The following is a 72,089-nucleotide window of genomic DNA, read 5'->3' as shown; positions in this document are numbered from 1 at the left end:
ATGAATGGCCGGATGGTGGATGTCTCACCTGCTGTGGCTGGACCTCGCTGTGCTGAACCCTGAGCAGGGGCCCCAGCAGCTGCCTCCTGCCAGGCCGGGGCCACAGGGCTGGGCTTCTGCCTCTGGGAGGGCTCGTGCCAAGGTGCAAGGGTCTGCACCGCTCGTGTGTGACCTGAGGGGCATGTGGGAAGCTTTTCTGTGCTCCTCACCTGGGAGAAGTTGAGCTCATCTGGGCTAGAGCCTCTGGGGAGGTAGGAAGGCAGAGGCCTGGAATTCCTGCTTTCCCCAGACAGCAAGAAAGCTCAGCGTTGCACCTGCTCTGAGATGCCCTCAGCAGCCATATATAGTTGATTTTAACATGACGGAAGGTGCCAATTAACCCGGCTCTGTGGAGAGCTTTGAGGAGTCCAGGCCCTGGGCCCCGGGCTTTTTAATATGTTCCTTCCTGAACAAAAAACAACAAAAGATCCCTGTGGCTGATGTCGACTGCGTGGGGTAGGACATGCCGAGCTTGGGTGGGGCTTGCCCCTGAGTTTCCTTGGTGCTCCTCCCAGCCCCCACGGACACCAGCCTCTCCAGGCCGAGGCTTGTCCTGTTTAGACCCTCGTTGGTGGGGTCTGTGGTCCTGGATCGAGGGCCCAAGCACTTCTTTCATATTATTATAAATGATTCACCAGAGATGCACGGCTGTGCCCAAACATCTCACGAGCATGAGATACAGCCAGTGTCGCCGCCGCAAGCTCATAATTCTAGTGGAAAGAGGAAATTTTACTTTTAATGTGCTCGTGTGACTCAGATGCAAATATTCAATTCCCATTAAACTTTCAAGACCTTGAGATCCTCTGAGATTCCTTGGAAAGCCGTTCCTTGGCCCCACGACTAACTCTCCTGTGGAAGGAGGCTGGGGTGGTCCGCGGGGTCTGGGATCCTGCTGCGTTCTCCAGGATTCCTTAGGTTTCATCATTAGTCCCAGCTCTTCAGCAGGTGGAGCTGATTGACTCTGACATTTCCATTATATTGTTCTTGTGTTGCCTCAGTTAACTTAGAATAACCAGTATTTACCAGAAATAATTGATGGCGAGATGGGAATTATTGGTGATTCCCTGACATAGGCAGCCTGTATAGATAAGCGTGTTACACGGTGTCTAATTTCTGAGATGTTGGTCCACACCTTCTCAGGAACACACTTTCAGGGGTAGATTCCTGTGCAGGAGAAGCTGCTTTTCCCCGAGACGCGGTGGCGGCTCCTGCACTGGCATGGCAGGGTGGCTGTGTGACTGGGCAGGGCTGGACATGCTCCTGCGCTGGGCGCCCACCTCCGCCCTACATCTGTGTCGAGGGTGCCTGCCTTTGTTCCCCCAGGTCGAACTCATAGAATTGTATACCTTCCTGACACATTCCTGCATAGAGATGATTAGATCTGGGGGCTGAATCTCAATCGGACATGCATGTAGGTAAATTATTGACGTGAATGACTTGGGTCCTCCACCTTCAGGGTCAGGAGGCACGAGGTGGGTTTGGAGACAGCTGCCTGGCCTCAGGAAGTTTCTCTCAGAGCCTGTTTCTTTCTCTAGCAAAGTAAATGATGCCTACCTCACCGGGCTTAACACACGCTCAGTACTCAGATGCTGTCTGATCTTTGTTATAGTTAGTATTTGGGGAACAGCGTGGCTGGTAAGAAAATGTGTTATCTTTACAATTTATACAATGTCATACAAGGCAAGCGTGAAACCGGGACACTACCTTAATCTGAAGATGCTGGTGCTTAGTCTTCTCCTCAAGCATTTTGTTGTCATTCTGGCGTGTGTCAGCCAAGTCATATGACGGTACCGCGTGCGTGATGCCAGCTCAGTTACCTTGGAATGGGGAACCTGAGGCTGCCAGGGAGCATCCCTCCTGCCTCCAGTCCTCGGGGGTTTCTCTCTCTCTCTCCTTTCCTCTGTCCCTCCCTATCCCCCAATCCTCCTCACCACTCCTGCTCCCCTCCCTACCCTCCTCACTTACTCTACAACAGAGGTCCAGACTTTGACAAATCCCAGCTGGGCCTATTTATCGCTTGGCTAGGAAAGCAGAGGGAAAGGGGCCCAGTTACTACAAAAATAGAGAATTGAAATAGAATGTGAGCTACTTTTGCGTCTTGTTTTTTATTTTAATCTGAATATAAAAGGCAAGTGTCAAACAAAATCGGTGCTAACTGCGCCACTCAGCTCCGAGTCTGCTTTGTCGGGGCTCCGTGGGTTCCCACGCCCTGGCCTTCTCCATGAGCGTCTGGACACGCCGTGGCTGTGAAAGGAGCATTCAGTTATGGTCCTTTGAATGTTCCAGAGTCATGTTTAATAAAAATCTTCACGTTTACCCACAGCCAAGTCTTGATTTAATAACAGGTACTGCAGGTCTCTGGGTGGGGCTGAGCCTCTGTTTTAGAAGCAGCTGCACCATCTGAGGGGCAGGTCCGTATGGGCTGGCAGGCGGCCTGGTCCTTGGAGCACAGGGTGGACCTGACTCAGTCCTGGCAGTGGGGGGCCTTGCAGTTCTAGGATGTAGTGATGCAACCTGTGGCATAAATAAAAAGCCTCATGTGCCCCCATGAGAAGCTGGGGCTTCCCCTCAGTACTGTGGTGTGCTGTGTTTGTGATCGTGCAGATGTAAAAGGGTGAGGGAGATGTCTAAAAACCAGGCTCCCAAAGACAGCCCTTCATGTCTGGTGCTTTCATGTGTATATGCACACGTGTTTGACGCGTGTACACCTTCACACGTTCACCTCTTTCATGCATGTACACCTGTTCCTGTGTTCATACACCTGTTTCGCGCATGCGCCTGTTTCTCCTGTGTATGTGCCTGCGCGTTCACCCTGTATTGCGTCGTACGTTGTATTTTACATATTGGGTATTTTCAGTTTGTATCGTGAGCTTGTAACGACGTCGTGAAGAAAAGAGGGGGCCCTGGCAGCCTTTGGCTCTGAGAAACGTGATGTCACGGGAACAGATGAGACAGCCCGGGTGAGGCCGGCAGAGGCCATCGTGGCCTTGGGAGTCCGTGCACATCCACTGTCTGTCGCTGTGTGACAAGTGACCCCAAAACCTAGGGGCTTAAGGCAACATACACGTACGACTGTACAGCTTTTTCAGGTTGGAAATTCAGGGCAGCCCTGCTGAGCGGCTCTGGCCCAGTCCCCCGGGTCACTGTGAAGATGCTGTCCAGGGCTGCAGCCATCTGTAGGCTCAGCTGGGCTGGAAGTTCTGCTCCAGGATGCCGTGCTGACGTGTCTGCGGGCAGAGGCCTGGTCGTCCACACCTGGCCACTCCCCGGGGCTGCCAAGTGCATTCCTGCCCAGGGCCGCTCCTTTCCCCAGAGACGTAGCAGTGCTGGTCTTATGCCCAGCGTCAAGGTGGCCGGGTCAGGAGCAAAGACTTGTTTCCCCTACTCGGCGGCTACTCCTGCAGGGCTGGGAGACAGTGGAGGTCGCGCAGGAAGGTGTTCGCTGAAGACCGTGCTCTGTGACTTGACGGGTGTTCCTCCCAGGAGAGTGAAATGGAGACTGGACGCCGGAAGCAGCATCCTGCGTGACCCCATGTGTAGTGGGGTCACAGCAGAGCTAAGTCCTTTCTTTACAGATACTTTTCAGAGTCTACCCGCCTTTAGATTCTCTGATTAACGTGTCTGAGGAGGGTCCCAGGAGTCTGCCACCTGCCAGGCCAAGGAGGTTCCCTGCATGTGGCTCTCCCCTGACACCTTGAGAAACGTGACTCGAGAGAATCACCGAAGTTTCCTTAAATGAGTCACCTGCTTTCTCTTCTCTTTGCTTTCATGCCCCCCCAGGGTAGGTCAGTCCTGTCCGCCACAGCGATACCTACATGCTGGAGTTCCATGGAGATTGGGGGTGTGTCGGGTCCCCCAGGGAGATTCGGTGACTGAGGATGCTGTCATAGCAGCCAACATGTCCTTATTGTTTTCACTTTGAATGAAGTTCAGTTACTAGGTTTTCTGAGGCACAATGATGTCCTTGTGAAAAATTGGTGATCAGGGAAGCAAGCAAGTGTGGGAAAATGATCCTGCCCTTAAATCTAAAAAACGATGAAACAGCAAAGAGCCCTGAAGAGCCCATGAACCTCCTCATGGGGCGGTGAGGAGACACCTCAGTAATGGCTTAAAAAAAAAGTGATAATACTGAAGAAAAGGTAAACTAAATTTTGGGTCTCCTATGGGTAAAGAGATTGTGGTTTACATTTTGGATGTATGCGTTTATATACTTATTTATTTTTCTTTGTTGGATTTAGAATTAGTTGAAATAATTGTGTTTTTTTAATTTAAAAAATTGGGGTATACGTAGTCTAATCCCTTTGTGATATTTCTGTACTGTGAGACTCCACATACAAAAGTGAAGCCCAGACTGTCTGTCTCTAATGAACCAGAGAGAGAGGTGGTCATCTCCTGCAGGCCGGTCTGGTCTCCAGGCATCTGGCCATCCTCCCAGTCTTGGGCACACCTGCATCACTGGTGCTTCCTGCCAGACTGTGACTCTGCCCAGGTTTCAGGAGCACCCGGAACTGTTTTCCTAGGGGCTCCTGCTTTGTCCTGGCTCCTGGAAGCACAGGCTTTTGACGAAGGACTCTCCCCACTGCCAGGTAAATTGGTGATTGCCCCATAGTCTGTATTTGTCACATGGGGCGCAGAGAGTCTGGGCGTGGTGTCGTGGCCCTGGAGCCAGCTCTAGGACTGCCCGGCGGCATTGCCTCCACCCCTCATCTGGGAACAGGGCGGTGGGGAGGAGAAGGGAAACAGGGTCTTGACCCTTCTGCGTCTCGAGAACACGGGAACACATCGTCTCATTGCCCCACACCATTCACAGCCCAAGCTTGTGTGAAGTATTATTTTATAACCTCCCCTGACAATGATGTATTTTATATAAGCAGCACATAAAGTGGTAATTTAATACCCTATCGAGCAGGATTAAACAATAAGGAGCAGATATCACTGTAGAAAAGTTACTTTATCCGGGAAACATTTATCTACTGCAGGTGGATGTGAATCATGGCTTCCTCCTCGGTGGCTCCTGATGAGCCTGTGAAATTCTGTCCTGTTCACCACTGTTAGTTATAAGCTACACCTTTCCTTCTATGACGTTAGTTACAAGCTCTACCTTTCCTTCTATGATGTTTATTTCTTGCCTGTTCAGCACTGTTAGTTACAAGCTATACCTTTTCTTCTGTGATGTATATTTCTTGAAGGCATGGACTAAATCCTAATTCCACAGTATTCGATGCACATACTCAAGAGATACTTGTTTGAATGAATGGATTAATAGAAAATAGAAGTGGTGACTTCACTTTATTTCATTATGTCAAACTTTGTCTACACGGAAAATTTTATGGTCCTTTGGAAAAACAGGGCCTCTGTGCAGGGTTGTTAGAGATTGTGAGAATGCCGCAAATGGCTCTGTGGCTCTAGGCTCACAAAGGGCTTGAGGGACTTGGTGGCGCACCTGTGTTGAAAACTGAGTTCTGCAAATCCATTCGAGTGACCTGCCAGCACACACAATCTTACTTCCCAGTTGATTTCTGCACAGAGGCTTCTCCTGAATGCCCCAGGTGAACGTGGGTTCAGCCAGCACTGCTGGGCTTCCACAGCAAGCCAGGGTGCTGCAGGGACGAGAGAGAAGAGGGGCAGGACCAGGATCTTCCTGGGCCCCAGTGCCCGTGTGGGGACGCTGCCTGGCCTGGCTCTTCTGGGGGAGGTCAGGGAAATGATGGCATGGAGGGACTGTTGGTATGAGTCGCTTGCTCAAACATAGATCCCAGGTCTGTGTGGGAGGCAAATAGAAATTTATGTGGGTATCATCAGTAACATAGCAAACATGGGCTTCTTCACTAGGGTGGCTGACCCTCTTGCTCATCGGCTGAGCAAAGGCGCGGCCCGGCCCGGCCTGGCCTTCTACGCCTCCACAGTGAGCTTTTCTCAAGCTCTGTCCACTCCATGGAGATGGCCGGAGCCAGGGCAGATATGGGGTGTTTTCCACTTTTTATTTATTTTTTCTTTTTTGAGATGGAGTCTTGCTCTGTCGCCCAGGCTGGAGTGCAGTGGTGTGATCTCGGCTCAGTGCAAGCTCCACCTCCCAGGTTCACGCCATTCTCCTGCCTCAGTCTCTCGAGTAGCTGGGGCCACAGGTGTCCGCCAACACACCAGGCTAATTTTTTGCGTTTTTAGTAGAGTCAGGGCTTCACCGTGTTAGCCAGGATGGTCTCAATCTCCTGACCTCGTGATCCACCAGCCTCGGCCTCCCAAAGTGCTGGGATTACAGGCGTGAGCCACTGCACCCGGCCAGGTATTTGTCAGTTTTTGAAAGCTACATTTAAAGAATGAAATAGACCGAACAGAATTACTTCCTTTTGAATATTTAATACTCAGTCTACCAGAACACTTAAATATAGTTAATGTATTCAAATAATAAGAAAGAACTTTCCCTCTGTTCCAAAGAAAAAGTATAAACAACCTTTTACTTGTCAGGGATTTCACTATGTTTCTAAAAAGCCAGCAAGCACTTTTCCTGAAATAGACCCATCTCTTCCTCTGCATAGACCCTATGAACATTTTAGCTACATTTCTGCTGTATCTTAATGTGATAGATTGTAGAAAATTCCTTGCTACTGGAACTTCACGATGCTTTCCTTTGAAACATCAAATAGAAAGTATGGATAGTAAATCTCAGACTAGTTGCAATGATCAGTCTTGGTAGAGCTGCCACCAAAAGCCTCTGTCAATTACAACAGAGTGTGTCTCCCCAGCAACCCGGATTACATTGCGGACCAAGCCAGGCTCACCCAGGATTCAGTGCAACGTCTTTCAAAGCTGTAGTCACTGCCCCTGGAGGAGACTTGAGAAGTCCTCCCTTTGATGCCTGTGCATGGCTGTTCTCAGATCACAGCAGCTGCAGCTGCAGCTGCAGCAGCATCTCAGAGGATGCCAGCAGGGGTGTCCTGGGTATTGACACCACGGTAGGGGCCTGCAGTGTCTGAATGAAATGGGCCGTGAAAGTGAGCACCCTAGAGGAGTCCACAGCCACGTTTCAAAGGTGCAGTGGCCCGAGGTGAACCCCAGAGCACTGAGGAGCCTGGAGTTGACCTGTCACGACTTCATTGAGAGAGCTGACTGAATTCCGTACCTGTGCGGGCAAAATATGGCTGTTTGCGCTTGGCCCCTTCTCAGTCCAGGGCTAGGGAGGTTGTCTGCACAGCTAGTGGGAGCTTAACTTTGTGCACACTCGGGGTTGGGTCCCACTCCTTTCTGTGAGCCCAGGGAAGATAGACATGCCGAGCTCTCCTGGAAGAGGGCCCTGACGAGTGGAAGCTGAGCTTCAAGATGGTCGGCCTTGTGGTGTGCGTGGCGGGTTCGGAGTCGGTGTGTGCTGAGTGCGGGCCCGGCTGCTGCTGCTGTCGCTATTGGGCTCAGCAGACGCTGCGGGGGACGTGGCTCCTGTTGTACTTGGTGGTTTTCTCCTCACAGGAGTGGGTTTCCCTGCTGTGAAGGTGTCGGGGCTGTGACAGGCAGCCTGGCAGGAGGAAGACGCTCGTGGGGTTGTGCCCCGAAGCCCCCTTCCTCTTGAGGAGCATGAAGGGGGTTTGGGACCCTGCTTCCGGCTGCGCTCCCTTGCTAGGTTCTTGGCCTCGGGGGCCAGGAGAAGCTGAGTACAGGCCTGAAACCTGGACCCCTTCCACAGCCTCCGTGGCGTTTGTGGTGTGATGCGGGACGAGGCCCTTGGAACTCCAAGCCCTACCCTGGCATGCCCGCCCACTGGGGCGTCTTGGGCACCTGCTGTGTGCTAGGCTCCGTGGTGGGGTGGGCGGTAGCAAAGGCTGTAGGGTAGAGTGGACACGGTACGCGGATGATGAGAAGCGTCAGGGAGGCAGTGAGAGCACAGCTGAGACCTGCAAGGAGGGGACTGGCTGTGGGTGTTGGGGCTCAGGGAGCTGCCTCTACCCAGAGCCACAGTGGCCAGTGAGGGCAGAGCAGGGGACCGAGGCCCAGGGAAGCCGTGTGTATGGTTCGCATCAGGTGTGCGGGTCTGCCGGGCTGTGCGGCCCTTCTCAGTCCTGGCTGGGCCTGGGGTCCCAGAGGGAACGGAGGGTCTTTGCATCTCCCTCCTCTTGCTTCCCTGCTGCTTCCTGGTCAAGGGATGCTTCTTTATTGCAACTCTGGCAGTTATTCTGCATATTAAGAGGAGTTTCACAAAATCGTAGGGGGGGAGGCGGACTAGGGATTCATTTTTTTTTTCTCCCCCTGATTTTACACGGAGCCTTCTACTACCCCTTAGTGTGGAGGCAGAGTGCAGATGCTCTACAGTTATCTATCCAGGAAGAGAAGAGCTGATGGGAAGTCACAGATCTGATCATTGCAATAGCACTGACATTTTTAAGTGGGAGAATGCTGATGTCTATAATAATCAGAGTAAAACTTCAGTAGCTTCAACATAAAGATTCTGAGATGATCTTAGAGCCATTTCGTCCCTAGATCCTTCTGCAGTGTGGAGTGTGACATCTCTACCAGCCTCTGGTCAGTGGCCGCCTGTGGGTAACTGAATGCTTGAAGTGTAAATGAGAACTTCTAATTTTATTTAATTTTAGTCAAATTTAAATAGCTATATGGCCCGGGCACCGTGGCTCATGCGTGTATTCCCAGCAGTTTGGGAGGTCGAGGCGGGTGGATCATGTGAGGTCAGGTGTTCAAGACCAGCCTGGCCAACAAGGTGAAATCCCATCTGTACTTAAAAATATAAATAAAATAGTCTGGCGCGGTGACAGGCGCCTGTAATTCCAGCTACTCGGGAGGCCGAGGCAGAAGAATCACTTGAACTCGAGAGGCAGAGGTTGCAGCAAGCCGAGATCGAGCCACTGCACTCCAGCCTGGGTGACAGAGGGAAACTCTGTCTTAAGGAAAAAAAAAAGATTTAAAAAAACCCTACATGCCCCTAGTTGCCTCTGTAGGAGACGGCATGGCTCCAGAAGGTAGACTTTGTGTTGAGGACTCTGCAGCGTCAGGCTGGAGACAGTCTCCCTTCCTAGCAGCGTGGGCCCCTGGGCTGTTCTTCTATCAGAAGGGATGGTGGCGTCTCTGGGAGGTATCTGTAGACTCAGATCTGTGTGGATTAGTGACTTGTGTTACTCACAGATACTTAATTTTATGGGTAAATGAATACCTGGACTGGCTGCAACTTCAGGGCGAGATTCGGGAGTAGGGAGTGAAAAGTGACGACGGAACCCTGGGCTTGTCCTGCTGCCCCCAGGACCCGGTCGGGGTGCCTTCTCGTCTGAAGTCCCAGCACGTGGTCAGGGTACCCCTTGCCTCTGAAGCCCCCAGGAAGTGATCGGGGCACCAATCCCCTCTGAAGCCCCAGCACCTGGTCGGGGCACCCCTCCCTTCTGAATCCCCCAGCCACCTGGTCGGGGAGCCCCTCCCTTCTGAATCCCCCAGTACCTGGTCGGGGCGCCCCTCCCTTCTTAAGCCCCCAGACCCTCCTGGCCTGCGGTGCTGCTTCTCCAAATGCTGTCCTTGGCTGTTTTCCAGGAGTCACCTGCACCAGAGCAGGCTGCGTGTGTCATTTCTTGTCGGATCTGGGGTGTCAGTGAAGCTCATTTATCTTGTCTTCCTCCTCATGTGCCGTATCTCACCTGTTGTCTGTCTGAGTTTGTGTGAGTGCGTGTTGTGCGTTCTCAGGCTGTACTCGGTGCTTAGGTGACAAGAACGTCTTAGAGCAACGGACTGTCTGCTCCAAAGGACGCTGGGCATGAATCGAGACACAGTTTACTTGTGGGGTTTAAATTTCCTGGGTGTTGGAGGCAATTAAGGGGAAACAAGGTCTAAAAAAGCCCCTGCAGATGAGGAAGGCAATAATGAAAAAAAATTACTCTATACACACTTAGCAGATGATTTACTTTGTAGGTGAATTTTGCATTTCGGGAACTACGAAAGCTACTGTTTGTAGGGATTCCTTGATGAGCTTCTTGTTTTCTGTCTAGAAAGTAAAGTGGATCGGTTTTGCCTTTAATGCTGACTGACTAGAATCTACTTCCTTTTCCCCCCATTCACGTTAGGGTGGGGATTGGACTGGAAGAGCTGTAGGATCTCTTTATTTCTGATCTTAAACGAATTTTTTCTTCAATGCCCTGTTCTTTGGTTTGGGAAATGTGCTCAATTTGTACCGTGCTTTAAATGTACACAATGGTTCGAAATTGCTACTTTTCTTTACAGTTAGATATAACATCTTAAGTAAAATGTCATCTATAAATCAGACACAGTCTGGGGCCTGGAGACCCCCCTTGTCACTTCCTTCCAGCTGTGTCTCCTTCCCTGGCCACATTGCCCCTGGCCACATCTCCTCCCCACACCACGCCGTGTCATCCGCCCACCACCTCACCTCTGGTCACAACACCTCCCTCCCGGCCACATCACCTGTGGCCTCACTGCCTGCCTCCCTCTTTCCTGGTGGCCTCCGTGGCTCCCACTGTCTGCCCTCCCGAGGGTCTGTTCAAGGCTCCTTCCCCGTTTTCCACTCCTGAGTGGGTCTCGGGGCCTAGATGTTTCACAGGATGCAAGTTTCTTCCCTTCCAGCCGTGGGTCTCTGAGCGACAACTCCAGAGAGGGCACTAAGCTCTCCTTACCTACCTGGGGGGCCTTGAGCCCTGACCACCGACCACCAGGGCTTTTCTGCAGTGTGTGGGGCAGACTCATGCATGAATTGGACTAAAAAGATGCTTCCAGGAATCCTTATTTTAAGTGCACTGGAGCAGAGATGGGGAGAGGGGACCACCGGGTTTGCTCAGAATTTGGTCCTGATCACAGCCAATGAGGCAACATAAGCACCTCCTAAATGAAGCGTTCCACAGACTGATTTTACACATGACAGAAAGGCTTCACACAATGAGTGAGTTTGAGCTGCATTTGAAGGAAGAACAGGTCCCTGTAGGTGGAAATGAAAGGTAAGCGTGACCCAAGCCATCAGCAGCAGCGGGGGTGGGGTGGTGCAGACTCCCCATGGATGGTGGGCATGGCTGAAATGCAGGAGAGGGCAGGGGTGCGAAGGAACAGCAGGGCGGCAGTAAAATTCCCCTGCAGAGAGGGGACGTGACTGAGATATTATCACATGTATACAACTGAGAGATGATTTGAGGAGGATTTCTGGGAGCCTGTGGGAAGAGCACGTGGTCATCATCAGTTCTCGGGATCTCTTTTTATGAAGTGAAAATAGTCTTGCCTCTGCCTATCTTGTGAGCTGTTGTGACGATCAAATCAGATAATCTTCAGCGAGCCTTGTAAATGCTAAAGCTTATGACAGACTGTTCCAGCCCTCTTGTCTCCACCCTCCTTTCCTATTTGGTAATGTGAACCCTGCGGGGTACCTCACTATCTGCCTGGTTTCCTCCTCCATAACGTGAGCCTTGAGTACTTGCTGGGTACCTCGCTGTGCACCTTCCTTAGTAACGTGAGCCCTGAGTATTTGCTGGGTACCTCGCTACCTGCCGTACAGCTGGCTGTAGAATTGTCAAACGCACTTGGCTGGCACATAAGCAGAAGTGCTCGCTGGGCCTTGAGAGGGCTTTGTGACATGTGGGTGCCTTCTGTTCCCTGTTAGGCTGGAGCTGCAGGAGCCCCCCTAGACCAGATAGAGGACCAAGGCTGTGGCCTCGGGGTGGGGGCTGGGGGAGCTCCCTGGGTTTATTGTGTGGGTGAGAGCAAACTTCAGTCCCGTTGTAGCATTGGGATTCAGGGTTCCTTCTGGAATGTTCTGAGTGAGAAACAGGAAGTGCGCACAGGTGCGTCTTCTGCGGATTTTATGGTTATCTTGGGAGAGCACTGGTGCCTCTGAACTATGAACCTGCAGAACCACTTCTTCCACTAACGGCCGCCTTTATATAAAGAATGACTTACAAAAGATGCCACTTCAGATGGAGGTATTTGCAGGTGTGGCCTGAAAAATGAACAAAATGACTTTCATCTCAAGGAAAGTACCGTACATTTTTCCCAATGATAGACATTTGAGCTTTCCAGCGAATATTAAAACATAAAAATCTTGTGTCCACCACTTTCTCATGTGATCAATGGTGATACTGATGTGGGGTTTTTTTTTTTTTTTTTTTTTTTTTGGACATATAATGAAATGTGGAAGCCGCTCATAACTCTGAACCAGTATTTTCTAACCAATGTGTGATTACAAAATCGTGTGCTGGTAAAAGCCATTCAAGTGCAAGACGGACCAGTCGACTTAGAAGGAATTGGGGCAGAAAGGTCCGTCGACCAGAGCACAGACTCTGTGTTGCAGACAGCCTGTACGGAAGTGCCACTTGTTACATTTGGCAGCAGAGAATACCTAAAATGATCTGAAAACACAATGAAAATACTGCTTCCTAATTGTATATCAGTATGGGGTCGGACTTTCTTCATAAACTTCAGCCATGGCTCTGCAGCCCACTGAACGCAGATGCAGGCATGAGAATCCTGCTGTCTGAGGTGCAGAGATGTTAGGTGTTTTCACAGCAGCACAAACTGTTGCCACGCTGCTGCTTATTTTGGAAAATGGTTTCTTCTTTAAGACTGTGTTAAGATGTAATGACTTTATCCTTGTAAAAGAAACTAAATTATGTTCTTTTTTTTTTTTTTTTTTTTTTTTTTGAGACGGAGTCTTGCTCTGCCACGCAGGCCGGAGTGCGGTGGTGTGACCTCAGCTCACTTCAACCTCTGCCTCCTGAGTTCAAGCGATTCTCCTGCCTCAGCCTCCCTAGTAGCCGGTACTACAGGTGTTCAGCACCATGCCAGGCTAATTTTTGTATTTTAGTAGAGACGGGGTTTCACCATGTTGGCCAGGCCGGTCTCGAACTCCTGACCTCAAGTGATCCACCTGTCTCTGCCTCCCAAAGTGCTGGGATTACAGGCATGAGCAGCCACCACTCCCGGCCTGATGAGAAAGCTTTTTTGTGCTCTTTAATAAAGTGCAAAGGGTTCCTGAGACCCAAAAGTTTGAAAACCACTGGCTTAAACTGACAAAATTGTCCATGATTCTTCAGTGTATCTTCTAATCTGTTGATGGAGAGAGGACAGCAAGGGTTGCTTTACTTTTTTCCTTTCACAACTCAATGGTGCTGGGACAACTGGGGTATCCACATAGAAAAGGATGGACTGGACCCTTCCTCACCCTACACGCAAAGCTCCACATGGTTCCAATGTGAGGAGCTGACTGAGACCCATTCTGTCAGTCTGCTGGGTACCATAACGGACACCACAGACCGTGCGACTTAGACAATAGCATCTTATTTCCTTTTTTCTGGAGACTGGAAGCCTGGGATCAAGGTGAGGGGGGCAGGGTTGGATTCTCTGGGGCCTCACCCCATGCTGTGTAGACAGCTTCTTCTCTGTGTCCTCACAGGTTTCTCTCACGTGTATGCAGCACTGAGGACTGTGTCTAAATTCTCTTAAAAGAACACCAGTCATACTGGATCAGGGCCTACTTTTAAGATCTTATGGGACCTAAATTGCCAAGTTAAAGGCCCTGTATGTAAATACAGTGACATTTTGGGTTTCTGGGGTTGTGACTTTAACATGGAATCTTGGGGGAGGGGGACAGTTCAGCTCATAACACCTTTAGGGGAGAATCCTGGAGAAACTGTTAGGTTGGATTAGGCAATGTTTCCTTGGCTGAGACGTCTAGAGCTATAACAAGCAACTGAAGGGAAAAAGACGGTATCAAAATTAAAAATGTTCAATTCAGAGGATACTATTAAAGTAAAAAGACAACCCACAGAACAGGATACATTATCACGATAAGGACCTGATATCAAGAATATATTCAAAAACTCTTAATAAAAATCCAATTTAAAAATGGACAAAGGATTTGAATAGACACTCTCCAAAGAAAGACATATCAATGCCTTAAAAAGCACATGAGATGTTTAGCAGAATTCGTCATCTTAGAAATGGAAATCAAAACCACCGTGAAATAACACTTCACAACCACCGTGATGGGTGGGTAAAACCCCAGTATTGGACAGTGACATGTTGGTGAATTGGGGAAAACTGAAATCTTGATATATTGCTAGTGGGAGGGGAAGTAAAATGGTGCAGTTGATTTGGAAAAGTCCGACAGTTCCTCAGAAAAGCATGAAATCACCGTACGACCCAGCAATTTCACTCCTAGCCATATGCTCAAGAAAACTGAAAACATTTTTCCAAAAAGTATGTCATGCCTGAATCTTCACAGCAGCATTATTCATAGTGGTAGAAACAGTCCAGGTGTCTGTCAACCGGTCACTCACTGAGATTCCACTCACCTTAGACGTGAAAGATGTCAGCACCGAAGGTCACACCAAAGGTCATGCACTGTACGATTCTCCTCACAACAGGTGTCCAGAATGTGCAAATCCAGAGAAAAGGAAGTTGGCTGGTGATTGCCAGGGGCTGGTAGAAGGAAGGAGCCAGGTGCTGACTCTTAATGGGTTCAAGGTTTCTTTGGCCTGTGGTGAAAAAGTCCCGGAATTACATACTAGTGGTTGATGTGCAGCTTTTAGAATATGCTAAAAAGACTGAATTGTATTCTTTAATATTGGGGCTTTTGTGCTTTGTAAATTGCTTTTCAATTTAAAAAGGAATTCAAGAAGTTATTTGGTGTTGATATGATAGTATCCAAAACAAGTTACTATGTAACTCACGTCCCCAGAGTTAAACTTCATTTTCTGAGGATCTTGAAGTGTTTGAGGCTAGGAGACACAACGATCCTATACTGTATGTTACACCCCATCTTACTGATTTCTATCTCACATAACCATATTCAGGAAAAACCGACATGTAAATGTGAGCTGAATGCTATGCAGAGGCACATTCCTCTTACCCGGATGATCTTTAGTGGTACAGTAAGAGATGAGATCATAGCAACGTTAGTTTAGTTAGTTTAATTTCCATGGCAACAGGAATTTGGCACATGGGATGAGTTAGATCTCCCTGCACAGCTCCTAACGGGGTTGCCCATTTCTGTGTGGTGTCTGTGTATATTCTCGCTGTGGAAATAAGTGATAGCACCTGCACAAACACTTGTCCGGAAGCGCACACGAAGCTGGTGAAGGCAGAGGACAGGCGAGAGGGAAGCATGGCTCAGCCCTGGCAAAGAAGACCGTTATTCCAAACGCAAAATATTCAGGAACACAATCCTTGGGAAGACTGGTGATGTCTTTAGACCTCACCACTATCGGGTTGTATCTGTGCAGCCAGTTACCAGAGCCGCAGAACGGCGTGTGTTGGTATTGGTGTCATCAGTCAACGATTCTGACTTTTCCTGGTGCTGAGGATGACTGCATATGGCAGAAGCAAAGTGCTAATCTAGCACAGGTCATCATATCCAAGTTCTTTTCTATGAAGGCGGGCAGGGTTAGGAACCACCCCACCCCACCCCACTCCCCAATCCTATAAGAACTGGGATCTGATGATCTGTGCTGTCGAGAGAGGCAGGGTTAGAACACCTGATTCCTCAATCCCATTGTTGAAAATAATAGTTGGATTGGGAGGGTTTTTACTCCTAAGGTTGAAGCCGTGCATTTCTGGAGCCTGGGCTGTCAGTCATGGTGGCTGGGGAATGCTGGGGCTGCGGTTGTCTGGCTGCCGGTAGCCCTGCTGGTGGGTCCTCCCTCTTTGACACCGTTCATTTCTGAAGCTTGCTTTCCCCGGTGTTGGAAGTAGCAGCACTGGAAGAATGGCCGCCTTCCTACAGTGAAGCTCTGGCAGGAGAGGAGAAGATACGGAGCGTCTGTTCAAGGACGTGACGTTCTGGGCACTGCACCATGCGTTCTGCTTCTCAGCTGTGCCTCCTGGTTGATGTTACCATCACCTGGCATTTCCCAGGAGGTAACTCGCGAATGCCACACTGATGGAACAGTGCGGCTCGAGTCCAGGGCCGCTGGAGCACATCAGCAAGGTCAGGCTGGACGCATGTGCTTGCTGACAGGAAAATGACAGGAAATGACATGTCAGTTCAGGAAAATGACAGGAAATGTCATGTCAGTTCAGGAAAATGACAGGAAATGTCATGTCAGTTCAGGAAAATGACAGGAAATGTGTTTGCTGACAGAAAAATGACAGGAAGAGGACAGGAAAGAGGCCCATGAGGAGAGGAACCAGTAGATTCAAGGCAGTTAACCGAAGGAGCGAGCCATCACAGGCTGGGAGGACACCCCAGCCACAGTGGATGTCAGCGGTGGTGGCTGGACTCGGGGTCCGTGAATGTTGCATGATCGAACGTGTTTGGTACATTCTCAGCTCCTGCCCAGGTGCCTCCCAAGCATCAGGTGTTGTGGCTCCCCACACCCTTCCCATCTGTGTGTAGCATGACCACCACCTTCCTACCGTGTGTTTGTCCTATCACGGCTGCTGTGCCTAACGGACGCTTTGCTTTCCAGCTACTTTCCTATAACCAAAGCCCTTGAACGACTTTGCGTTTCAGAGACGACAGGGTATTAGTTTTTCATGATTGCTCTGAGGATTGCCGAAAGCAAATGTAACTTACAGGATGGAAGATATTGGAGACAGTAATTATAGATGACTTTTCTCAGTTTTTTGATTGTGGTAAAGTTACACAGCACTCTATTTTTAAGTGTATGGTTTTGTGGCATTAAGTGTGTTCACACTGTCGTGCTGCGATCACCGCCATCCATCTCCAGAACTTTCTGGTCTCCCCACGCCTGAAACTCGGTCTACCAAACACTAGCTCTCCTCCCGCCCCAGCTCTGGTAAGCACTACAGGTTGCTTACAAAATAAGCTTTTTCAGTAAGAGAAGGGGCAAGGAAAAGAGCTCTAAAGACTGTCTTGAGATTTGAAGAAGTGTTTTAGGTTTTGTTGTGTGGTTCCCGGTGTAAAGGAACTATTGAAGACGTGGGAAGGCGAAGGTCTGTGATCTCAGGAAGTGCTGGGCTGGGCAGCTTTCCCACTGTGACGGGGGCACTTGCCCTCAAACCTGCCTGAGATAATCGCGTGAGGATGGTGCTGCATTGTGACAGCTCTGAACTTGGTCCCCTTGAACGTTGCCAGGTACATAAGCTTTGGCGGTTACCGTCTAGTGTCTGTGGGAGACCTAGAATTTGAACATTGTTGACTTTAGGACACACTCATTTTATAACACTCTACCTGTTCTCATCAATAGGAAATATGCTGTGTCCTTTTTTTTTTTTTTTTTGAGAGGGAGTCTCGCTCTGTCGCCCAGGCTGGGGTGCAGTGGCCGGATCTCAGCTCACTGCAAGCTCCGCCTCCTGGGTTTACGCCATTCTCCTGCCTCAGCCTCCCGAGTAGCTGGGACTACAGGCGCCCGCCACCTCGCCCGGTTAGGTTTTTTTTTTTTTTTTTCGTATTTTTTAGTAGAGACGGGGTTTCACCGTGTTAGCCAGGATGGTCTCGATCTCCTGACCTCGTGATCCGCCCGTCTTGGCCCCCCAAAGTGCTGGGATTACAGGCTTGAGCCACCGCGCCCGGCCTTTTTTTTTTTTTTTTTTTTTTTCCCTTAATATTCTGTGTTGCTGTAACAGTAGTTGCAGCGAACGCTACTTCTGGTTCATGGTCATCACCAAACACAAGCTTCAGGAAACCGTGTGAAAAATGAAGGGGAAAGTGCTTTTCTGCAAAGGGCTTTTTTGAACATCTTGTTTTTTTCTGGAATATCTGTTTTGGTGTAAAACGTTTTCATATTTAGGGGTTTGTAACGTGTTTTATACTGGTTAGCTTTGAAACCCCATGTTTTTGCATGCCATGGGGCTGCTTTATCCTGTTATTCTATGATATAGCAGGTTGGCAAAACTATTGGTTATTTCACTTTAAAAACCAAAGCAGCTTACAGATTGAGTGTGATTCTTGTAAGAATTTCATTGTAAAATTGATTTGTGTTCAACAAGCTTACTGGAATGGCTAGATCCGTGGACAAAAAGATAAGAACATGTCAAGTCTCTGGGCCAGGAAGGACTTCCAAATAATACAAGTGATACACATTAATTTCTTAACAAAAGATTAGATTTAGTACATAACTGTTTAAAACCTCCATATTTTCTATTATAGCCATTCCACAGTGCCCATGGGGGTGGGCTACAGGACTGCCTATGGAATCCAAGGTCTTTGGGCACTCAGGTCCCTGCAATAAAATGGCATAGTGTTTGCATATGACATATGCACATCCTCCTGCAGACAGTCATGTCAGGGTTGCTCGTAACAGCTATACCATGGACATTCCATGCGAGTAGTTGTTTAATGAATAATAAAGTCTGAATGCTTAGTACAAACACATTAAAAAAAAGTCTTGATCTATGGTTGGTTGAATCCACAGGCCTGGAACCCCGGGAGAGAGTACAAACTCTAGAAGCAAAACGAACAAAGCACTTGAGGTCAGCAGTGACGGGTGTGGGATCACACTGAATCTCATGTGTTTTGCTGTCTGTGTCACTGTGTCCCGTGTAAACGGGAATCATTTGTAGCTTAAGGTAAAATAGGTAACAGGAAACACTACAGAATGGGCACGAAGGCGCGCCCCTCATTACCCCGTGTTACAGCCAAGCGTCTGCCTCCTGGGGAAGGATTTGTTCTGTGGGGAGACTAGATGTTGATGATTTCCGGATGTGTGAAGGGAAACTCCCTCCGAGAAGCGTGGCTTTGGCCGGAGCACATCAGACGAGAGTTAGCGTGGCATGGAGTTTCCACAGTGGCCCTCAGGCCTGCTGCTTCTCTCCTCTCCCCACCCCTGGCCCTGACTCTTACCAAGGGAGGCAAGTTCAGCTCCAGCTGAGCCCCGCACAGGGCTGTGGGTCTCTAGGGCAGGTGCCCACCTTCGCCTGAACAGGCTGTGTCAGAGGAGGGTCTGGCTGTACTTGAGCTGTGAGAGATGCTCTCAGAGATCCAGCATCCTGAAAACCCAGGTGCTGAAGGTTCCTCCTCTTCCACCATCCTGCGGGGAAGGGGGTCTTATCCTGCTTCCCCTCAACCCAGGCTGACTTCTTGTCTGTTCTGTACACCTAGGTTTTCAGAACAGTTTTGTTAATCATCTAGCAGACAAACAACCATAAGGTGACAGCCTGGGAGGGTAGACGGCGCTGGAAGGTAGTTTCCTGAATAACAGCGTTCAGTTTCCTGTTTTGCCATCATTTGACCCAAGGCCCCAAGATAATTGAAATATTGTCAGCCAAACACCGATTTTTTATCTGAGTTTTTTTTTTCTTTTTAAGTTATGGGTGCAAACTTATAACCAGGGACCTGACAAAAGAGAAGGATTTATTTGCAAAGTGAATGTCGGGGATGGTTGGCATTTGCCAACTCTGACTAGCAGGGACCCAGGCTGCTTCCGTTCTGCTGCCCGACTCCTGATCCTCCAGCTCCTGCCCCTGTTCCCACCAGCAGGAAGAGGAGCGGGAAGGTGCCTTTTCCCCTTTAAGGGGGTGAGGTGGGAGTTGCATCTGCCACTTAGCTAGTCCCTGGGGTGATTCTCCAGCATGGGTGGGAGTTGGGTTTGGAGGCCTGAGCCCCGTGAAGCTGGGGTTGCTGTTCCCTGAGCAGCAGGAAACTGGACTCTGGGAAGTGGGGTCAGAGGGGTAGCATCCTCAGGAGGGGCCTCTCGTCCCATTTGACATCTTCACTGCAAAAGGGGGTGTGGGCTTCATGGTCCATTGACAAATAGAACGTTACTTTTTTTTTTTTGAAGCACATAGAACCCTAATTCCTTTGGCTTTTACTAAAGTGGCATTTTGTAATTCCACATGATTTCATTGATATACTCGCAGGAGAGAATGCTTCCTGTAAACCAGAAGGATCTCTGCGACAGTCCTCGATCCATAGAGAGTTCATTTCCCCAAGGTTATAGACACAGTCTTAGGAGGGGTTGAGGACACACTGCGGCAGCCTCAGGAGGTCCTGGACATGTGTCCAAGGTGTTTGGGGCACAACTTGGTCTTACACATTTTAGGGAGACGTGAGACATCAATACGTGTGAGACGTACGTTGGTTCAGTCTAGGAAGGATGGACGGCTCGAAGCGGGGAGGGATTTCCAGGTCACAGGTAGATCAGACAAATGCATTTCTGGTGCATCTTTCCAGAGGAAGCAGTCAGATCCGCATTTATCTCCGTGTGCAGATGGTGACTTTGAGTTCTGTCCTCTGTCCATGAGGAATTTCCTTGTGGATCGGTTGTGAGGGAGGTACGTGGCTTTTCCCCCCACCCCCAGTAGCTGTCTCTGTTAGGAAGAGCATGGGAGGCAGGTTTGGTCTAAGCTCTTCCTCACCTTGACGTCCCTTTACCTTAGTGATTTTGGGGTCCTGAGATGTATTTTCAACTTCATGTTTCTGAATACACTGGCACTCTAAACAGTGTTGTAGGAGGCATCTAACTTACTTAGAAGAAGAAGAATATTTGGAAACACTTGAGCACCTTCGTCCTTGAGAGAACCAAGCCTTTGTTTAGTTTGCTTTGCCCTGAGGCTGTTACGCTGTCCCGGGCTGTGCGGCCTTAGAAAGCTGTGCCCCTGTGAGCTACTGCCTGTGGAATCTGGTGACTTTGAAGTTAATCCAGCAGCTACATATTTTGGAAAGCAGATTCCCTCTTAAAGTGTTGGTGATTATGATTCTAGCACTAGAATTTCAGTGTGTATTTTCCACCCTTCTTACTTTGTCTCCTCATACACTGAGATGCTGCTGCATTTGCTCTTAGGCTTCACGGAGGGAGGGTCAGTTCTGACCCTTTCTTAGATATTGACCTTGAACGGACAGAATCGAGATTCAGGAAAACTCTCGAGCTGTGAGAGTGTGCTGATATCTATGTAAGTGGGGTTCATGTGTCAAACTCAGGTTTAAGAAAAACCAATTCTAGGCTGGGCATAGTGGCTCACACCTGTCATCCCAGCACCTTGGGAGGCTGAGTTGGGCAGTTCACTTTTGAGCCCAGGAATTCCAGACCAGCCTGGGCAACATAGCAAGACCCTGACTCTACGAAAAATTAAATAGGACAGGTGATGTACACCTGTGGTCCCAGCTACTCGGGAAGCTAAGGCTGGAGGATGACCCAAGCCTGGCAGGTTGAGGCTGCAGTGAACCATGATAGCACCACTGTACTTATGGTGCACTGTGCCTGAGTGGCAGAAGAACAACCACCCCCCCACACACAAAATATCAATTAATGCAGTGGCCAGTTCTGCTGGGACCACCTGTTAAGACTACTCTGGGTCTCATGGTTTGAGAAGCATCTGTCCGGGGTCGAGAGGGAGTAGCTTGAGGGCCTAGAAACCAGTTCTTGTGGTTGAGCGTGATTGCGGGTGTGGAGTTGGGGGCAGGGCTCTCCACGGCATGAGTGGGTAAATGGATAGGCTTCCAGGACGAGCCCCTGTGACTTTGCCTGGTTTACATCCGTCCAATACAAATCCACAGGCTCTTACTCTAGAAGCTTCTGCCGGGGCTGATGGACTGGCCTGGGGACAGAGGGTGCCCTCAGAGCCTCATGGTGCCGTCTGGTTTAGGAAGAGCACTTAGTCACCTAGATCTAGGATTTATGACACTACAAGGGGACTCCTCACACTCGGAGCAGCATCCATCTGCATTCTAGACTTGGTTCTAGGCAAAGTATTTTGGAGCCTGTTGGTACCCTGTGTTCTGTTTATGTGTAAAACAAGTTAGAGTTATAACTAGTTAAAACCTATTTTTAAAATTTTGTCACAGAATATGGCAGTTGTGGTGGAGCCTGGCCAGAGACCCCCACACTCAGACGCTGTTGCTTGCTGGAGTTGCAGGCGTTGCCTGCATCGGCTGCCCCTCCCGGCGTGTCTGTGTTCTTGACACGGGCGCCCATCGAGGCTCGGCCTGTGAGAATCGTGCCACCGTTTGTCTCCGTGTTCCTCTGAGGTTCCGCAGACTTCACGGTCCCGTGGCAGAGCGTACGGTATCTGCTTGCATCCTGATTTCCCCAAACCCCAGGACAGACCAAGAGTTCCTTACACACAACTGCAGAGGGCCCCGTGGCGTGGATTTGCAGAGACACAGCCTTTCCCCAGCTTGGCCTTCGTCTCCAGAGTTGGCTTTAGGGCGATAGAAGCTTCCTTCAGACTGGGGGGCCTTGAAGCTTTGGTGCTAGGAATTCGGTGACCAGCACGGATGATACCCCATTTCTCTGCATTTGTAGCAATAGTTGTTAACACGACCACGAGATGTACAGAGGAAGGAAAAAGGAGGTTTTATTTTCAGAGTAACACTCTGTGCTTTGGGAAATGTGGTCTTGGGGGAGCTGTAAGCACACGCCCCTCAGGAGGGGAGGAGGCCGCGGCATTACACGTTCCGGGGTTTGTTGGCTGTGTGTGTTCATCGAGATCAAGGAATGTCTGAACGTTTACAGGGAAAGTGGGGTTTGTTCATCCGGTTCGTACAATGTCTGAACACTTACAGGGAAAGTCTAGCACACATGCAGTGAGTTAACCTGTAACATCCATGTTCGCCTTGGGGCAAGTGTAACATTTGAAATGAGGTGGACTGGGCGTGTCATGTACAAAGGTGAGCTGTTGGGCGCAGACGTTTATGCGCAGCCTCAGTCACAGCCAGGACTGGCTCAGGGTCTGCAGCCTGTGGCAGGAAAGGACACTCATGAGGCCATTCTGTCCAGTCGGGGCTGCCGGCAGGGTCCCAGGGTGGGGCTGTCTGGTCGACCGGCATCTGGAGTCCACCCAGGTCCAGTGGGCAGCGTTCCTCTACACCAGGCTTCTGATTGTGGAGGAGACTTCATGCTGGTTAACACACTGTACAGGAGTAATGTTGTGGGGCTTTGGGGTCCACCTTCCCTATGATGCCGGTTACATTTCTCTCCGGACCTCACAGCCACAGAGATTGCACCTCGTCTGACAGCAGGGGGTGCCATGTTGACATAGTAATTTATTGTATTAACCTTTTTATTACTATTTTAATAACTTTTTTTTTTTCTTTTTAAAGAGATAGGGTATTGCTGTGTTACTCAAGCCAGTCTTGAACTCCTGGCCTCAAGCAATCCTCCCACCTCGGCCTCCCAAAGTGCTGGGCTTATAGACGTGAGCCAGTGCGCCCAGCCTACAGCCACGTTTTTAAAACTCAGCAGTTTAAAAATCCTATTCCTTTTACCCCCTCAAGCAGGCTGGTTGGCCTTGTGCAAACTGGGGTGTCACGATCTTAGCTCCCCTTTTATTTTTCCCTTTGGCCTCAAATTCTGATGAGAACAGCAGTTACAAAATGGGCTTTAGGTGATCCTTCCGTTACTAAAGCCAGAATTCTCACCAGTTAGAGGTGTCTGTCCCCAGGATTCCAGAAAGCTGTTTTGAATCAAGCCCGTAGCAAATAAGTAAGGAACTAAACTCTTGGTCCTCTGCTTAGTACCAGGGGAATGGGTTAGTTGCTGATACCCTTTGATCTGTGCTCACGTGCTGCATCTCATCACGGGAAGCAGAGTCGCCCTGTGGAATAAAGCCCGGCTCAAGGTGGCGCGTCGAGACGCTTGGGGCTGTCAGTCCCTTATACAGCGGCAGACTTGGAGACTCAGTATCGCGTGCAGAGCCCAGGCAACCGGAGTGCATCCACCTTAGAGACCACATGGACGGTCGGCAAGGTGGATGTCCGGGCATATGGCCTTGACAGGCCCACTGCGAGGTGAATTAGGAATTCGTTAGCAAAGAAATCAAACTCGCCTTTGGGTCCCAACTACTTGGAAGGTTGAGTCGGGAGGATTGCTTGAGCCAGAAGGTCAAGGCCGCGATGAGCCGTGATTGTAATACTGCACTCTGGACTGGGTGACATAGCGAGACTCCAAGTCAAAAAAAAAAAAAAAAAGAAAAACAAAAAAAACAAACCTTACCCTTATAGCAAGAGGGAGAATTTATCAAAGTAACTGAAACAAAATCTTAGATGATGTAATTTCAGTGGCTAAGTGAGCTGTCCAGCCCACGTGGCTGGCTCACAACGCAACAGAGCCAGGTGCTGCTGCAACTGCCCCCCAACCCCGATCGCTTGTGGACATTTTCTGTTTTCCCATATCTCCCTTTTGGATACGTAGCTCGCTACTTTATAGCTAAGCATCAGTAAAACAGGTTGTCTATTTTGAAAAGTAACTATTTTGTCTTTTAAGGACAGAAAATGAAGCAGGTGACAATAGCATGGCAACCTGGTGAATAGATTTAGAGGAATATTTAATACTTGGCACCACTCTGATCCCTTCTTCTCTCATGCTTAGTTACAGCTACCGCCTCCTAGGACAGAACACTTTGAGCTCTGTGAGTAGGAATTAAACATGTTCTAAATCAGAAGTTTTAGTTAAGCAGTATTTTATGTGAATGCCCAGATCCTAAGTGTTCACTGTACTGGTGTGTGGTGTTGAAGAAGGAACGAGGGCTTGGGGCCACGTCTATGGTGCAGCGTCCGGGTTCCCATATGTGAGATGAGGGCCATGAGACACGGCCTGGAAGGTTCAGACTGTGGGATTGAAGGGATCTACCCACTCCTGGAAAGCCTCAAGTCTAACTTGACTTGGGCTGGTTTTAGGGAGATGCTGGCAGCGCTGTCCACACAGGTCACTGGGAGGGGCTCTGGCACCGTCCCCGTCAGGTGTCTCATGATCAGCCCAGCTTGCTCATCTCAGAAGCTGTTGGTCGTGTTCTCGTTCCTGTTGTTCGTTGCGTGTTATTTAGGTTCTGTTCCTGTGGGGACCTAGGAAGTTCCACAGTGGGAGGAGAGCCGCTGAGCCGCCTTCCTGCCTGGACGCCAGCCCCACGGAGGACCGTAACTGCTTGAGGTTGGCTTCTGCCCCCGGCCTCACCTGTGGAGGCATTGATGCAGTGGTACTTTCTAAGCTCCTGGGGCACACAGTGCTGTTGTGTGGATCCACAGGCCACTGTGGCGTCCAAGCACATGCTCCCGGAGGAGAGGACTCTGCGGGCACTGATAGTGGGAGCTGGCTGAGAGTCCAGCGAGTTGAGACTCCCTGTGACGTGCACAGCTGCCATCTGCACAGCCCCTCCTGACGCCAAGATGGTTGTGCGACAAATGCACAAAGCACATCTCCAGCAAAAAGCCGCCGAGTGTCCACATCCAGGATATCCACCACGGTGGCTTTTTGGTGTTAATACGATGAATGTGAGCAGCAGGTGGTCTGCATTGAGTGTGACTGTGCCACTGCAGTTTTGTTCTCATGTCTTGATGAGCATGAACGGTTCCTGACGAGGGTAGGTAAGGATGCTGTGACCTGAGACTCTGCAGTATTGTAGCTTGAGGAACCAAGGAGTTCTTCTGTCTTGCAAACCTGTCAGGGAGGATGTTCCAGGCTGGTGACTGCTCCATGAGGTATTCAGAGATCCAGGTTTCTTCCCGACCCCTGCTCTGCGTTCCCAGGGACACGGCTGTCCTTGCCGTGGTTGGGAATGGGTGATTGCCATGCTGGCAGGGGAGGCTTAAGGTGAGAGTGGCCCTGATTTACCTAATCTACATAATGACAGGGAGCCTGGGAGTAAAGTGTAGCCATGGCCTGGAGGATGGATGATGGATGTTGGTGAACGACTGGCTGCACTCACCGCAGCTGGCCCAGGAATGGGGAAGGATGGCTGAGTATGCCGTTCAACGGTACCTGGTTCTTTCAGATTTGACTTCCTTATGGATTTTCGGCTGTAAAGAGGAGAGAGCCTGTGGTTCTAGGCCAAGCATCTCACTCATCTCATAACATCTTGTATCCCTCAGCCAACATTTATGTCAAGTTTTAGAAGTCCTATCAAACTGGCAAGCATTTCTCAATTTGGTTTAACCATTGGATTTTATATCTGTGTCTGCATGTCTATTTTACATCTATGTGGTTATTTGACACTCTGTAGTACCTTTGTAATAGGTTCTATTTGGTGGAAGTTACTTTCAACAAACCCTTGCTGCTACTTGAATTTTCAAGGTTGCAAGTAGAAAGGAGAGAATAAAAACCACATCTTCTCTAATTTTAAAATGTGTTGTTTCTCAAATCACACCAGAAGTAAAGATATTACAAATTACAAAAGCAGCCAGAATCAAGGTTAAGAGATTTCTGGGCGATTCTGGCTAATCAGCAGTATTTGCTGAGGTGTGTGCAGCAGAGCAACATGCCAAAACGCCCGGGACGGGGGAGAGTTGGGAGGCCAGGCTGTGACTTCGGAGGTGTGTTGCCTCAGGGAGAGGAGCTAGATGTAGAGAGGATAAATGGCCACAGGTGTGACCACCGCCATCCTTGCCGCGGTACGGAGGCCTTTCTACAGGGGCCTTTGTGAGCTGAGTTAAAAATCCAAATTGAGAGAGTGCAATGCATTCTTAGTTTTTAAAATAAAATGCTAATAGAGAACGTTTTGTTTGTAAGAATGTAAAATGTTACATCTTTGTTTAGAATTTAAGAATAATAATTTGCTTCTGAGATCTTTGTGACTGAGATTTGAAGTCTTAAGTATGGTTTTTTCTTCCATGTTTTATACATATGCACGTATACACATATATGTAAGGTATATAAAAGGAAAATAAGCGTTTCTGTATTCACATTTATATACACTTCCATAATGTGTATACTTCCAGTCACACTTAGGTCTAAGAGACTATGACTTGACTTGATAACCATGAGAGGGTAATCGCGCCTCCTGCGTTCCAGGCCTCACACAGCCCGTGCCAGGTTTTGGAAGCAGGAATTTGTCTGCAGCCACTTCGGGAAGCATGTGGTTGCCAGGATTGCCTAGAGCTCCAGGCTGTCTCCAGTCCCAGCCTCCCTGGGGTAGAAGCTGCCCTACCAGGGGCCTGGACATGGACGTTAGGGCCTGGAGCCAGGGACCGCTCCTGAAGCGGGGGGCTCCCCTCACGGCTGGGCATGAGAACCGAGGATAGGAGGCGGAACCAGCCTCGGGCCAGTGCAAGGCCTCCCTGAAGTGCTTGCGGGAAGCCCCAGCTGCACTTTGCTGACCCCATAGACAGCACCTCACTCTGTGAGATCCCCCTGGCCCACCCCTCAGGTTCCTAAAATGATGAAGGTTTCCTGAGCTGTGAATTTTTAGGTCTAGGCTAAAAAGTCCTGGGACAGGCTCACAGGGTTCTTTATGTAGAAATGATGAGTGTGCTGGTGACTCAGAGCAGGCACTGCACCCTCACTCCAGGGTCCTTCGTGCCAGGTGGAAACGAGCGTGTGGGTCACCCAGAGTCCCTGCATCCTCACTCCAGTCACTGCTCTTTGGTTTCTTAATTAAAAGCCTAAAAGCCTTGATAATGAAAATGCATTCTCCCCAGAGAGTCGAGTTTCCGGTTATGGAGGCTCACCTGTAAATGCCGTGCCAGGTCAAATATGCTGAGATCTGGGCCAGGTCCTGCTTCCTGCCCACGGCCAAAGCAGGTACTTCATTTGGAGGTGACCCAGGGGGATATCTGAGAGGCCTGCCGGTCCCCGAGGGATGAATCCGCTGGCCTTCACATTCTGCTCCGGCCTCCATCAGCTCCTTTCTACCTGCAAACTGCCGGCTTTGACGTTGCCATCATTGGAGATATGTTAGGGACTTAGTATGGGTTGACACCCATAGGATCAGCAGATCGTGGAAAGGTAGGAACCAGGGCTGGGAGGGTGGTGACCACGGCCAAACTGAGAACCGTGGTGGGCTGGGAGGTCCATCTTCTGTCTAAAGTGTTTTTCAAAATATAAAACATAGTGTCTCAGGAGCATGAGAGGGCAGGCCACAGACGGGGAGAACGCATCTGTAAAAGACTCATCTGAGAAAGGCTGTTATCCAAACCGTGCAAGGAACTCTCAAAACTCAACAAGAAAATGAACAACCTGATTAAAAATGGACCAAAGACCTGGACAGATACCCCAACAAAGAAGATACACAGATGGCAAATCTACACGTGGAAACATGACCCGCCTCTTATGTCATAGGGTGAGGCGTCACTGTGCACCCATCGGCCTGGCCAAAACACGAACTCCGACACTGCCGCGTGCTGGTGGGTGTGTGGGCATCAGGACCCTCACTCATCACTGGGGGAAGTGGGGCAGCTGCTGTAGGAGGCAGCGTGGCGGTTTTCCGTGGAACTAAGCTCTCCGACCACAGGAGCAATCACAGTCCTGGACGTTTACTCGGAGGAGCTGAAAGTTTACTTCCATGCGGAAATGTGCACACAGATGTCGACAGCAGCTTTATAATTGCCAAAACCAGAAAGCAACCAAGATGCCCTTCAGTAGGTGAATGGATAAACTGTGGTATGTCAGATACTGGGATATTATTCAGCACTAAAAAGAACTGGACCCCTAAGCCATGAAGACAAGGAAGGATCTTAAATGCATGTTGCTAAGTGAGACTCCAATCTGGAAAGGCTGCCTGCTGTCTGAGTCCAACCACAGCACAGTCTGGAAAAGGCAAAGCTGTGGAGACAGTCAAACAGTCAGTGGCTGCCAGGGGCTGGGGAAGGGAGAGATGAATGGGAGGAGCATAGGGGATATGGAAGGTGGGAAACAACTCCAGGTGGGGCTTTCATGGGGGATGCATGCCGTTCCACGTCTGTGAAACCCACAGAGTGAGCAGCAGCAGGCCGAGGCCGAGTCCTCGTGTGAGCTGTGGACTGTGGGTGGTGGTGCCGTGTTGATGCGGGTCTGTCGGTCGTACAGACATGCTGGTCTGGTGAGGGCAGGAGAATGATGGAGGCTGTGCCTGTGCTGGGAAAGGAGATAGGTGAGGACTCTCTGTACTTTCCTCTTGATTTTGCTATGAACCAAAAACTGCTTTTAAAAATGTCTATTGAAAAGACAAACAAAAGAGTGCTGGCCAGACAACATCTGTGTGAGGGTGTGGCCTGTGTTCTACATTCAGAATTTCCGTTAGAATACACACATCTAAATTTTTCAAAGTTAAACCTTTGCATTAAGTAACTCGCTACCAAGTTACAGTATCAGCTTGAGCGCTGCCAGGATGGCCAGGATCCTGTATCCTGACAGGCTTCTCCCCTTGCAGGTGCAGTTGACGTCCATGGCCACATCCCAGTAAGCAGCAGGGCTGGAATCAGGAGTCAGGCTTTGCGGGACAGAGAGGAAGTGAGATCTGTAAGCACGTGGCTGAGGGCCGGCAGGGGGGAACCCATGGCAGGGGGCCGGCAGGGATGACTTTTTGATCAGTTTTCCTTATCGCTGAGGCCTTCCTAGACTTGGGGAGTTGGAGTCCCCACTCTCGGGTGCCTCAGAAACCAAAGGCTGCTCGTAATCCTCAAGTTCCAGATGCCTCAGGGGAGGTACCTGGGTTGTTGGGTGCAGTTCCGTTATTTGCTGCTCGGTGGGATTTGCCCACAGCATTTCTGGTTGTTTTTAAGAGCTGATGTTTGAGCTGCTTATAATCACATATGGATGTCGATCTACCAATAAAAGTTAAGAGCAGAATTTTAGTTCAAAGAGTTGTGAAAATGCTCAAGGTCGTGTACTAATGTATACATTACATTTGTGGAAATATCTAAAAGTCCAGGATTTATATTAAACACTTCTCTTGATTTTTGTGATATCTACCTGTCATTTTTCCATTTGATTAATAGATGTCAGAGGGCTTAAATTTTGAGTGCCTGAATTCACTGAAACGAAAACTTCTTACATCAAATGTAATTGAACTGAACGTAGCCAACAGTGCATGCTTTTATAAGTACTGATTAAAATATATATAAAAACACATATCCATGAACATGCAGATGGGGGCAACATGTTAAACAGTGGAAGTAGAATTAGTATTCTTTGTTTTCTGAGAAGACAAATTTTTAAAAAGCTAAGGGGTCTTATAACTTTCTAGTTTCCAACTTATTTGCCCTAAAGTGGAAGATTGACAGCAGCAGAAGAGGAGATCCTGCGCCAGTGCAGGCTCTGGGAGAAGCGGGGTGAGTGCTGGAAGGAGCTGGCTGGAGGCAGAGCAGGGACGTGCTCAGACAGGCCAGGACGGCCTCAGGGCACGCGGCTCAGTGAGTGAGAAAAGGTTCACATTTCTTGGAGAGCCCTTGTCTCTGCCCACGGAAAACCCAAACTCCTTCCAACGGGGATGTGCATCTCATGTAAAAGTTGTTACTCCCAGAAAGAAAGCCAGTGGATGTAGAAATTTTATGTATGCAGAAATAATTTCAAATTTCTTTCTAACCTTATCCTTTTCTTCCCCCATCTTAATGTGTGGTGACTTTCTGCAGGTGACGCACACATCTTAGGAGAGCGCTGTATTTCAGTTCCTGTTGGCTCTGTTGTGACTTTGTGGTGTCCGATGTTCTTGTTCTGAGGTTCTGCCCAGAACGTGGCTCCTCCCTGCTGAGCGTTGCTTGTTGAAGGCCCGTGTGGAAACTTTCCCTGTAAGCTCGTTGCCCACAGCAGTCTTGGTTCAGAAATCTTTAGACCTCCTGAGACTCCACACAACCTTCTAAACTTTCTAGCGTGACCTTTTCATTTTACTGTTCTCCACTAACTCAGATGTTTTCCAGAATGTAAGTAATCTGCTGCATGCAGGGCGGGGAGTGCCCTCCGTTGGCTCTGGGGAGAAGCATCGCTGTTTCTCCGGGTGGAGCTTCCCGCCCACCATGGTGTGCTCCAAGACGCAGCAGGGTTCCTTGGCAGAAGTAACCGTCGAAGGCCCGTGTCTCCGTGGCATGGTGGCTGTGGGTATGCGGCCTCGCGGCCATACCGGCCCCTCCCCATCAATGGCACCACGGAGAGGAGCAGGGGGAGGCCTGGGATCTGTCTCCAGAGTCACAGCTGTGCTTCCGAGACTGCGTCGTCCGTTTGTAACTAGACATGCAGAGAAAGTGTTGGAGATCAGCAGGAGACGGTGTCTGTCCCTAATGAGCTCAGGCATGCCCTTGAGAGGGTCAGGTTTCTGTGCGGCTGATCTGGACTCAGCCTGGCTGTGGCAGTGCAGGTGACTGCTGGGCTTTGGCAAGGCTGCACCCACTGTCCGTCTGAAATGGCCCCCTTCCCTGGCTCACGGTGCCAACTGGGTGCCCAGGCCTGTGTATGTGTCGGGGAAGGGGTGGGTGGGGGTCCTACTTTATTGCCGTATCCAATGGCACGCGGGGTCAGCACTCAGGAAACATGTGCTGTGTGGGTCAGCGATTGAGTTCAGAAACCTGGAAAATTCAGCAGTGTAGGCTTTGGGCATGACCCGTCCAGCCTTGGGGCTCTTTCTCTGAATTTCCTTCCATGGCATCCTCCTCATCCCAGGGGCCCCTGTCCCCGTATGGCTGTTGGCAGCTTCACAGGTTCCTCTGCCTCCCCTCCCAGGCCCTGGAGTGGCTGGGACAGCTAGTGGCTGTGCAGACCCCACAGCCAGTAGATCGTGGGTGCCAACGCCTTGGGCCTGGGTTACCTGAGTCAAGGACTCCAGTACATGGCTGAGCTCACCCCGAATGTCTGGATCAGAAGGCCTTGGGTTGCAGAAAGGTGGGAGTTCGATATCGAAGGACAGCCTCCAAAGCAGAAGGGGAAATGGCTGTGCTGGATGGGCAGCTAGAAGAGTCTGTGCACAGCCTGGGACCCAGTGCAGACACAGAGTTGACATGGGCAATGCAGTGACACGGCCACCGTGGAAGTGGGCAAAGTTATAGGCTTCAGATCGATATGGAGGGGCTGGTCTAAAACAATCCTCTGTTTCCTTTAATCCTAGCAACTGCTGGCTTTTGGGGTGGGGGAGTGAGATCTGTGGTGGCCGCGAGGAGAGACAGGGATTTTAATTAAAACCCTCTTTCTGGGAGAGGGGAGTAGCCGTTTCTGTAGGGCAGTGAGCATCGTCATCTCAGGCAGCTCAGGCTGCTGTAACGAAACATCATTGACTGAGTGGCTTATGAACAACAGGAATTTGTTTCTCACAGTTCTAGCGGCTGGAAGGCAGGATCAGGGTGCTGCACGGGTGGATTCTGGTGTGGGCTCCTTCCTGGTTGGCACACACCTTCTCTCTGGCCCTGACACAATGGGAGGGTGAGGGATTTGCTGGGTCCCTTTCTGAGGCACAAATCCCATTCAAGGGTCTCCAGCCTCGGGAACTCATCACCTCCCAAAGACCTCCTGACAGCATCACATTGAGGGTGAGGATTTCAACCTGTGTTTTGGGGGGCAGGCAGTTCGTAATCTTCACCCGCTTTGTGTATTTCTGACTCAACATTGAGTCTGCCTTTGGCTCTCCAGGGGACAGAGCCTGTGTGGACACTGAGCAAGGTCAGAGCTGCAAGCATGTGCACATCGGGGGCAAGGGAGCTGCCAGGGGTGTGAGAAGGGGGTTTCAGCGTCAATCGGAGCTGCTTTCCTGGCAAATGTACTCATAAGCTATCCTGGCAACATTTGCTTTTCACGAAGAGTCGATGAGGCAGTGGGGGCAGCAGGCGGTGTTGCCAGAAGCTTGGAACTGATGGGCAGCAGAGAAGGGGCAGAGGCCATGACCTTGGGGTGGTCAGCAGTGCCAGGTGTCTGCCCTCCAGGTCTCAAGTCTGTGATTGTGCAGAGACTGAGCAGACCGGGGCTTGCCGGCCAGTGCGGCTCTCATGCAGGTGATTATCGGGGTTGCCTTCTATGTAATGTTCCCTCAACCCCATCCCCCCCCCCCACCAATTTCTGTAACTAGCAGAAATGATGCTGCGTTTCCTTGATGAAGCCTTGAGTTTCCCGTGGAGATGTAGGAATAGCACGATTTGGCTCACGTCAAAATACTTTGCAGTGAAGCTGCACGGAAGAGGATTCTAGGCTTCCATTTGACGTTTTCAACAATGCCTGAGTGTTACAGGACCGTCTTGCTTGTTAAAAAGCACCAGATGAAAAAGGCTACTGGTTAATAAAGGAGACTTTTTACATTAGCACAGAGAGGGTGGCTTGAGATAAATTCAGCGTAACATAGGTGTGTTTGTAAGCCGTCAAAAGGACCATCTCTCTGCTGGCGACACATGTTTTCCGGTATTGGTTTTGTTCTGAAAAAGGATGACTGGCATTCGGCAGAGTCATTCCAGAATTCACCGGGAAGGTGTCCACATGGTGCCTTTTCTCCTGACATTCTGGGCACCACGAGGAATCATTCCTGTCTTCAGCACTAGCAGGAGACTTTTCCTGAACACCTGCTCCTCTTTGGCGTTGTGGGTGTGAAGGGGTCAGAGTGAGCCTGTCTTCATGGAGCTTTCAGACACCATGGGGATAGTGTGGCACAAGTGTCGGGCTCAGGGGGGACGGAGGCTTTCCCCCAGAAAACAGCTGCCGATTCCAGGATGGTCCTCGACCCCTCCTCCCTCTGTTCCTCTGCGTCATGTTTGAATTAAGGCTGTTCTATCGTAGCGGGGGTGTCATGTTAACTGGAAGTGTGCTTTTTTACTGGGCAGTAAGTAAATTAATGGTACATTTGCCAAGGACAGCGAGGTTTGATTTGAGGAATCCAGTGGGGGAAAGGAGAAGGGGCTTGGCTGTGTGGGGACGTGTGTGATGGGAGCAGAATGGAGCAGCCATGCAGGCTGTTGGGATGGAGGGGCCACGCCCGCATTTCCATGGGGTCCGTCGCTGTTTGTGCCACTAGACCTGAACCTCTGTCTCTGCAGTAGTAACGCATCATTCACGTCCCAGCAGGCCAAGTCCTCAGGAAAATGGGGCCAAAAAGTAGAAAACCATGACCGTAGAAGGTAACGGCACATGACTGAGCTTTCTGGGTGGTGCGTCCTTGTGATAAAAACAGTCCTGAGCTGAACACCAGGATGAAAACGAACCGTCCTCCGTGCTGAAGGCGGAAGAGGTGTGCTTGGCTCTCCGCAGTGCCTGCCTGTTTGGGCGGTGATTACTGCAGGTCACACGTGCTGTACAGGAGGAGGGCAGTGAACTCTGGAGCCAGGCTGGCCGGGTGCAAGTCCCAGCTCCATAGCCAGCTCTGTGATCTGGGACAATTCACCTATGTCCTCTGCCTCTCGGTTTCCTCCTCTGTAAAAGGGGGGTAATAGTCGCATCTATCTGAAAGGGCTATGTGAGAATTAAACGACCTTGTAAATGTAAGGGGCCGAGAACAGTATCTGCTCTTGGTGAGCAGAAGGATGACCAAGGAGGTGACCAGCAAAATACCCCTTTCGAAGCCTCAATACTGTTCCATAGTGAGCAAAGACACAGCTCCTCTATGGACGAAGCCATTAATAGTCGATCCTGGCAGGCAGAGTGCAGATTCCTTCGAATCAGAAATTTGAACTCGGGCCAACGACTGCTGTACTGATTGAGTAAATCTTAGGATTTGTTGTTAATGGTAAAGTCTACAAAAACAGAAACAGTCTGAAGGAGTTTGAGAGGGTGTGGGCTCAGCTGCAATCTCTCCTCCCAAGGCCGTTGGTTAACATCATCTCCAGCCCTGTGGAAAGACAGCAGCAGTGAAGAAAATGTCGGACAAACATTTGGTGTGTTTGTACCCTTCTCCCAGAAATCCTAAATGCTTTGCATGTTTCAGCTAATAATTCATTAAAATGGATTATGCTGACCATTTTATAACCTACTTCACTGCTCTCCTGTCTAAATCCATCCCTTTGTGACACATTTTTTACACTTGGCTCATTTTTTCAATTGTGTTTGCTGTCTTACTGCCATGTAAAGGATAAACGTGCATGTCTATGTTGATTGGACTGAGACAGCTAATGCTAAATATGTCTCTGTTCCTTGAAGGTTGACTTGTGATGGTGTCATTTAAGTCTCTTACTTTTTCCCCTTGAGTCAGCAAAATATTCCATGTTACTTTGAGCAAAACTTGCTCACTAGTGTTATGGAGGGTATAAAAGCAAATGGAATAAGTTTCCTGCCTTCAGGAGGATTGAAATCTCAAAGTCGGTATGACAGCAAGGATGGGAGTCGGCTCAGTTTGCAGCTTTTAAAACATGTTGGAATCTTTCCTCTGCCACTTTTAATGGTGAGACCCTGAGCAAATCCTTTCCACAAGCATCAGGCTCCCCATCTATGACATGGAAGTAAAAATAGCAATCTTGACAAAATTGTGATGACTACAGACGTGTACCTAACCTCTTATTTACCGCCTCCCGATAGAAGATATTGTAACTCATCCCATTTGAGAGCAGGTGGTGATCACCCCATCCTGTGAGATTCAAGTATAATAATTATCTGGAATCCCCCATCTGCAGGCGAGGAAGACCCAGCAGCCCTCACAATGTCTTCTGGAAACTGGATTTTGTTTGAAGGGTGAACTGACTCCAAGTTTCTTCTGTTTTCACGTATTGTCCTTCCTACGTGTCTCCTGGGGTTTTTCCCTACCTCCCAATCTACATTAACCTGGTAACAGCCAGCTATGTTTTCTAGAATTCCCCTAAATGGACTCATGCCAAATACTGAATACAGTAGATTGGGAGGGTTCATTAAATCACGATAGAGCATCCTAAAGAAGGAAAGTAGACACCTTTGTTCTTAAAGGGTCTTCAGCCATCCCACCCTGGAGAAGGTTGCTGATTGCCTCTTCTCCTCGGGCAGTCTTGTTACTATGCATCACTTTTTTTTTTTTTTTTTTTTCCTGAGATGAAGTCTCTGTCACTCAGGCTGGAGTGCAGTGTCATGATCTTGTCTCACTGCAACCTCCATCTCCTGGGTTCAAGTGATTCTCCTGCCTCAGCCTTCCGAGTAGCTGGACTACAGGTATGTGCCACCACACCCAGCTAATTTTTGTATTTTTGGTAGAGACAGGGTTTCACAATATTGGTCAGACTGGTCTTGAACTCTTGACTTCGTGATCCATCCACGTTGGCTTCCCAAAGTGCTAGGATTACAGGCGTGAGTCACCGCACCCGGCCTGCATCACTTTTTATGCCTCGTCTTCATCCTTACAGCTTCTCCTTCCTAGGGGCCTCAACTCCCAACCCTGGAGTAAGGGTCACAACTGTCCATCTTCATGCAACACAGCTTAGTTCCCCTTCTTCTCCTCCCCACCATGCCCTATGGGCTGCTTTTCTACAACCAGAATGGAGACCCAGGGAGATCTGCTAAACTAAGACAGTTCTCACCCCTGGGAGAAAAATCTACTTCCCAGTTCTCAGTCCTGCTAAACTATTGTTAAGATAAAGAAGGACCATGATAAATCCTATTGGCTAAGAGAAGAAGATTCTCCAGGTTGCCATAGGACAAGAGAGGAAGTGACAGAATCTGCAGCCATTTGGTCGAATATGTGATATGTGAGTCATTCTGAGGAGTACGTTAAAATTCTGTAGTCAGATCTTGGAAAATGATATTGCCAGTAGAGGGAAGAATGTAACAAAAAACCCAGGCAGAAAACAAACAAGTGTGTGTGGAGAAGAACAATAATGTGATGTGAATGAAGGGTTCGGTGTCATGAGTGAGAAATGGCTGACCGAAAGTAGGGAGATGCAGAGAGGAAGATACCACGGGAAGACTGAACATCACATTAAGTGATTTAGGTGATTCTGCCTGCAGTGCAAATATTTTGGGCTCTGAAGTGAAGTCATCAAAAGGTTTACGTCTGTAATGGAGGATTGGTCTAGATAGCCTCTCAGATCCCACTCGGCTTTGAGATCCTTGATTCCGGGTCACACCTGCGGGTCTGGAGGGCAGTTCTTCAGGGTCATGAAGGAAGGATTCCAGGAGGCTGGAACATGAAGGACATTCAGGTGACCACATCAAGAGATCAAGTGGGGTAACAAGAGCCTGAACTAGAAGGAATGCAGTGTAAATATGAAGAAGAGGAAATGGGAAACTGACTAGAAACGATAAGTAGAGAAAAAGGGAAACGTGTGATTCCAAGGTTTAGAACAGTATTTGTAAGTTACAGTCCCACAACTTCTTGCATAAACAGTATCTAAGAGAGTCATTTTAAAAAGAATAGCAAACTTCCAAGTTCCACGGAAAGACATCAGCATCTCTGTGGAGTGAATTGGGGAAAGAGAATGAAGAAGTCTGTTCAACTTTTAGATATACAAAATGTGAATTGAATTGCATGAGTGACACCAACAATGTGAAGATATTTAACAGGAGCTCTTTTTTCCCTTTTTGGCCTGTAGTATTTAATCCTTCTATCATCATTATCGTCCTTTCTCTAATTTAATGTCTTTGAACCTTTCTTCAAAAATCCACTATGTATAGGTAACATGTTTGTGAGATTATTACTAGACCCTCTAGGAGGTTTCATTAACCCAGTTTTGATAGTTCAGGTAAGTCCTCCACCATTTTTTTTCCAAGTTGTCTTAGCTCTTTTGGGTTCTTTAAATTTCCAGACACATTTTGGAATCTGCTAGTTCATTTCTACTGAAAAAAAATAAAATAAAATCATGCTGGGATTTTGATTGGAATTGCATTAAACCTCTGCTCCACAAGGGCAGAACTGACATCTTAACAATATTGAGCCTGCTGATCCATGAACACAGTATATCACTTCATTTATTTAGTTCTTTAATTTATCTCAGCATCACTGCCTGCTTTACAGTGCATAGATCTTACACATCTTTTGTCAGATTTAGTCTTAATATTACTTTGTAAATTTCCATTTCCAATTATTTCTTTGCCAGTGTATAAAGAGATAAATACTGCTTATGGAAAGTTTGCAAGATACAAGCTAAACCCAAACTCACTTATTAGTAAGTAATTTATTATTATTAGTTTCAGTGGCTTTTTGTGATTTCAGGAGATTTTCCACACGGGTGATCACGTCACCTGCAGATACAGATAGTTTTAAATCTTATTTTCTAATAAGGGTGCATTTTATGTGTTTTAACTTGCCTTATTGCACTGACTAGACTCCAAAAAAAATGCTGAAAAGCAGTGAGAAAAAAGTCATCAGGTGGCATGGTAAATACAGCCCTTGTTCTTCCATTTTGACCTGAAGCACCCAGTGTGATCATTTTCTCATTTGATTTTTGTGAGGACTTTTTGTTTCCTTTTTTTCCTTTATTTTTTTTTTAAAATACACTTTATCTTTTAGGCAGTTTCACGTTCACAGAAAAATTGAGGGAAAGGTGCAGAGAGACCTTCTATATGCCTTCCCTTCCCCCACGTGCACAGCCTCCCCAACTAACAACACTCCTGCCCAGAAGGAGCATTTGTAATAATTGAAGAACCTACGTTGACATATTGTCACCCAGAGTCCACAGTTTACATGAGGGCTCCGTCTTGGTGCTTGTTCTATGGGTTTGAACAAATATGTCATGACATGTATCCACCATGATAGCATCGTACAGAGCAGTTGCACTAAAATCCTAAAAATCTCCGTGTTTCACCTCCTCATCTCTCCCTCTTCCCAACACCTGGGAAGCACGGACATTTTCACTCCATAGTCTGGCCTTTTTCGGGATGTCCTTTAGTTGGAAGCTTACAGTATTTAGTCTTTTCCGAGGGGCCTCTTTTGTGTAGCCGTGCATGTTTAAAGTTCCTACGTGTCTTTTCATGGCTTGACAGCTCACTTCCCTTCAGTGCTAAAGAATATTCCATTGTTTGGATATATCACAGGTTATTTATCCACTCACCTAGTGAAGAACATTTTGGTTTCTTCGTTGCCTCCAAGTTTGAGCAATTATGAATAAAGCTGGAATAAAATTAGCAATTATGATTAAAGCTTCTATAAATGTCCATGTGCAGGTTTTTCTGTGAACACAAGTTTTCAACTCCTTTGGATAAATACCTAAGAGTGCAATTGCTGGAGCACATGTTAAGAGGATATCTCGTGCCCATCAATGATACACTGGATACACAAAATGTGGCACGTATATACCACGGAATACTATGCAACCATAAAAAAGAATGGGTTCCTGTCCTTGACAGGGACATGGATGAAGCTGGAAGCCATCATTCTCAGCAAACTAAAAGAGGAACAGAAAACCAAACACCACATGCTCTCACTCATAAGTGGCAGTTGAACAATGAGATCACATGGACACGGGGAGGGGAACGACACACACGGGGGCCTGTTGGGGGGTGGGGGCAAGAGGAGGGAGGGCATTAGGACAAATACTTCATGCATGCAGGGCTTAAAACCTAGATGATGGGTTGACAGGTGCAGCAAACCCCCATGGCACATGTATACCTATGTAACACACCTGCATATGTATCTAAGAACTTAAAGGAAAATGTAAAAATAAAAAATAGGGAGTATAGTTTGGTAAGACAATGTGATAATTTTACAAACACAAAACATGTCATACCCACTTCCCCACCTCCCTCAAGTGCTTTCAACAGCATCCTGTTGCTGTTATTAAGAGAATAAAGCATCTACCATCATCTCCCAGCCCCTGCCTGCCTGCCTTCATTCTTGTCTTGTGCCACTTTCTCCCGTGTTTACTTCCTTGCACGTGCCTGTTTCCTGCTGCAAGAGGCATTCCGCACGCACCCCCATCTCTGTTTAGACCGTGGTGTCCCTACACTCCACCCCCCTCAACAAGCAACCTCTACTTCTCTCCAGACTGCAAGGGGATCATACCTTCCAGAATGCATCGGTTTTCTACCTCTCATCCCAAGATACGCCAGATTCTTTTACAGCATAAATTTAGAGAACCCCGCTTCCCTTTCTTTGGTGCGCTTTCCTCAATTCTTCATCAGAAACCCATTAGACTGATTGTCATATTAGTGCCCATTCTCCCCATCAGGCCGCAAGTTCGTGTGAGCAGGGGCCACAGTCATGTTGGTGAACCACGGTATTCTCAGTGACGATCCATGTGCTTAGAAAGTATTTGCTGAATGAGTCAATGGGTCTGCAGTTCCAACCAAAGCTAGAAGCTTGACTTTGGAAGAATGAAAGTAGATAACATCTCCAAAGCAGACCCCATAGCATGAAAAAAGAAAGGAAGAACGGAGGCAGAGCTGAAGGATGAATATTGGCACAGGAGTAGGTGAGAGTTTGATGTAGTTTGAACTACATCAAAATCTTAAGAGTAGCCATTTCAGGATGACAAGAGAACAATATGTTGTTTTTGTTCATTCTTTTCAACATTTGCAAAGTTTTTTGCCTTGAGTGTAGTCACTTTTGCAATCAGAGGTTACAGTGCTTGATGGAATGAGGCCATGAAGCACACACACCACCGAGTTTCTAACACAGAGCAATCTGTGAGGAAGGATGGAGACACAGGAAAGGTTCATTTTAAAGCAATGCAAGTGTTTTTTTCATAAAGGCAAAAGACATTTTTTGAAGTGTTTGCATCACACACAAGTCTGCTAAATTTGGTCAAAAAACAGAGAAAACAGTAACAGAGGAACACTTTAGCCCACAAGGAGACCAGCACACCCAGCTCGAGGCCACTCCAGATGAGGAGTGGAGAGTGGTTTCCTCACAGCTGACCCACAGGATCGGGTAACACAAGCAGAAGGGAAACATGGGGACCACAGAGACATCAGACTGTGGACTTCATAGCAAGAGACAGCAACACAAACTAGCGGAGTCATTAAAAACTATGGTAAAAAGAGGTCCACATTCTATTTTAACCTGAAATCAGTGGCACGGGGACCACCACACCACCCTGCAGTTGCCTCCTCCCTCCCCCACACACAGCAGCCTCCTGGGACAACATCCTACTTCCAACTTGCAGTTGCCTCCCGTCCCACCCCCCCCACAGTGGCCCCCTACGACAACATCGTACTTCCACCCTGCAGCTGCCTCCCATCCCCAACACACAGCAGCCTCCTGGGACAACTTCCTACTTGCCGGCCACAGCCTGGAGCCCCCAAAGCATGGAGGGGCTTAGCGAGCCACACAGCATTCCCCCTTCACACCTGGGAAGTCAGCCCCTCACTGAAGTGGGTCCTGTGCCCACCAGCTGTGCACCATCAGAGGTGTGAGGTTATGGACCTGGTCACCCACTGTGCAGAGAGGCGTGAGGTCATGGACCTAGTCACCCGTTGTGCACGATCAGAGGTGTGCAAGGTTCCAGACCTGGTCACCCACTATGCACAATCAGAGGTGTGAGGTGATGGACCCGGTCACCCGCTGGGTATGAATAGAGGTGTGGGTGGTTAGTGACCTGGTCACCAGCTCTGCACAATCAGAGCCATGCGAAGTTGCAGACCTGGTCACCAGCTGCACCCAATCAGAAGCTTTTGAGGTTAGGGACCTGGTCACCTGCTGTGCACAGAAGTGTGAGGTTATGGACCTCGTCACCCGCTGTGCATGATCAGAGGTGGGCCAGGTTAGGGACCGTGTGCGTGGTGATGGACCTGATCAGCAGCCAAGACACCTGCCGTTTCCAGTGTCATCCCGGCTTCTTTCAAAACTGGAAAAGTCTTCAGATATTTCCCAAAAGCTTGTCCATCTTTGAAAACGATATGCGTGTGCACAGGTGATACCGATGACTGAAGATTGAAGGTTAGAGCATTCCAGCCCCATGCCCATGTCCCATCCCATCTGCGAAAACTTGAGCACAAACATCTCCCTCTCTGAAGCTCCCTGAACCCTGTGGCAGGCCTGAGACTCAGGTCCAGTGTCCTGTCAGTTACACTGAACAAAATGTAATTCAACGCTGGCCATGGGCCCTGTGCTTTAAAAACCACATATAAATCTCCCAAAGAACTACAATCTATGAAAGCTTTCATGGCTAGTATTTTAGGAAGACTGATCAGTCTTGACCTAAATCAAAGCCGACACTGCCCAAATGCACTCTAACCCCAGCTTCGTGCACAGGCAGCCATCGCCTGGCCGTCAGGGTGACCAGCAGCCTGGGCACAGACAGGACCAGCGCCGGTCCCTCCCTGCACCTTAAGGGGGCTTCTGAGCTGCTGTCCAGGATCAGTGATGGTGACGCCCAGAGCAGCTTTCCGGGAAAGCAGTAAACCTTTCAGGTCCTCACCTCACGAGGATGGCCATGTATAAATCAACCGCCTTTGTTACTGCCCTGCCATTCTCAAAGAGGAGATGGGTTAAACTTCTTTATCCACATGCCCAACACAAGGCACACCTGCCCCAGCACGAGGCTCATCTACTTAATCCCGGGAAACTCACACAACCCACAATCAGAGGCCGCACACAATCCGAGACTGAGCACAATCAGAGACCACACACAATCAGAGGCTGCACAGAGACCACACACAGAGACCCACACAATCAGAGGCCACAATCAGAGACTATACACAATCACAGGATGTGCACAATCAGAGGCCATGCACAGTCTCTGCAACCTCATCAGAAACTGTTTCTGACCATTCACCTGAGGCCACCAAGTTTAAATGAGAGGCCCAGGTTTTAAAAGACAGCAGGAGTTCTCTGAAGGCAAACTCCGTGCATTCCACCATCAGCACCATTTGTGCCTGTCACGGTCAGGAAGAACCACAACCACGTCTCGGTGCCCTTGCAGTGCAGGGCGCTGCGTTTCTCCCCCTTTCCAAACCCGCGGCGGCTCCTGGCGACCCAGCGCCTCTGCTCAGCCACACGCCCCCAAGGCCTTCCTCCCTCACCCCACAGGGGAGCTCCCGCAGCCGGGCTATCTGGCTCATCACTCCGATTCAGTCACTTACACCCTCATTCCAGGCTGAAAATCTCTTCTGAAAATATCCAAATCTTACCCACGTCAGGCTCCATCTTTTCCCCAGAGCTCCTCATCCCCTCCAGAGCAGCAGCCCTGGTGCCCGTGCAGCCGGGGCCTGTGGGCAGATCCGTGGGCTCAGAATGCCCAGCCCCTCAGCCCCTCTGTGTGTCCCCTTACTCCCTGCTCCCTGGCGTTAATGCCCTCCGTCTTCGATTTCCTGATAGGCCAAAGGGGGTTAATTCTAAGAGTGCTAACCGAACTGGATCACTTAACACCATGTCGGGCCCAGAATACCCCTTGATCAATGACAGGTATTGCTGCGCTGTTACCATTGCGCTGGGTCCAGGTTTCCTGTGAGCCCTTTAGGCTCTTTGCCGTAAAGGCCACTCAATGGTCCTGTCCAAGCCTGTCTGTGGCAGATGGACAGGTGAGTGGCCGATGCACACGTGTGATGCTGAATGGGATCGTGCAAAGCTGGCCCCGCGTATTGTGGTCAACGTAAGAAAAAAGTCGCCCATGCTTGCTTGCTGCTGCCCTGCGGTGTCCAGAAGGAGCCGCTTAAAGGCAACTGCGCCGCACCTACCTTCTTGGAAGGAGACGGCAAGACCAGACTGGCTGGAGCTGGGAAGTTGTGCGCTACAGATCAGGGCTGCGTAACCCAGGGAAGGCATCACTCGAAACACGTGCTGGAGGGCAGCCAATCCGACCCGACCGTCCACCTCCAGGGTCAGCCATGGGGCTCCACTTGATGTGTCATCCTGATCACCCCTCACAGAGCAAATGAGCCTTTGACTTCAGCCTGTCCTAGGTACAACACCGACTCCCACCTCCCACGTCCTGAACCAGCCTGTTCCGGGGATTGCTGTGGAGGTAGAGGAGCAGACCCAAGACATCTAGTGGCATTTCCTGGCAAGGACACTCACCATGCTCGACCATAAAACTCGGGTCAACTGGTTTTTCGGAGGGACTGTAATTTACTTGTGGCACGCATGGATACTGATTGACCCAGGGAGGGGCACGGAGGAGGCTGAAGGAAAACCCATGGTGACTGCGCCAGGCATTCCCGCACACACCGACATCTTCAGACTGGGGCGGCGTCCTAGTCTTACAATCAAACCGAAAGCCCAGAGAAACTAGGGACCTTGTCCAAGACCAGCAACAGGTATGTGGGCAGCTGGGATTCAACTAAGTCCTTTCCTGGATCCATCCGCGCTGCTCCCTGCCCCCACTCCCACCACCCCGCCATGGCCCCCGATAGACACAGCAGGTCTGAACATCAGGCACCCCGCACGCAGAGTACGGAGCAGAGCCGGCTTCCGCAGTGGGATCTCACACACATCCCACTCCCCTTCTTGCCGAATGCCTCGGGACTCTGTGCGGTCAAGTCTGCAGATGTGGCCTCACTCTGCGCTAGGAGATCTGGGTGGCCGGCAACGTTTTGCAGAGTGCTCCTCCAGACGGGGCTCGTCGGCTGATCCATGAGACACAGGACACCTGAGAGAAGGGCCGACAAACCCCACAGAGTCGCTCCCAACATGGAGAGGACAGGACCACAGCGGGGCTCTCGCAGTCCACGCTTTGGACAGGTCTTGCTGCAACCTGTGGTGCTCGTCAGGCGCGAGGAAGTTTCCCAGGGCAGGAGCTCTAAGTGACACAGCAAAAGCGACACAGGCGATGCAGCAGGATGTACTTCAGCTCAGGGCTCAGGAACCACGGGGTGCAGCGTGGCCTGCAGCAAACCAGACACATCAGAAGCCAATGTCCCACCTTTTACATTCAGTGACATTGAACGGAGGGAGTTATATGTAGCAATCATCTTCCTGGGGGACCCGTACAGCACGCATGACCACCGACACTGACCACGAGTCCTTCCTAGGTCCTGGGGGCTACCCCACTTTACACGCACGGTTCCATGCACAAATCTACGCGTGGCAGTTGTTAGCCCCAGCTTAGAGATGAGGAAAACGCTGCTGGAAAAGCTAAGTGAGAAAATCAGACTTCAGCACACCTGCCATCTCCAAGACCACTACTACTCTATGTGCTAGGGTCTCAAGGGTTGGGTGTGTGGCATTTTAAGTGACTAATTGTAGGTGGTTTTCTTCTCTCCTACACCTGTTTAGCCTGAACGTGCACGTACATGCTCTGCTGCAGGGGCACTGCCGTATGTAGACCAGCAATGCTCTTTCCTGCCTCGGGTTCTCGTCACTGCCTTCCGGAAAATCTCACCTGCTTTACAGCCAAGCCAGGTAGGCCTGGTCAGCCGCACAGTGAAACTCCTGCAGTGTCAGAGCTAAGTGCTGGCTGAGACTTTAACGGCGAAGACAGTGGAGTAATGGGGATAAACTGAGCAAAACTGTATTGTAACGCAGATGAACGTCTAGAAGCAAAAGAAACTGACACCCCTGAGAGCAGGCGACTGTCTCTTACTATGATGTTAATAGCAGCTTGCTGTTTCCAGTGTCTCCGTGTGCCAGGGTTTCCAGTCAGCGTTTGTGTTTATCTGCTCTTGGGCTACCTGATCAAACCTCTGCAGAGATCAGGGATATCTAAATTGACCCAGTATCTGCAGGCTGGCTGCTCAGAGGCCGTGGTGTGGAACGGCCAGGACATCGCTTAGTCATACGGGGCACAAGCATGTCACTTGCCACTCGTGTCTTTCTGTTTCATCAAACCCTCTTTTCTCCTGAATATTGACCATAGCAAAGTCATTAGCCTTTGAGATGCATTTGAAACATCAACTTGCTTTGTTCAAGAGGTTTAAGACACACGTAAGTCTTTCTTGCCATGCTCAACACACACAGCCGGCCGTTTCTGAAGTCAGTGTTTCTGGAACAAAAGCCTCGGCCTGCCCCAGTGAACATTCACACTGAGCACACTGTCGCAAGGCTGCTTGGCCAACCAGCAGGGGGCAGGAGAGAGCTGCAGGGGCCACGTGGGGTCCCTGCAAAGGCGCCTCACTCCCTCAAATCAAGACCGGTGCCTCCTGCCAATCCAGCGGCTTCCTCCAAGGGGAGGAGGCCTCTTCAGCTGCTACTGCACTGATTTCAGACGGCTCAGCCAATGGGGCAACAGATTCAACAGAGTTCCATGTTGTTTAAGGAAAACTTCTGTTACCAGGCAACCTTAGTACCATATTCAACGTAAAATAACCAACAACATTGTTTCCAAAACAACATGCTACTAGTGCCTTATCCTTCAATGCTGCTTAAACACGGAAAAGTATGAGGAAAAAAGAGCATGGCACTTACTTCTTAAAAAATAACACCTCTTCCAGGTTATTTTTACCCCTATCATAAAAACTTAGAACTGTGGATTCCCTACAGGAATGTGGAGTGGGGTTGGATCCCCACACTGACCCAGCCTCACCCCAGGTCAGTCATCCCCCCACCACGGGGTTCACACCTCTCCAGACACTGTCACCTCATCAAGGAAAGGTGGCGTCTCTGAGCTGTCTTCGCAGGAAGCACCCGAACGGGAGCTAGAGACACAGACACACCCACAACTACTTTGAAATCCTAAACATATTTAAGGACTTCATTATTAGTTTTTTAAAACTGTAAGAACAAAGTGACCCTGGTTTTAACCTCTCTGTCACAATAACACCGTGTACATCTGTCTTTTGCTATTTGTTCCTTCTCCAGCAGCTGCTGCCTGGCTGGCCGACTGCAGAAGAACAGCCTCTGGTACTCCCGGGAAGCCCTCGGTAAAAGCGTGAACACCACGATCACGTCTCAGGACGCCGCACATGTTAGGGTCGCCCACAGACCGCCATTCCCAGTGCCTAGAAGGCACTGAACGGGCCTCCTGCTCTTTGTAAATTGTCAACTTTCCTAAGCTAAGTTTTCTTGAAAATTTTTAACTGCAGTCCACACGTACTTCTTTGTGCCTTGTTTTTATCCTAGAGGAATACTTTTATGGAAAATTAAGCTTGCAAGGTTGAAGGATTTTCTGAAAGTCGACTCCTAATCCTGGAAGAAAAAAAAAAATGGGCCAAATGTGGTGCTCACGCCTGTAATCCCAGCAGTTTTGGAGGTTGAGGCCAGGAGATTGCTTGAGGCCAGGAGATTGCTTGAGCCCAGGAGCTCGAGACCAGCCTGGAAAACATGGCAAAACCCTGTCTCTACTAAAAATACCAATAATAATAATAATAAAGCTGGGCATGGTGACGTGTGTCTAGTCACAGCAACTCAGGAAGCTGAGGTGGGAAGATCACCTGAGCCCAGGAGGTGAAGGCTGCAGTCATCCCAGATTTGCATCACTGCACTCCAGCTTGGGCGACAGAGTGAGACACCGTCTCGAAAAAACAAAAAGCAAAAACAACTGTATAAATCATTATAGAAGGGAGCTGGCCAGGCGCAGTGGCTCACGCCTGTAATCCCAGCAATTTGGGAGGTCGAGGTGGGCAGATCACCTGAGGTCAGGAGTTTGAGACCAGCCTGGACACTATGGCAAAACCCCATCTCTAATAAAAATACAAAAATTAGCGGGGCATGGTGGTGGGTACCTGTAATCCCAACTACTGGGGAGGCTGAGGCAGGAGAATCACTTCAACCCCGGAGGCGGAAGTTGCAGTGGGCCGAGATTGCGTCACTGCACTCCAGCCTGGGCAACAAGAGCGAGAGTCCACTTCAAAAAATAAAAATAAAAATGAAGGGAGCTTATGTTTTGTATTTAAGGGAAGGGAGAAGAACATTCAGTATTTATACCTCTCAAGCACACATCTCCAGTGGTGTCCTAAAGTATTCAAGATACACATTCCTACAAATATAGCTCAAAACTACTCACCAAGTTACATGCTAAAAGCACATGCATTGTAAGAATGCTACATTATATTTTTTGAGCATCTGTATCCAATATTTTAGCATACTGGCAGTTTTCCCTTCAGGTGCTGTATGCCTAAATTATTACATGTTTAGTCATTCATTTTAGAATTTATGACTATTATGCTTTAGGCAATAAACATAAGCTACTAAATTAATGACTTAGGGGAAAAGTTACTAAGTTAACTTGGAAGTTAAACTTTGCAAACTGAATTTGTTGGACCTCATTCAAGCTAGATGATCAGTTTTTTAAATTGTTTCCTGTGTGTTTCCCTCCAGGATGGAAATAGCTTCACTCTCATCCACTGTGCACACTGCAGCCCACGCCTCTCGTCCACCGCGCCACACTGCAGCCTGCAATTCACCCTGTACCAGGCTTTCCACACCGTACCTGAAAGTCACTAAGTATAACCAAGAAGGAAATGAAAAGCAGATAAATGACCTCCACCCCTACATCCAGCATGCAAATGTTAAACATTCATCAAAGTAAAACCAAAATCCCACGTTAGCTCACGATTGTAACTGGTAGAGTTATGTGCATGGCAATTTAAAAAGTCTAGTTAAGTAAAAACCTAATTGAGACTCTCAAGAAAGACATCTGCAAAGATTGACAGTGAGGAGAGGACTTCACTCTGCATCCAGCCTGTTCTGGAAGCCACGGCCAAATGCCAGGTTGTATAGATCCGAAAAGCAGGAAAAAACAAGTGTTGAAAGGTGTACAGTCTCAGCAATGTACAAATTCGATGTAGGATGCTCAGAAACCTTGAATTTCCAATCAGGAAACAGCAACATGAGCAAGTTTCCCAGCAGTGCCCACTTTCTACCTACGGCACGTGTAACAGTTACGCTGGCCACCTCCAGGGGGACAGAGGCTTCCTGGTCACATTCGCTCTGGCAGCCACACAGCTGGCCCCGCCAAACACCTGTCTAATACTGAGGAACCACTCTCTCCCTGGGCTTTGCTCACTCTAGCCAGGAGAGCATATTTACAGAGTACTTTACTGAGTCCTCGTTCAATGCGTCAAGCTTGTTGAAGGCAGGGCAACCCCATTCCTGGCCCAATTAAGTGAACTGAGCAGAGCAAATGCCTCCAGTTGGACGGCACTCAGTCACAACAGCAGTGGCCACTGTTCACAGGGCGCTGGCTTCGTGCCGAGAACAGTTACAAGCGTCTTCTCTCTGTCCGAGGAATGTGCACTGCAACCCTGTGGGGCCGTTTGCAACGTCCACCAGAGTTCTGAGGCAGCCAAGTCCAGGCTGTCCGTGGGCCTTGCCACGTGGCCGTCCACGTCCCCTGCAGATCAGACCTCACTGCAGGGACCACGGGTTCCAGGGCTGCCTTGAGGCACATGCTCCCTTCACCACCTCCTCCTGGCCCCTGACATCAACCCTCACCACTGCTGCCAACACTTGATTTTCTCATGGCTCCTGAGGGGCCTGTTCTGCCCTTCCCTGCTCCCTGCGTCAGGCTTGGAGGGTACCCACATCAACGCCAACGCTCACGTAATCACCAACCTTTCCACGGGGCTGGATGCCTAGGAGTCTCAATATCAGAAAGTCAGATTCCTGTGCTTGTTGGAGAATTTCTTCCCATTGTACAAGTGAAGGAGATAAAATTCTAGGTGCCTGCAATAACCTCATTTCCACAACGAAGCAACTTCAGTAGTAGCACAAAACAAACAAACAAAAAAAAAAGCTTTTTTTTTTTAAACTTCTTTTATACAAGCTAAATACAATTTAATTTTTACATCCACGTTCTCATCAGCTCCCACCTGGTGAGCAGGCAAATAGTAATTTTCAAAGAAACAAATTGTTGCATAATTTTAACACTTAGCATTATCACTATTAAGCAAGAAGTATCCCAAAAATACATGATGATCTTGTTCTCACGTTCAAAAATTGATTGTCACACAGTGAAATAACACTTAATGCAAAGGAAATTTTCTTTTCAGGTATCTGTCCTGGAAAAGAAAAAAAAAAGATTTCTGGCAAAGAGATAAACATTAATTATGTAACAATCCAAAATGCCTCTGGGAAAAATGATGTCATCCAATTAGTTCTTTGAAGTGTTACAAATGCAGCTGAGTTTTAATAGTAATTTCTCCATAATTATCAAAAGAGTCTTTAAAAATCTTAGTGCTGAAATAACTATAAATGGATATAATACGCAAAGCAGAAGAGTTAACATTTGGGGTAGATTTTGGCCCATATTTTTAACACATGCATAGTTGTTCACCTAGTTGAAGCTTATCCCTCTCCTCCTAGGCTCTTCAAGACTGATTTTCAAACATAGACTGGCTTTTGGTACATGAAGGCAGCTTTAAAAGATGTCAGGATCCAGGATCAGGCCGGGCACAGTGGCTCAAGCCTGTAATCCCAGTATTTTAGGAGGGCAAGGTGGGCCGATCATTTGAGGCAAGGAGTTCGAGACCAGCCTGACCAATATGGCAAAACCCAGCCTATATTAAATATTTTTGTAATTAGCCAAGCGTGGTGGCACACACCTATAATCCCAGCTACTTGGGAGGCTGAGGCAGGGAGAACTGCTTGAAGCCAGGAGGCGGAGGTTGCAGTGAGCCAAGATCGCACCACTGCACTCCAGCTTGGGCGACAAAGAGAGACGGTCTCAAACTAGAACTTAGCCCTCAGGAAAAGCATTGAGCACCCCCCACCCAAACCAACCCAAGGAATCACATGGCAATGGTTATCATCTGATTTCGACAAATAAAGTTCTGTTCTCCCCTCTGAACACAATGGTAAACACCTGCCATCAGCCCACAGAAACTCCCAGGACCCAGTAACACTGGACTAGCAAGATCAATGGGCCACGTATGCAGGGTTCAGCAGCAGAAAGTCATGGCACCGAGAATGGTGTGTGCTCAAACCAGATTCCTTGCTTTCGGGGTGAAGGGGCTTCCCGGGAAAATCTAGTCCAGTGGGATGGTTCCCACTTCCACCATGAGGAGGAAATGGGGGGTTTCCTGAGGGCACTGACAGGACCTGGGTCTCTGCCCCTTCGTCCTCTGTCCTGTTATGGGATGAGGGTGGGCTGAAGGCAGGTTTCCCCTACATCTTCCGGGCAGGAGAGATGGAGCTGACAAGTGGACGACGCTTTTTCCAAAACATTCCCATGTTTATAACCTGTTATCAACCTGTTTTCCCTGGAGATCAGTGAAGCAGCATCATTGATTCTCTTCCATTAGGGACAACCCGGTGTTACGGGAGGCAGGAGACGACATGCGAGCTGGTCTGAGTCAGTCACTTGTGTCTGGTCCCCAGCGTGCTCGTCTATCAAATGGGCGGCCCCACAGACCAGTGACTTTGAACCAGAGTTCCATGGAGGTTGCCCAAGGACAGGGAGGGGGAAGAGGGGGAAGAGGAGGAAGAGGAGGGAGGAGGAAAGGGAGGAAGGAAGGAAGAAGGGGAGGAAGGAAGGAAGAAGGGGAGGAAGGAAGGAAGAAGGGGAGGGGAAGGAAGAAGGGGAGGGGGCGGAAGAGGAGTGTGGAGGGAGGAGTGTGGAGGGAGCACTGTGGAGGGAGCAGTGTGGAAGGAGGAGCAGAAGGGGGGTTCTCTGAGGAGGAGGGCCAAGTTTTTGAGGTGTCTTGGAGTCAGAGGTGGCAGTGGCTTGGGCTCTAGGCCCTCTGTTGCATAGTTTTAGGCTTTAACTATTTATATTTGTGGACTCTTTAAAAGATTTAATTTGAAGGAAACCGGAGTTGGGGATACCTTGCTTCTAAAACACAATTTCTCAAGCCTGAGACTAAGTGCTAGGCATTGCTCATTCTGTTACAATCATTTCCTCCTATTTAAAATCAGAGCGAAGACGAGACGTGTGGAGAGGGCTGCTGATGACATGAGAGGTAGAGGCCCGGCACCTCCCTCCAGGGGCTGTGCTCCTCCAGGCCTAAAGGACATCCTCGCCTCTGGGGTGAACAAGCAGCACAAACTATCAACACTTATTCCAAAAGAACAGGAAGAAAATTCAAACGAAGTTAATACAGTTACCCCAACACAACACTGCAGCAGCCCAGAAACAGGAGGGCCACTGAGCCTGAGGTGGGCGGTTCCAATAGCAGGACAGCGACGTTGGCATTAGGGCTTTTCGGCAAAGAAAAAAAAAAAAAAAAAAGACACAAAAGGTAACATGGGCCACCCATTATTTCCTGCCAGTGGAAAGACACCCACAGGCCCCCAGATGCCAACGGCCCCTTGGGAACGAGCTCACGCAGCACTTCAGGTCTTCGCACGAGCAGGCACGTGGTGTCCTCAGTACCCCCGCCTGTGACACACACACCACACTTGACTCCCATACCTGAGGGTCCAGGGGAATGGCGGGAAGTTCTCGGGGGACCGGGCATCCTGTGAGGGCACTGCATGACTATGTACCTCAGAGGGGTCCCCGGGCAGGTGCTCTCTCTCCAAAGGATGAACTGGATCCTGACCACACCCAGATTGCGCTGGCCTCCAAGCCGAGCGCCAACATCTCACATCCAAAGGGATGCACAGATGCCTGCTGCACGTGGAGCCCAAGCCCCTCGCAGAGCTCAGGACGAACCCAGTGTCCAGGCCTGGGGCCGTCACCAGCCAGGAGAGGTGTCCGGGGCACTTCCCAGCGATGGCCACAAGAAGAAACAACTCAGGACAAAGCCAGTGTCCAGCCCCAGGGCCGTCACCAGCCTGGAGAGGCGTCTGGGGCATTTCCCAGCGATGGCCATGGGAAGTAACAACTCAGGCCCATCAGGGGCTTCCTCACTATACGGGTGTTAGAAGTAGAGACAGAGGTTCAGGTCTAGTGGCACAAACAGCGACGGATCCCATGGAAATGTGGGCGTGGCCCCTCCATCCCAAAAGCCTGCATGGCTACTCCATTCTGCTCCCATCACACACATCCCCACACAGCCAAGCCCCTTCTCCTTTCCCCCACTGGATTCATCAAATCAAACCTCGCTGTCCTTGGAAAATGTACCATTAATTTACTTACTGCCCAGTAAAAAAGCACACTTCCAGTTAACATGACACCCCCGCTACGATAGAACAGCCTTAATTCAGACATGACGCAGAGGAACAGAGCGAGGAGGGGTCGAGGGCCGTCCTGGAATCGGCAGCTGTTTTCTGGGGAAAGTCTCCCTCCCACCCGAGCCCGACACTCGAGCCACACTATCCCCATGGTGTCTGAAAACTCCATGAAGACAGGGTCACTCTGACCCCTTCACACCCACAACGCCAAAGGGGAGCAGGTGTTCAGGAAAAGTCTCCTGCTAGTGCTGAAGACAGGAATAATCCCTCGTGGTGCCCAGAATGTCAGGAGAAAACAAGGCACCATGTGGACGCCTTCCAGGTGAATTCTGGAATGACTCTGCCGAATGCCAGTCATCCTTTTTCAGAACAAAACCAATACCGGAAAACATGTGTCGCCAGCAGAGAGATGGTCCTTTTGATGGCTTACAAACACACCTACGTTACGCTGAATTTATCTCAAGCCACCCTCTCTGTGCTAATGTAAAAAGTCTCCTTTATTAACCAGTAGCCTTTTTCATCTGGTGCTTTATTAACAAGCAAGACGGTCCTGTAACACTCAGGCATTGTTGAAAACGTCAAATGGAAGCCTAGAATCCTCTTCCGTGCAGCTTCACTGCAAAGTATTTTGACGTGAGCCAAATCATGCTATTCCTACATCTCCACAGGAAACTCAAGGCTTCATCAAGGAAACGCAGCATCATTTCTGCTAGGCACAGAAATTGGTGGGGTGGGCATGGGGTTGAGGGAACATTACATAGAAAGCACAACGCGATAATCACCTGTATGAGAGCCACACTGGCCGGCAAGCCCCGGTCGGCTCGGTCTCTACACAGTTACAGACGTGAGGCCTGGAGGGCAGACACCTGGCACTGCTGACTACCCCAAGGTCGTGGCCGCTGCCCCTTCTCTGCTGCTCATCAGCTCCAAGCTTCTGGCAACACCGCCTGCTGCCCCCACTGCCTCATCGACTCTTCGTGAAAAGCAAATGTTGCCAGGATAGCTTATGAGTACATTTGCCAGGAAAGCAGCTCCGATTGACGCTGAAACCCCTTCTCACACCCCTGGCAGCTCCCTTGCCCCCGATGTGTACATGCTTGCAGCTCTGACCTTGCTCAGTGTCCACACAGGCTCTGTCCACTGGAGAGCCAAAGGCAGACTCAATGTTGAGTCAGAAATACACAAAGAGGGTGAAGGTTACAAACTGCCTGCCTGCCCCTCAAAACACAGGTTGAAATCCTCAGCCTCAATGTGATGCTGTCAGGTGGTCTTTGGGAGGTAATGAGTTCCCGAGGCTGGAGACCCTTGAATGGGATTTGTGCCTCAGAAAGGGGCCCAGCAAATCCCTCACCCTCCCATTGTGTCAGGGCCAGAGAGAAGGTGTGTGCCAACCAGGAAAGAGCCCACACCAGAATTCACCCGTGCAGCACCCTGATCCTGCCTTCCAGCCGCTAGAACTGTGAGAAACAAATTCCTGTTGTTCATAAGCCGCTCAGTCAATGGTGTTTCGTTACAGCAGCCTGAGCTGCCTGAGATGACGATGCTCACCGCCCTACAGAAACGGCTACTCCCCTCTCCCAGAAAGAGGGGTTTAATTAAAATCCCTGTCTCTCCTCGCGGCCACCACAGATCTCACTCCCCCACCCTGTAAGCCAGCAATTGTTAGGATTAAAGGAAAATGAGGATCGTTTTAGACCAGCCGCTCCATATCGGTCTGAAGCCTGTAACTTTGCCCACTTCCACGGTGGCCGTGTCACTGCATTGCCCATGTCAGCTCTGTGTCTGCACTGGGTCCCAGGCTCTGCACAGACTCCTCTAGCTGCCCATCAGCACAGCCATTTCCCCTTCTGCTTTGCAGGTTGTCCTTCAGTATCCAACCCCCACCCCTCTGCAACCCAAGGCCTTCCGATCCAGGCATTCGGGGTGGGCTCAGCCATGTACTGCAGTCCTTGACTCAAGTAAACCAGGCCCAAGGCGTTGGCACCAATGATCTACTGGCTGTGGGGTCTACACAGCTACTAGCTGCCCCAGCCACACCAGGGCCCGGGAGGGGAGGCAGAGGAACCTGTGAAGTTGCCAACAGCCATATGGGAACAGGCGCCCCTGGGATGAGGAGGATGCCATGGAAGGAAATTCAGAGAAAGAAAGAGCCCCAAGGCTGGACGGGTCATGCCCAAAGCCTACACTGCTGAATTTTCCAGGTTTCTGAACTCAATCGCTGACCCACACAGCACATGTTTCCTGAGTGCTGACCCCGCGTGGCATTGGATACGGCAATAAAGTAGGACCCCCACCTCCCCCTTCCCCGACACATACACAGGGCCTCCGTCCTGGCGGGAATTCAGGCCTGGGGGCCCAGTTGGCACCGCGAGCCAAGGAAGGGGGCCATTTCAGACAGATAGTGGGTGCAGCCTTGCCAAAGCCCAGCAGTCACCTGCACTGCCACAGCCAGGCTGAGTCCAGATCAGCCGCACAGAAACCTGACCCTCTCAAGGGCACGCCTGAGCTCATTAGGGACAGACACCGTCTCCTGCTGATCTCCAACACTTTCTCTGCATGTCTAGTTACATATGGACGACGCAGTCTCGGAAGCACAGCTGTGACTCTGGAGACAGATCCCAGGCCTCCCCCTGCTCCTCTCCGTGGTGCCATTGATGGGGAGGGGCCGGTATGGCCGCGAGGTCCCATACCCACAGCCACCCTGCCACGGAGACGCAGGCCTTCGACGATTATTTCTGCCAAAGAACCCTGCTGCGTCTTGGAGCACACCATGGTGGGCGGGAAGCTCCACCTGGAGAAACAGCGATGCTTCTCCCCAGAGCCAACGGAGGGCACCCCCCACCCTGCATTCAGCAGATTACTTACATTCTGGAAAACATCTGGGTTAATGGGGAACAGTAAAATGAAAAGGACACACTAGAAAGGTTAGAAGGCTGTGTGAAGTCTCAGGAGGTCCAAAGGTTTCTTAACCAAGACTGCTGCGGTCAACGAGCTTACAGGGAAAGTTTCCACACGGGCCTTCAACAAGCAACGCTCAGCAGGGAGGAGCCACGTTCTGGGCAGAACCTCAGAACAAGAACATCGGACACCACAAAGTCACATCAGAGCCAACAGCAACTGAAATACAGCGCTCTCCTAAGATGTGTGCGTCACCTGCAGAAAGTCACCACACAATAAGATGGGGGAAGAAAAGGATAAGGTTAGAAACAAATTTGAAGTAATTTCTGCATACGTAAAATTTCTACATCCACTGGCTTTCTTTCTGGGAGTAACAACTTTTACATGAGATGCACATCCCCGTTGGAAGGAGTTTGGGTTTTCCGTGGGCAGAGACAAGGGCTCTCCAAGAAATGTGAACCTTTTCTCACTCACTGAGCCGCGTGCCCTGAGGCCGTCCTGGCCTGTCTGAGCACCTCCCTGGCTCTGCCTCCAGCCAGCTCTTTCCAGCACTCACCCTGCTGCTCCCAGAGCCTGCACTGGCGCAGGATCTCCTCTTCTGCTGCTGTCAATCTTCCACTTTAGGGTAAATAAGTTGGAAACTAGAAAGTTATAAGACCCCTTAGCTTTCTAAAAATTTGTCTTCTCAGACAACAATACTAATTCTACTTCCATGGTTTAATATGTTGCCCCCATCTGCATGTTCATGGATATGTGTTTTTATATATTTTTTAATCAGTACTTATAAAAGCATGCACTGTTGCTACATTCAGTTCAATTACATTTGATGTAAGAAGTTTTAATTTCAGTGAATTCAGGCACTCAAAATTTAAGCCCTCTGACATCTATTAATCAAATGGGAAAATGACAGGTAGATATTACAAAAATCAAGAGAAGTGTTTAATGTAAATCCTGCACTTTCAAATATTTCCACAAATGTAATGTATACATTAGTACATAACCTTGAGCATTTTCACAACTCTTTGCACTCAAATTCCATTCTTAACTTTTATAGATAAATCGACATCCATATGTGATTTTAAGCAGCTCCAACATCAGCTCTTAAAAACAATCAGAAATGTTGCGGGCAAATCCCACCGAGCAGCAAATAACGGAACTGTACCCAACAACCCAGGTACCTCCCCTGAGGCATCTGGAACTTGAGCATTACAAGCAGCCTTTGGTTTCTGAGGCACCCGAGAGTGGGGACTCCCAACTCCCCAAGTCTAAGAAGGCCTCAGCGATAAGGAAAACTGGTCAAAAAGTCATCCCTGCCGGCTCCCTGCGCCACGGGCTCCTCCCTGCCCGCCCTCAGCCACGTGCTTACAAGATCTCACTTCCTCTCTGTCCCGCAAACCCTGACTCCTGATTCCAGCCCTGCCGCTTACTGGGATGTGGCCATGGACGTCAACTGCACCTGTAAGGGGAGAAGCTGGTCAGGATACAGGATCCTGGCCATCCTGGCAGTGCTCAAGCTGATACTGTAACTTGGTAGTGAGTTACTTAATGCAAAGGTTTAACTTTGAAAAATTTAGATACGTGTATTCTAAAAGGGAAATTCTGAACGTAGAACACAGGCCACACCCTCACACTGATGTTGTCTGGCCAGCACTTTTTTGTTTGCCTTTTCAATAGACGTTTTTAAAAGCAGTTTTCGGTTCATAGCAAAATCAAGAGGAAAGTACAGAGAGTCCTCACATATCCTTTCCCAGCACAGGCACAGCCTCCATCATTCTCCTGCCCTCACCAGACCAGCATGTCTCTACGACCGACAGACCCGCATCAACACGGCACCACCACCCACAGTCCACAGCTCACACGAGGACTCGGCCTGCTGCTGCTCACTCTGTGGGTTTCACAGACGTGGAACGGCATGCATCCCCCATGAAAGCCCCACCTGGAGTTGCTGCCCCACCCTACATACCCCCTATGCTCCTCCCATTCATCTCTCCCCTCCCCAACCACTGACAGCTGCTGATTGTTTTACTGTTTCCACAGCTTTGCCTTTTCCAGACTGTGCTGTGGTTGGACTCAGACAGCAGGCAGCCTTTCCAGATTGGAGTCTCACTTAGCAACATGCGTTTATGATCCTTCTGTGTCTTCTCATGGCTTAGGGGTCCAGTTCTTTTTAGTGCTGAATAATATCCCAGTATCTGACATACCACAGTTTATCCATTCACCTACTGAAGGGCATCTTGGTTGCTTTCTAGTTTTGGCAATTATAAAGCTGCTGTCAATGTCTGTGTGCACATTTCTGCATGGAAGTAAACTTTCAGCTCCTCCGAGTAAACGTCCAGGACTGTGATTGCTCCTGTGGTCGGAGAGCTTAGTTCCACGGAAAACCGCCACGCTGCCTCCTACAGCAGCTGCCCAGGACTGTGATTGCTCCTGTGGTCGGAGAGCTTAGTTCCACGGAAAACCGCCACGCTGCCTCCCACAGGAGCTGCCCCACTTCCCCCAGCGATGAGTGAGGGTCCTGATGCCCACACACCCACCAGCACGCGGTGGTGTCGGAGTTCAGGTTTTGGCCAGGCCGATGGGTGCACAGTGACGCCTCACCCTATGACATAAGAGGCGGGTCATGTTTCCACGTGTAGATTTGCCATCTGTGTATCTTCTTTGTTGGGGTATCTGTCCAGGTCTTTGGTCCATTTTTAATCAGGTTGTTCATTTTCTTGTTGAGTTTTGAGAGTTCCTTGCACGGTTTGGATAACAGCCTTTCTCAGATGAGTCTTTTACAGATGCGTTCTCCCCGTCTGTGGCCTGCCCTCTCATGCTCCTGAGACACTATGTTTTATATTTTGAAAAACACTTTAGACAGAAGATGGACCTCCCAGCCCACCACGGTTCTCAGTTTGGCCGTGGTCACCACCCTCCCAGCCATGGTTCCCACCTTTTCACGATCTGCTGGTCCTATGGGCATCAACCCATACCAAGTCCCTAACATCTAACATATCTCCAATGATTGCAACGTCAAAGCCGGCAGTTTGCAGGTAGGAAGGAGCTGATGGAGGCCGGAGCAGAATGTGAAGGCCAGCGGATTCATCCCTCGGGGACCGGCAGGCCTCTCAGATATCTCCCTGGGTCACCTCCCAAATGAAGTACCTGCTTTGACCGTGAGCAGGAAGCAGGACCTGGCCCAGATCTCAGCATATTTGACCTGGCACGGCATTTACAGGTGAGCCTCCATAACCGGAAACTCGACTCTCTGGAGAGAATGCATTTTCATTATCAAGGCTTTTAGGCTTTTAATTAAGAAACCAAAGAGCAGTGACTGGAGTGAGGATGCAGGGACTCTGGGTGACCCACACGCTCGTTTCCACCTGGCACGAAGGACCCTGGAGTGAGGGTGCAGTGCCTGCTCTGAGTCACCAGCACACTCATCATTTCTACATAAAGAACCCTGTGAGCCTGTCCCAGGACTTTTTAGCCTAGACCTAAAAATTCACAGCTCAGGAAACCTTCATCATTTTAGGAACCTGAGGGGTGGGCCAGGGGGATCTCACAGAGTGTGGTGCTGTCTATGGGGTCAGCAAAGTACAGCTGGGGCTTCCCGCAAGCACTTCAGGGAGGCCGTGCACTGGCCCGAGGCTGGTTCCGCCTCCTATCCTCGGTTCTCATGCCCAGCCGTGAGGGGAGCCCCCCGCTTCAGGAGCGGTCCCTGGCTCCAGGCCCTAACGTCCATGTCCAGGCCCCTGGTAGGGCAGCTTCTACCCCAGGGAGGCTGGGACTGGAGACAGCCTGGAGCTCTAGGCAATCCTGGCAACCACATGTTTCCCGAAGTGGCCGCAGACAAACTCCTGCTTCCAAAACCTGGCACGGGCTGTGTGAGGCCTGGAACGCAGGAGGCGCGTTTCGCAGGGTCCCTGCTCAGATACAAAAGCAAGGCTAAGAGCAGATAAATTATTTAATTACCCTCTCATGGTTATCAAGTCAAGTCATAGTCTCTTAGACTTATGTGTGACTGGAAGTATACACATTATGGAAGTGTATATAAATGTGAATACAGATATGCTTATTTTCCTTTTATATACCTTACATATATGTGTATACGTGCATATGTATAAAACATGGAAGAAAAAACCATACTTAAGATTTCAAATCTCAGTCACAAAGATCTCAGAAGCAAATTATTATTCTTTAACAAAGATGTAACATTTTACATTCTTACAAACAAAACGTTCTCTATTAGCATTTTATTTTAAAAACTAAGAATGCATTGCACTCTCTCAGTTTCAATTTTTAACTCAGCTCACAAAGGTCCCTGTACAAAGACCTCCGTGCCACCGCAAGGATGGCGGTGGTCACACCTGTGGCCATTTATCCTCTCTACATCTAGCTCCTCTCCCTGAGGCAACAGCACCTCCGAAGTCACAGCCGGGCCTCCCATCTCTCCCCCGTCCCGGGCGTTTTGGCATGTTGCTCTGCTGCACACACCTCAGCAAATACTACTGATTAGCCAGAATCGCCCAGAAATCTCTTATCCTTGATTCTGGCTGCTTTTGTAATTTGTAATATCTGTACTTCTGGTGTGATTTGAGAAACAACACATTTTAAAATTAGAGAAGATGTGGTTTTTATTCTCTCCTTTCTACCTGCAACCTTGAAAATTCAAGTAGCAGCACGGGTTTGTTGAAAGTAACTTCCACCAAATAGAACCTATTACAAAGGTACTACAGAGTGTCAAATAACCACATAGATGTAAAATAGACATGCAGACACAGATATAAAATCCAATGGTTAAACCAAATTGAGAAATGCTTGCCAGTTTGATAGGACTTCTAAAACTTGACATAAATGTTGGCTGAGGGATACAAGATGTTATGAGATGAGTGAGATGCTTGGCCTAGAACCACAGGCTCTCTCCTCTTTACAGCAGAAAATCCATAAGGAAGTCAAATCTGAAAGAACCAGGTACCATTGAATGGCATACTCAGCCATCCTTCCCCATTCCTGGGCCAGCTGCGGTGAGTGCAGCCAGTCGTTCACCAACATCCATCATCCATCCTCCAGGCCATGGCTACACTTTACTCCCAGGCTCCCTGTCATTATGTAGATTAGGTAAATCAGGGCCACTCTCACCTTAAGCCTCCCCTGCCAGCATGGCAATCGCCCAGTCCCAACCACGGCAAGGACAGCCATGTCCCTGGGAACACAGAGCAGGGGTCGGGAAGAAACCTGGATCTCTGAATACCTCATGGAGCAGTCACCAGCCTGGAACATCCTCCCTGACAGGTTTGCAAGAGAGAAGAACTCCTTGGTTCCTCAAGCTACAATACTGCAGAGTCTCAGGTCACAGCATCCTTATCTACCCTCGTCAGGAACCGTTCATGCTCATCAAGACATGAGAACAAAACTGCAGTGGCACAGTCACACTCGACACAGACCACCTGCTGCTCACATTCATCGTATTAACACCAAAAGGCCACCTTGGTGGATATCCTGGATGTGGACACTTGGCGGCTTTTTGCTGGAGATGCGCTTTGTGCATTTATCGCACGACCATCTTGGCCTCAGGAGGGGCTGTGCAGATGGCAGCTGTGCACGTCACAGGGAGTCTCACTTGCTGGACTCTCAGCCAGCTCCCACTATCAGTGCCCGCAGAGTCCTCTCCTCCGGGAGCACGTGCTTGGACGCCACAGTGGGCTGTGGATCCACACAACAGCACTGTGTGCCCCAGGAGGTTAGAAAGTACCACTGCATCAATGCCTCCACAGGTGAGGCCGGGGGCAGAAGCCAACCTCAAGCAGTTACGGTCCTCCGTGGGGCTGGCGTCCAGGCAGGAAGGCGGCTCAGCGGCTCTCCTCTCACTGTGAAACCTCCTAGGTCCCCAGATGAACAGAACCCTAAATAACACGCAACAAACAACAGGAACGAGAACACGACCAGCAGCTTCTGAGATGAGCAAGCTGGGCTGATCATGAGACACCTGACGGGGACGGTGCCAGAGCCCCTCCCGGTAACCTGTGAGGACAGCGCTGCCAGCATCTCCCTAAAACCAGCCCAAGTCAAGTTAGACTTGAGGCTTTCCAGGAGTGGGCAGATCCATTCAATCCCACAGTCTGAACCTTCCAGGCCGTGTCTCATGGCCCTCATCTCACATATGGGAACGCGGACGCTGCACCATAAACGCAGCCCCAAGCCCTCGTTCCTTCTTCAACACCACACACCAGTACAGTGAACACTTAGGATCTGGGCATTCACGTAAAATACTGCTTAACTAAAACTCCTGATTTAGAATATGTTTAATTCCTACTCACAGAGCTGAAAGTGTTTTGTCATAGAAGGCGGTAGCTGTAACTAAGCATGAGAGAAGAAGGGTTCAGAGTGGTGCCAGGTATTAAATATTCCTCTAAATCTATTCACCAGGTTGCCATGCTATTGTCACCTGCTTCATTTTCTGTCCTTAAAAGACATAATAGTTACTTTTCAAAATAGACAACCTGTTTTACTGATGCTTAGCTATAAAGTAGCGAGCTATGTATCCAAAAGGGAGATATGGGAAAACAGAAAATGTCCACAAGCGATCGGGTGGGGAGGGGCGCAGTTGCAGCAGCACCTGGCTCTGTTGCGTTGTGAGCCAGCCACGTGGGATGGACAGCTCACTTAGCCACTGAAATTATATCATCTAAGATTTTGTTGCAGTTACTTTGACAAATTCTCCCTCCTGCTATGAAGAGTAAGGTTTGAGGGGTTGTGTTTTTTTTGACTTGGAGTCTCGCTATGTCACCCAGGCCGGAGTGCAGTATTACAATCATGGCTCATCGCGGCCTTGACCTTCTGGCTCAAGCAATCCTCCCGCCTCAGCCTTCCAAGCAGCTGGGACCCAAAGGCGAGTTTGATTTCTTTGCTAACGAATTCCTAATTCACCTCGCAGTGGGCCTGTCAAGGCCATATGCCCGGACATCCACCTTGCCGACCGTCCATGTGGTCTCTAAGGTGGATGCACTCCGGTTGCCTGGGCTCTGCACGCGATACTGAGTCTCCAAGTCTGCCGCTGTATAAGGGACTGACAGCCCCAAGCGTCTCGACGCGCCACCTTGAGCCGGGCTTTATTCCACAGGGCGACTCTGCTTCCCGTGATGAGATGCAGCACGTGAGCACAGATCAAAGGGTATCAGCAACTAACCCATTCCCCTGGTACTAAGCAGAGGACCAAGAGTTTAGTTCCTTACTTATTTACTACGGGCTTGATTCAAAGCAGCTTTCTGGGATCCTGGGGACAAACATCTCCAACTGGTGAGAATTCTGGCTTTACTAACAGAAGAATCACCTAATGCCCATTTTGTAACTGCTGTTCTCATCAGAACTTGAGGCCAAAGGGAAAAATAAAAGGGGGGCTAAGATCGTGACACCCCAGTTTGCACAAGGCCAACCAGCCTGCTTGAGGGGGTGAAAGGAGTAGGATTTTTGAACTGCTGAGTTTTAAAAACATGGCTGTAGGCTGGGCGCACTGGCTCACGTCTATAAGCCCAGCACTTTGGGAGGCCGAGGTGGGAGGATTGCTTGAGGCCAGGAGTTCAAGACTGGCTTGAGTAACACAGCAATACCCTATATCTCTTGAAAAAGAAAAAAAAAGGTATTAAAATAGTAATAAAAAGTTTAATGCAATAAATTACTATATCAACATGGCACCCCCAGCTGTCAGAGGAGGTACAATCTCTGTGGCTATGATGAGATCTGGAGAGAAATGTAACTGGCATCATAGGGAAGGTCAACCCCAAAGCCCCACGGCACTACTCCTGTACAGTGTGTTAACCAGCATGAAGTCTCCTCCACAATCAGAAGCCTGGTGTAGAGGAACGCTGTCCACGGGACCTGGGTGGACTCCAGAGGCTGGCTGACCAGACAACCCCCCCCCCGGGACCCTGCCGGCAGCCCCAACTGGACAGAATGACCTCGTGAATTTCCTTTCCCGCCACAAGCTGCAGACCCTGAGCCAGTCCTGGCTGTGACTGAGGCTGCGCATAAACGTCTGCGCTCAACAGCTCACCTTTGTACATGACACGCCCAGTCCACCTCATTTCAAATGTGACGCTCGCCCCAAGGCGAACATGGATGTTACAGGTTAACTCACTGCATGTGTGCTAGACTTTCCCTGTAAGTGTTCAGACATTGTACGAACCGGATGAACAAACCCCACTTTCCCTGTAAACGTTCAGACATTCCTTGAGCCCGATGAACACACACAGCCAACAAACCCCGGAACGTGTAACGCCGCGGCCTCCTCTCCTCCTGAGGGGCGTGTGCTTACAGCTCCCCCAAGACCACATTTCCCAAAGCACAGAGTGTTACTCTGAAAATAAAACCTCCTTTTTCCTTCCTCTGTACATCTCGTGGTCGTGTTAACAACTATTGCTACAAATGCAGAGAAATGGGGTATCATCCGTGCTGGTCACCGAATTCCTAGCACCAAAGCTTCAGGGCCCCCCAGTCTGAAGGAAGCTTCTATCGCTCTAAAGCCAACTCTGGAAACGAAGGCCAAGCTGGGGAAAGGCTGTGTCACCGTAAATCCACACCACGGGGCCCTCTGCAGTTGTGTGTAACGAACTCTTGGCCTGTCCTGGGGTTTGGGGAAATCAGGATGCAAGCAGATACCGTACGCTCTGCCATGGGACCGTGAAGTCTGCGGAACCTCAGAGGAACACGGAGACAAACGGTGGCACGATTCTCACAGGCCGAGCCTCGATGGGCGCCCGTGTCAAGAACACAGACACGCCGGGAGGGGCAGCCGATGCAGGCAACGCCTGCAACTCCAGCAAGCAACAGCGTCTGAGTGTGGGGGTCTCTGGCCAGGCTCCACCACAACTGCCATATTCTGTGACAAAATTTTAAAAATAGGTTTTAACTAGTTATAACTCTAACTTGTTTTACACATAAACAGAACACAGGGTACCAACAGGCTCCAAAATACTTTGCCTAGAACCAAGTCTAGAATGCAGATGGATGCTGCTCCGAGTGTGAGGAGTCCCCTTGTAGTGTCATAAATCCTAGATCTAGGTGACTAAGTGCTCTTCCTAAACCAGACAGCACCCTGAGGCTCTGAGGGCACCCTCTGTCCCCAGGCCAGTCCATCAGCCCCGGCAGAAGCTTCTAGAGTAAGAGCCTGTGGATTTGTATTGGACGGATGCAAACCAGGCAAAGTCACAGGGGCTCGTTCTGGAAGCCCATCCGTTTACCCACTCATGCCATGGAGAGCCGTTCCCCCAACTCCACACCCGCAGTCATGCTGAACCACAGCAACTGGCTTTTAGGCCTTCAAGCCACTCCTTCTCACCGCTGGACAGACCCTTCTCACACCGTGAGGCCCAGAGTAGCCTTAACAGGTGGTCCCAGCAGAACTGGCCACTGCATGAATTGATACTTTGTGTGTGGGGGGGTGGTTGTTCTTCTGTCACTCAGGCACAGTGCACCATACGTACAGTGGTGCTATCATGGTTCACTGCAGCCTCAACCTGCCAGGCTTGGGTGAACCTCCAGCCTTAGCTTCCGAGTAGCTGGGCCCACAGGTATACATCACCACTCCTATTTAATTTTTTGTAGAGTCAGGGTCTTGCTATGTTCCCCAGGCTGGTCTCGAATTCCTGGGCTCAAAAGTGAACTGTCCACCTCAGCCTCCCAAGGTGCTGGGATGACAGGTGTGAGTCACTATGCCCAGCCTAGAATTGGTTTTTCTTAAACCTGAGTTTGACACATGAACCCCACTTACATAGATATCAGCGCACACTCACAGCTCGAGAGTTTTTCTGAATCTCGATTCTGTCCGTTCAAGGTCAATATCTAAGAAAGGGTCAGAACTGACCCTCCCTCCGTGAAGCCTAAGGGCAAATGCAGCAGTACCTCAGTGTATGAGGAGACAAAGTAAGAAGGTGGAAAATACGCACTGAAATTCTAGTGCTAGAATCATAATCACCAACACTTTAAGAGGGAATCTGCTTTCCAAAACATGTAGCTGCTGGATTAACTTCAAAGTCACCAGATTCCACAGGCAGTAGCTCACAGGGGCACAGCTTTCTAAGGCCGCACAGCCCGGGGCAGCGTAACAGCCTCGGGGCAAAGCAAACTAAACAAAGGCTTGGTTCTCTCAAGGAGGAATGTGCTCAAGTCCTTCCAAATAGATTCTTCTTCTAAGTAAGTTAGATACCTCCTACAATACTGTTTCGAGTGCCAGTGTGTTCAGAAACATGAAGTTGAAACTACATCTCAGGACCCCAAAATCACTACGCTAAAGCGACGTCAAGGTGAGGAAGAGCTGAGAGCAAACCTGCCTCCCATGCTCTTCCGAACAGAGACAGCTACTGGGGGGAGGGGAAAAAAAAGCCACGTACCTCCCTCACAACGGATGCACAAGGAAATTCCTCATGGACAGAGGAGAGAATTCAAAGTCCCCATCTGCACACGGAGATAAATGCGGATCTGGCTGCTTCCTCTGGAAAGGTACACCAGAAACGCATTTGTCTGATCTACCTGTGACCTGGAAACCCTTCCCCGCTTGGAGCCGAGCCTCCCTTCCTGGACCGAACCAACGTACATCTCATATATATTGATGTCTCACGTCTCCCTAAAATGTGTAAGACCAAGTTGTGTCCCAAACACCTTGGACACATGTCCAGGACGTCCTGAGGCTGTTGCAGTGTGTCCTCAACCCCGCCTGAGGCTGTGTCTTTAACCTTGGGAAAATGAACTCTCTATGGGCCGAGAACCGTCTCAGAGATCCTTCTGGTTTACAGGAAGCATTCTCTCCTGCGAGTATATCAATGAAATCATGTGGAATTACAAAATGTCACTTTACTAAAGGCCAAAGGAATTAGGATTCGATGTGCTTAAAAAACAACACAAAAATAACGTTCTATTTGTCAATGGACCATGAAGCCCACACCCCCTTTTGCAGTGAAGATGTCAAACGGGACGAGAGGCCCCTCCTGAGGATGCTACCCTCTGACCCCACTTCCCAGAGTCCAGTTTCCTGCTGCTCAGGGAACAGCAACCCCAGCTTCACGGGGCTCAGGCCTCCAAACCCAACTCCCACCCATGCTGGAGAATCACCCCAGGGACTAGCAAACTGGCAGGTGCAACTCTCACCTCATCCCCTTAAAGGGGAAAAGGCACCTTCCCGCTCCTCTTCCTGCTGGTGGGAACAGGGGCAGGAGCTGGAGGGTCAGGAGTTGGGCGGCAGAACGGAAGCAGCCTGGGTCCCTGCTAGTCAGAGTTGGCAAATGCCAACCATCCCCGACATTCACTTTGCAAATAAATCCTTCTCTTTTGTCAGGTCCCTGGTTATAAGTTTGCACCCATAACTTAAAAAGAAAAAAAAAAAAAAACCTCAGGTAAAAAATCGGTGTTTGGCTGACGGTATTTCAATTATCTTGGGGCCTTGGGTCAAATGATGGCAAAACAGGAAACTGAACGCTGTTATTCAGAAAACTACCTTCCAGCGCCGTCTACCCTCCCAGGCTGTCACCTTATGGTTGTTTGTCTGCTAGATGATTAACAATAACTGCTCTGAAAACCTAGGTGTACAGAACAGACAAGAAGTCAGCCTGGGTTGAGGGGAAGCAGGATAAGACCCCCTTCCCCGCAGGATGGTGGAAGAGGAGGAACCTTCAGCACCTGGGTTTTCAGGATGCTGGATCTCTGAGAGCATCTCTCACAGCTCAAGTACAGCCAGACCCTCCTCTGACACAGCCTGCTCAGACGAAGGTGGCACCTGCCCTAGAGACCCACAGCCCTGTGCGGGGCTCAGCTGGAGCTGAACTTTCCTCCCTTGGTAAGAGTCAGGGCCAGGGGTGGGGAGAGGAGAGAAGCAGCAGGCCTGAGAGGCACTGTGGAAACTCCATGCCGCGCTAACTCTCATCTGATGTGCTCCGGCCAAAGCCACGCTTCTCGGAGGGAGTTTCCCTTCACACATCCGGAAATCATCAACATCTAGTCTCCCCACAGAACAGATCCTTCCCCAGGAGGCAGATGCTTGGCTGTAACACGGGGTAATGAGGGGCGCGCCTTCGTGCCCATTCTGTAGTGTTTCCTGTTACCTATTTTACCTTAAGCTACAAATGATTCCCGTTTACACGGGACACAGTGACACAGACAGCAAAACACATGAGATTCAGTGTGATCCCACACCCGTCACTGCTGACCTCAAGTGCTTTGTTCATTTTGCTTCTAGAGTTTGTACTCTCTCCCGGGGTTCCAGGCCTGTGGATTCAACCAACCATAGATCAAGACTTTTTTTTAATGTGTTTGTACTAAGCATTCAGACTTTATTATTCATTAAACAACTACTCGCATGGCATGTGCATGATATAGCTGTTACGAGCAACCCTGACATGACTGTCTGCAGGAGGATGTGCATATGTCATATGCAAACACGATGCCATTTTATTGCAGGGACCTGAGTGCCCACAGACCTTGGATTCCATAGGCAGTCCTGCAGCCCACCCCCATGGGCACTGTGGAATGGCTATAATAGAAAATATAGAGGTTTTAACCAGTTATATACTAAATCTAATTGTTTGTTAAGAAATTACCGTGTATCACTTGTATTATTTGGAAGTCCTTCCTGGCCCAGAGACTTGACATGTTCTTATCTTTTTGTCCACGGATCTAGCCATTCCAGTAAGCTTATTGAACACAAATCAATTTTACAATGAAATTCTTACAGGAATCACACTCAATCTGTAAGCTGCTTTGGTTTTTAAAGTGAAATAACCAATAGTTTTGCAAACCAGCTATATCATAGAATAGGATAAAGCAGCCCCATGACATGCAAAAACATGGGGTTTCAAAGCTAACCAGTATAAAACACGTTACAAACCCCTAAATATGAAAACGTTTTACACCACAACAGATATTCCAGAAAAAAACAGGATGTTCAAAAAAGCCCTTTGCAGAAAAGCACTTTCCCCTTCATTTTTCACACGGTTTCCAGAAGCTTGTGTTTGGCGATGACCATGAACCAGAAGTAGCGTCCGCTGCAACTACTGCCACCACAACACAGAATATTAAGGCATTAAAAAAAAGGACACAGCATATTTCCTATTGTTGAGAACAGGTAGAGTGTTATCAAAATGAGAGTGTTCTAAAGTCAACAATGTTCAAATTCTAGGTCTCCCGCAGACACTAGACGGTAACCGCCAAAGCTTATGTACTTGGCAACGTTCAAGGAGATCAAGTTCAGAGCTGTCACAATGCAGCACCATCCTCACGCGATTATCTCAGGCGGGTTTGAGGGCAAGTGCCCCCGTCACAGTGGGAAAGCTGCCCAGCCCAGCACTTCCTGAGATCACAGACCTTCACCTTCCCACGTCTTCAATAGTTCCTTTACACCGGGAACCAGACAGCAAAACCCAAAACACTTCCTCAAATCTCAAGACAGTCTTTAGAGCTCTTTTCCTTGCCCCTTCTCTTACTGAAAAAGCCTATTTTGTAAGCAACCTGTAGTGCTTCCCAGAGCTGGGGCGGAAGGAGAGCTGGTGTTGGGTAGACCGAGTTTCAAGCGTGGGGAGACCAGGAAGTTCTGGAGATGGATGGCGGTGATCGTGGCACCACAGTGTGAACACACTTAATGCCTCCAAACCATACACTTAAAAATAGAGTGCTATGTAATTTTACCGCAATCAACACACTGAGAAAACTCATCTCTAATTACTGTCATTTCCAATATCTTGCACCCTGTAAGTTGCATTTGCTTTTGGAAATCCTCAGAGCAATCTTGAAAGACTAATACCCTAATCATCTCTGAAACGCAGGCAAAGTCGTTCAAGGGTTTGGTTATAGGAAAGTAGCTGGAAAGCAAAGCGCCCGTTAGACATGGCAGCCGTGGTAGCACAAACACATGGTAGGAAGATGGTGGTCATGCTACACACAGATGGGAAGGGTGTGGGGAGCCACAGCACCGGATACTCGGGAGGCACCTGGGCAGCAGCTGAGAATGTACCAAACGCGTTCGATCATGCAACATTCACGGACCGTGAGTCCAGCCACCGCCACTGACATCCACTGTGGCCGGGGTGTCCTCTGCCACAGAGATACACACCCTGCCAAGGATAGTGTACAGATTAAACGTCAAAGCACAGACATGCTCAGGTCCCGCTGTTCACATAGAAGCAAACACAACACATTTCCCAGACCCCAGCAGCATGACTCTCCACTTGACTGCAACCCGGTCCCATTTATGCTCGAACCCATCTCTCCCGGACCCCACAGCATGACTCTCCACCTGACTGCACCCCATCCTGTGCATCCTTGCATCTGTGTCTCGGCCCTCACTCACTCCCTCACGTCCTCGTTGGGTCAGGAACCAAAAGTCCACTGTGTCCCTGGTGCACTGAGCTTTGTCAGGGGCCTCTGGGCCGCATGCTGGGACACGCAACTAGGAACTCCCAGTGCACACGTTGGTCTCCTGCAAGACGCTTGGCTCTTATGTGCGGGAGCCGGGAGCCGGCACCCACCCCTACAATTGACTGCACTCTTAGAAAAGTCACAGAAGGCCCCTCACCAACCCAGCAGCACCCTGAGGCCACATCCCACTTGCCTGCTGGCTCCTGAGCCTCCCACCCTGTGATGACTCGCTCCTTCAGTTCCCCGCCTTGAATCCACTGGTTCCTCTCCTCATGGGCCTCTTTCCTGTCGTCTTCCTGTCATTTTCCTGTCAGCAAGCACATTTCCTGTCATTTCCCTGAAATGACATATTTCCTGTCATTTTCCTGTCAGCAAGCACATGTATCCAGCCTGACCTTGCTGATGTGCTCCAGCTGGCCCTGGACGTGAACCGCGCTGCTGCGGCTTTCCATCAGTGTGACATCTGCGAGTTACCTGCTGGGAAATGCCAGGTGATGGTAACATCAACCAGGAGGCACCGCTGAGAAGCAGAACGCATGGTGCGGTGCCCAGGACGTCACGTCCTTGAACAGACGCTCCGTGTCTTCTCCTCTTCTGCCAGAGCTTCACTGTAGGAAGGCGGCCATTCTTCCAGTGCTGCTACTTCCAACACCGGGGAAAGCAAGCTTCAGAAATGAACGGTGTCAAAGAGGCAGGACCCACCAGCGGCCGGACGACCGCAGCCCCAGCATTCCCCAGCCACCATGGCTGACAGCCCAGGCTCCAGAAATGCACAGCTTCAACCTTAGGAGAAAAAACCCTCCCAAGCCAACTATTATTTTCAACAATGGGATTGGGGAGTGGGGCGTTCTAACCCTGCCTCTCTCAACAGCACAGATCATCAGATCCCAGTTCTTATAGGATTGGGGAGTGTGGGGGGATGGTTCTAATCCTGCCCCCCTTCATAAAAAAGAACTGGGATCTGATGATCTGTGCTAGGTCAGTACTTTGCTTCCGCCACATGCAGTCATCCTCAGCACCAGGAAAAGTCAGCAGCATTGAGTGATGATACCAATACCAACACGTGCGGTTCTGACAGCTCCGGTAACTCGCTGCACAGATACAACACAACAGCAGTGAGATCCACGGACATCAGCAGTCTTCCCAACGACTGTGTTCCTGAATCTTCTGCGTTCGGAATAACGGTCTTCTTTGCCAGGGCTGAGCCATGCTTCCCTGTTGCCTGTCCTCTGCCTTCACCAGCTTCGTGCACGTTTCCGGGCAAGTGTTTGTGCAGGTGCTATCACTTATTTCCACAGCGAGAATATACACAGACACCATACAGAAATGGGCAACCCCATTAGGAGCTGTGCAGAGAGATCTAACTCATCAGATGTGCCAAATTTCTGTTGCCATAGAAATTTAACTAAACTAACGTTGCTATGACCTCATCTCTTACTGTACCACTAAAGATCATCCGGGTAAGAGGAGTGTGCCTCTGCATAGCATTCAGCTCACGTTTACATGTCGGTTTTCCCTGAATATGGTTATGTGAGATAGAAATCAGTAAGATGGGGTGTAACATCTAGTGTAGGATCGTTGTGTCTCCTAGGCTCACACGCTTCCTTTAAGATCCTCAGAATATGAAGTTTAGCTCTGTCGACGTGAGTTACAGTTGTTTTGGATACTGTCTCTTTCACCATCTAAATATCAACACCAAAGAAGTTCTTGAGTTCCTTTTTAAATTGAAAGGAATTTACAAACCATAAAAGCCCCAATATTAAAGGATACAATTCAGTCTTTTTAGCACATTCTCAAAGCTGCACATCAACCACTAGTATGTAATTCTGGGACTTTTTCACCATGGGCCAAAGAAACCTTGAACCCATTAAGAGTCAGCACCTGCTCCTTCCTTCCGCCAGCACCTGGCAATCGCCAGCCGACTTCCGTTTCTCTGGATTTGCCCATTCTGGACATCTGTTGTGAGAAGAATCGTACAGTGCATGACCTTTGGCATGACCTTCGGTGCTGACATCTTTCACGTCCAAGGTGAGTGGAATCTCACAGTGAGTGACCTGTTGACAGAAACCTGGACTGTTTCTACTACTACAAATAATGCTGCTATGAAGATTCTTGCATAAGATTTTTTTTTTGTTGTTTGTAAAAAAGTTTTCAATTTTCTTGGGCATATGCCTAGGAGTGAAATTCCTGGGTCGTATGGTGATTTCATGCATAACTTTTCTGAGGAACTGCCAGACTTTTCCAAATCAACTGTACCATTTTACTTCCCTTCCCACTAGCAATATATCAAGATTTCAGTTTTCCCAAATTTACCACCAAGTCACTGTCCGATACTGGGATTTTACCCATCCAGTGGTTGTGAAGTGGTATCTCAGTGGTTTTGATTTCCATTTCTAAGATGACGAATTCTGCTAAACATCTCATGGTTTTTTTTTTTTTTTTTTTTTTTTTGAGACGGAGTCTCGCGCTGTCGCCCAGCCTGGAGTGCAGTGGCCGGATCTCGGCTCACTGCAAGCTCCGCCTCCCGGGTTTACGCCATTCTC

General features: G+C 49.4%; 1 long non-coding RNA gene across 1 annotated transcript; it reads left to right on the top strand.

The window, feature by feature from the left end:
- The first annotated feature begins 44,523 nt into the window (after window positions 1-44,523).
- LOC144333293 (uncharacterized) lies at window positions 44,524-49,275 on the top strand. Its single transcript, XR_013401837.1, has 3 exons — window positions 44,524-44,679; window positions 46,075-46,246; window positions 47,533-49,275. It is a non-coding gene; the product is annotated as an uncharacterized LOC144333293 (long non-coding RNA).
- The last annotated feature ends 22,814 nt before the right edge of the window (window positions 49,276-72,089 follow it).

The sequence above is a fragment of the Macaca mulatta genome, chromosome 12 (genome assembly GCF_049350105.2).
Source record: "Macaca mulatta isolate MMU2019108-1 chromosome 12, T2T-MMU8v2.0, whole genome shotgun sequence".
Lineage (NCBI taxonomy): Eukaryota > Metazoa > Chordata > Mammalia > Primates > Cercopithecidae > Macaca > Macaca mulatta.
The sequence above is the reverse complement of the archived record's forward strand: the minus strand, read 5'-3'. Positions and strand labels throughout refer to the sequence as shown.